The 60948-nt window shown below is 42.5% G+C and overlaps 1 protein-coding gene across 1 annotated transcript; it reads right to left on the bottom strand.

Annotated features, from left to right (window-relative positions):
* Positions 1750–58127, bottom strand: SEL1L (SEL1L ERAD E3 ligase adaptor subunit). The gene is made up of 21 exons (XM_018053891.1): positions 57932–58127; positions 52614–52651; positions 51328–51559; positions 32573–32740; positions 31082–31187; positions 30102–30264; positions 27559–27612; positions 27408–27467; positions 25152–25233; positions 24636–24790; positions 21898–21954; positions 19362–19430; positions 17892–17969; positions 16718–16780; positions 15328–15415; positions 14866–15014; positions 13873–14038; positions 12040–12114; positions 10903–11075; positions 6466–6594; positions 1750–3052 (listed from the first exon to the last, which is right to left on the bottom strand). The coding sequence occupies exons 1-21, from the start codon at positions 57999–58001 to the stop codon at positions 2843–2845; spliced, it is 2385 nt and encodes a 794-aa protein (XP_017909380.1). The 5' UTR covers positions 58002–58127; the 3' UTR covers positions 1750–2842.

Below are 60948 nucleotides of genomic sequence, written 5' to 3'. Positions count from 1 at the left end.
ACAGCCTCTCACAGGGACGGGGAGAGCTGGGCTACCGCGGAGAGGTGGAGCCACTCTACCTGCTAACTCTAAATCCTAACGTTAAAACTCCTGAATCCTGGAGTTGGTTTAATGTCACTGACATTAACTAGCTTGAGTTACTGTCATTGTATTCAAATGGATGCCATTTGATTAGGTTAAGTATTGAGCGTTATTTTAGGAGAAACCCAGTTCCTATTTGTTTAGGTATCAGGTCCCTTGTACAGACCGAGGAAGGGAGCCAAGGATTTCGAGACAAGTCTTTGAATGAAGTCACAGGAACTAAGCTATTTTAGGTTTACCGTTCAAACTGCCAGTAGCAAATGAGCCAGGGTGAAACAGGAGGTGGACGAAGGCCAGCAGAAAAAGACCAATTTGGAAGATGGATAAAAAGGACAAGGGCAAGAGGCACACCAACAGGAAGCCTGTCATCGCCTGGAGAACAAGACCGGCCTTTCCCGTCTGCCTCAGGGTAGAGAGCACTGTTGAAGAATTGTCTTTTTGGAAGTACTAAGAGGGAAGGAAAGATAAAAAGACAAGAATACTGCTAAAGGAGAAATTAGGTGGATGGCAGAAAAACACGGAAGTTTAGTTGTTAAACGTTTACATAAACTGAAATCGTTTCTTTGAAACGGAGAGGGGCCGTGACGGTGGATCATACTTACTTTGAAGGGTGGGGAGAAGAGGCAGAGGTGAAGACACGAACATCCTGTACCAAATGCACGCAAATCTCTCATGTACAACAGCGAACAGAAGTCTCAGTATTTACATGAGTTGCCCAAAGCGACACTACACTTCTAAGGGTAAAATGTCCTACCTTTCAGATCTGCATTTACACACGTGGTTCTCGCTGTGACCACCTCTTCAGGTTTAGAAGCAACTATCCAGGAGCAAAGTTTGCTCACCAGGTTTCTCGTAATACTCTACACACACACACACACACACACACACACACAGACACACACACACACACACACACACAGACACACACACACACACACACAGACACACACACACACACACACACAGACACACACACACACACACAGACACACACACACAGACACACACACACAGACACACACACACACACACACACACAGACACACACACACAGACACACACACACAGACACACACACACACACACACAGACACACACACACACACACACACAGACACACACACACACACACACACACACACACACACACACACACACACACACACACCCCTTCACATTTAGAGCCCTCAGCTTCCTTACGGACTGATTAGACCTAGTTCTAAATACAATTCCCACTTCAAAAACCAAAGGTTTACAAGTCTACAGGTAAGGAACTCTTCAAGTTTTCTGGCACATGAGGGGTTATGGAAAGAGTATAAAAATTAATACAAACAGACGGAGGTCAGCAAGTGCAGAAAGCCTGCTCAGACACTACGCGGGTCTCAGATTGGATACAGGCTAGCGACCACTGCCATCCAACCGTAAAAAGGAGTATGAGTTTGGCTGAAGTTTTCACTCATGTATGTGATGTTCTCAGTGTTCTTTGTTGGTGCCATGGTGGCTGTTCTCTGTACTCCTTAAGCAGACAGTTCTGAAGTGTAACAGCCTTGCTTTTCCTCCTGTTAACAGTGGGATGGTGGTGAAACATGGTAGCTACACAAGTGGTTGATTTTCTCCCGTTACATCAAGCTGCAGAAACAAAAATCTATCTGAACAAAGAGGCTCTAGTAGCTTTCTTCAACCACTGATTTTAATGCATCTCTGACTCTCTAGAGTTTTGGTATTGTAATGGTAGTTTCTGTCTGCCATAGCCTGGCAAGGATATTTCACATTTAAAGAGTTCAGGAGGATGGTCTGTTCTTTTGCAGTAAGAAATACAAAGTGTTAATAAAATGAATCCTGGGAACAAATGCGGGAAAAGTGTGTCTGTGATCCTGGTACCCCACCCAGAGTCCTTCAATATTGCTTTCTAATTCTCCCATTCAGTCCAGCCTCTGGCTGCAGATAAAGGCTCTGCACACTTGTGACAAACAAGCAAACTACACCGCGCAGGTGGGACAAGTTCATGTGTTAGCTCAAGGAGTCAGTTCACAAAGTCTTCTATATACTCCACTCCAAGGAAATGAAGTTCACATAAAACTCTTTAACAAGGCCTTTCAGTCTTTGAAGGAGAGAAGTATGGTATAAAGTATGACAATCAATCACCGATAATAAGAAACCGCCCAACCTTCCCTTTTAAAGGAACAAATATGCTGAATATGTATACTTGCATATGGACTGATCAAAGTTCCTTGGTTATCACAGTTCTGAAACACTGTGAGGACTTTTTTTTTCCCTTAACTTAAAAGGCAAGTTCTATTTTCAGACTTTCAAACATGTTAAGGTTAAATTTGCAACTAACTGGGTTTTCCTTTTTTCATTGATCAGTTTTAGTGTCAATGCATAAGACCTTCAAGACGGCTGACAGAACTTATGCACACTGAAAGAGTGACTGAAGGGACCCAAGAAAGATAGCTGGACACAGTGGACATGACCACTGTGAGTGTCTCGTAAATGTTTCCGGGGTCAAAAAAGGGGGGCGGGGGAAGCCACTGAGAGCTGTTATTCCATACGGCACTGAAACGGACATTCAACTTAGTTTAGGTAAGAGTTACTTATCCCTGAAAATAAAGGCATCAGATTCCAAGCAGCTTTAGGAATTCAACGCTTCCTTGTGCCTCTTCCAGGAGGTGGCGACCACTGATCCAAAGTCCTACATCGAATGCAAGCGTTCTCAGCAAACCCTTTCCTTGTCTGTCGTCCATTGGGGGGACGCAAGGGGTTACTGCGGCGGCGGCTGCTCTGGGGGCCCCTCCTGCTGCGGCGGGGCCGGCCGTGGCCCCGGGGGCCTGGGGACAGGCATGTCCTGGTGCTGCCGCTGCCTGTAGGCGATTACTGTTCCCAACAGCAACGCGATGATGGTCATGAGGTAAAGGTCCCACTCAGGTCCCAAGAGCTGGTCCATATCAAGTTGGGTGAATATGTCTCGAATCTTAGTGAGAATAACACAAAAATCGTTACGATCACTGAAATGTAAAGCTAGGAAAGTTACCTCACAAATTAAGAGATAAATACAGAATTTATTGAAACAATTGGTTTTAGTAATATTCTGCAATGTCTTTTTTTAGAAAAAAGATTTTACTATAAAAACTACCATATGACCCAGCAGTTCCACTGTTGGCTATTTATCTGAAAAAAACAAAAACACTTAATTCTGAAAGATACATGCACTCCGATGATCATAGTAGCATAATTCATAATTGCCAAGATACGGAAGCAACCTAAGGGTCCATCAATTGGTGAGTGAAGATGTGGGGCATATACACCATGGAATATTATTACTCAGCCATAAACAGAGTGAAATTTTGCCATCTGTAGTAACATGGATGGACTTGGAGGGCATTATGCTAAGTGGAATAAGTCGGACAGAAAGACAAATACTGTATGATATCACTGATATGTGGTATCTGAAAAATTTACAAACTAGTGAATATAACAAAAAAGAAGCAGACTCAGATAGAGAGAGCAAAGCAGTGGATACCCGCGAGGAGAAGGAGTAGGAGGGGCAATATAGAGGTCCGGGATGAAGAGACACAGACTGTTATGTACAACATAAGCTACAACATGGAGAATATAGCCACTAACGAATAATAACCGTACATGGAGTGCAATCTATAAAAATGACGAATCACTGTATTGTATACCTGTAACTCTAGAGTACTGCACATCAACTGTACTTCAGTAAGAAAATAACTAAAAATTAAAGCCCACCAGACTTTAACAAAGTAAACAATCTAATAAAATTAAGGACTAGACAAAAGGAAACAATTAGTTCAACTGAGAAAATGAAAGGCACTCGGGTTTGATCTCTGGGGCAGAAAGATCCCCTGGAGAAGGGAACGGGAACCCACTCCAGTATTCCTGCCTGGAGAATTCCATGGTCAGAGGAGCCTGGCGGCTACAGTCCACAGGATCGCAAGGAGTCGGACACGACTGAGTGACTGAACATCAACAAGTATCTTACAGGACTCCTTCCTGTCAGTAACTTAACACGCTAACTTCCAACCATTTTTCAGAGGAAATATCTGAAACAAACACTGGGGAGGACGGAGGACGGGGCTGGGGAAGCAGTGTCTGGGCACAACTATGACCCGTTTCCAGTGATGACTCACTTGCTACTGAAACGCTTCTTCTAATGACGGCAGGGCTATTTTACTACGGTCGTCCATGTACTGTAACTGAAGGTGTTAGTTTCAAAGGTTTCATATGAATCATAGTTAGATTCATAGGTTTAATAGCTGCACAAATAATGCTTTTTAATTAGGATTTAACTATAATTGTGGAGAAGGCAATGGCACCCCACTCCAGTACTCTTGCCTGGAAAATCCCATGGGTGGAGGAGCCTGGTGTGCTGCAGTCCATGGGGTCGCTAAGAGTCGGATACGAGTGAGCGACTTCACTTTCCCTTTTCACTTTCATGCATTGGAGAAGGAAATGGCAACCCACTCCAGTGTACCTGCCTGTAGAGTCCCAGGGACGGGGGAGCCTGGTAGGCTGCCGTCTATGGGGTCACACAGAGTCAGACACAACTGAAGTGACTTAGCAGCAGCAGTAACTATAATTGACTGCTAAAACTGAACTTTAAAATTATGTTCTTTGTATATCATATTTTAATGTTGCTTAAGATATTCCCAGTATTTTCTGACTGCTACTTACCCACCAAGAAGAAAGGAAATATGGGGCGTAATCCTTTATGTTTAAATAAAACTACACTTAAAAGGTCCCCATAATATACATTTGTAGGTATAGAACCTAATTTTTTCTGGAAAAAAATTATAAGAAACTAATAGTTTCCTGGGGTAGGACCTACAACAGGAGACTCTGTTCTTCTGTACTGTTTGACTTTCTTACCATCAGTACTTCTTACTCCTTCTGCAGGGAAGGTGGGAGAATATTCAGGTAGTAAGATTATGGGGCATCTTATTGTTTTCCTATACCTTGGGGTAAAACATAACTTATTATGGAGTATTACATGACCAAATCCTAGACTGTGCTCAATACTGATAATTAGGTAAATATGGATAATAATGTAATACACATGTAATCAATAGTTTAGCTGAAATAGTCCTGAGAGAGAAAGAGCCGGTGGCCACACTGTTAGCTTTTCAGTGAAAGGAACAAAGATGCTTTGAGTTACTGACAGCAGAGCGCACAGCGTACCTGGCTCATGCTACCAAACAATCATACATTGATTACGAGTGTATAAGCAGAGGACAGGACTGACGCCAGCACCTTCAGCCCTCAGGAGCCCTATACGTGGAGAACCTTGGTGTGTCAGCTAGGGCTGCAAAACGAATTTCGTCTTCTGGATGCTGAAGCAGCAAGGCCTCGATCTACATATGTTAACACCGAGTGAAGCCCCTTCTGGAATCCAACGGTGAAAGGGTGCATCAACTCATCCTGAAAGGTGCCAACTAAAGGTTGACATCATCCCTTTCTGGCCTGGAGTGAATTAAAGCTAAACAGCCCTTCTTTCTGCATACCTTTTAGGACTTTCAGAGTTAAATGCTGCACCAGTGAATCCGTCATGAGGGATGACAGGTACGGTAAGCAAAACAGACAGCTGGAGAACCCTAGAGCACTGTGCTGGAAACTAAGCTGGTAGCTGTGAAGAGAATGGGTAACCCACCCACCTCCTAGCAAGATCTACCATTGAGCACATTTAAATAATTCTAGGTATTTTTAGCAAACACTTCTGGTACTGTTTTTAACATGTTTCACTAGCAGAAGAATCTGAAGTACAACAGCCTGGGCAGGCTCTCAGGTTCTACTTCTTCCCATGTTTTAAGTTCTCTTTTTAAGTGGTTGGTCTGAGTTACTGCTAGGCAGTCATCTGAGTAAATGCTTTTGAATTTAGTTAACTACTATTTCAAGTTGTCATGGGTTGGTCTCAGATTTCCCTAACCAGAAAACATCTGCACAGATGAAAAACGCACTAGCAGTGGGCGTGCACGCATGCACAGTCACTCGGTCGTGTCTGACTCTTTGCGACCCCATGGACTGTAGCCCTCCAGGCTCCTCTGTCCATGGATGTCCCAGGCAAGAATACTGGTGCAGCTTGCCACTTCCTATTCCAGGGGATCTTCCCGACCCAAGGTTCGAACCCACGTCTCTTGCTTCTCCTGCATCAGCAGGCGGGTTCTTCACTGCTGCACGACTTGGGACGCCCTTTAGCACTGGGAACCACTGTCACACGCCACCTGGCAACTGTAAATGCTCTGTGGCACCCTCATCCCTCGCCTGATGTGGTCCCTTTATCCAGGAAGAAGGGACTGAGCAAAACCAAACCTGTGGGTTGAGGTTACAGCCTGTGTATTTTAATTAGAAGAGTCGTGGACCACTTACATTTGTTTCCCGTATGTACTGCAAGAAATAGACAACGCCCAACTTGCAGAGTGCGAGGAAGACTGGTACTTGTGCATCGGGGCTGGCTTCGGCTGCCATGTCATAAAAACGCTTTGCAAGGTGAATATCCTGTAACAGAGGTAATAAGCCAAGATTCATTTCTTGTTAAAGTAAAAATAATTACTATTTACATGTTCGGAAAGTTTATTTTACCTTTCAAGTTTCATTTTAAAATTTGCCTTACTGAAAGAAAGACTCAAGCTTTGAATTAGGTAAAATTTCTTTTAATTATCTAACTGCTTACTTTTGAAGAATTTAATGGAAAAAATTTAAAAGGTAACCTGTATGTCCCTGACCTGACATCCCCCTTGCTGGACATAGTTATATATAATGTCTGTGCATAACACTGTTAACCCAGAGACTTCCAGGGTGACCTGCATGTCTCAAGTTAATTTTTCCTACTTATAAACCAGTCAGCGTAAGGAATCTCTGGTTTCTGTCTGGAGTAGAGATTTTTATACTGGGGTGGACATACTCAAAAGTTTCCTAAGGGGTGTTAGGGGTTTCTCAATTCTCTCTTTCCCTGTCTTAGATGTATTTCTGTAAAGGGGGAAACAAATTATTACTAACTTTGGCTCAGATGAGGGTGCTCTGCCTTCAGATAAATGGTAGAATGGGATGGTGTGAGTTGCAAAAATCTCATTTAACAACCCCACTTCTCTCATGCCCTGAATATTGTCAAAGAATACTAAATTCGTAGGTAAGAATTCCATGAGACACGGTAAAGAAAGACTAAACGCTAAGACTGACTTTTTCTGCACATTTAAATAGAAGCAGTTACTTCCAGCTCTTCTCTGTACTTGTCCCTAGGCAAGTCGTTAGTTAAAAAGAAGAGCACCTTCAAACAAAAGTGACAGGATGGTGAGTGTCTTTGATTTTTAAAAAAACACATTTTACTTGCACGGTCATATTTTTCAAGATCACGCATCAAACTTTATGTGATCCATGGACTCTGTGTGGATGATTCGATAGAGAAATTAAATCTTATCAATCAAATCCTGAATTATTTATTCCAATTATCACCAATCCTCATCTTGTTTAATACTTAAATTTTTCTATCTATACTGGATGCTGGATTGGTTAGTTTTTAGAGTATGAAATATCTCATTTATTTAAAAAATAGAAAACAAACAGGAAAAGGTGATCATAATGCCTTATTAAAACTGATGGAATGCCTTAAAAAATTAGGAATAAAACCACCACATGACCCAGCAATCCCACTCTTACGCGTATACCCTGAGGAAACTAAAATTGAAAAAGACATATGCACTCCAATGTTCACTGCAGCACTACTCACAACAGCTAGAGCACGGAGCAACCCAGATGCCCACCGGCAGATGAATGGATAAAGAAGTTGTGGTACACATACACAGTGGAATATTACTCAGCCATAAAAAGGCACATGTTTGAGTCAGTTCTAATGGGATGGGTGAGGTGAGCCTAGAGCCTATTTTACAGAGTGAAGGAAGTCAGAAAGAGAAAGATAAATATCGTATATACTAATGCATAGATACGGGATCTAGAAAGATGGTACAGAAGAATTTATTTTTAGGGCAGCAATGGAGAAACAGACATAGAGAACAGACTTATGGATAAGGGGAGAGGGGAGGAGAGGGTGAGATGTATGGACAGAGTAACATGGAAACTTACATTACCATGTGTAAAATAGATAAACAATGGGAATTTGTTGTACGTCTCAGGGAACTCAAAACAGGGGCTCCATACCAACCATGGGGTGGGATGGGAAGGGAGATGGGAGGGAGGGTCAAGAGGGAGGGGACATATGTGTACCTATGGCTGACTCATGCTGAGGTTTAACAGAAAACAACAGAATTCTTGTAAAGCAATTATCCTTCAATTAAAAATAAATAAATTAAAAAAAATTATGGATCCCAGCAGTCTCTCCCTTAACTCTAATCAAAGGAATACTATGCATTTCATCAGTCTTTATTTGTAAGAATTTGCATAAGCTTTGTATAACATTACAAATTAAATTTGTATAACATTACAAATTAAATTATGATGCAAAAAGCACTAATTTTCTTGTTGTACAGCTTATTATACAAACAGATTTTTTTTAACTTAAGAGTTTTATTACTTTAATTCTGATTGTCTTTGCAAATTATTACTAAATGTGTAAAAACCACAACTTACGTGTGATCTTTTTAGGCATCAAACCCATTAATTTTATTTGAATTAACAAAGTCAGGCCTTCTGATAGAAACTGAGTCGGATTTGGCTGACTGGTTTGACAGGGCAAGGAGGCTTCAACAGGTGCGCTACTCAGCAGACTGTCCATGAACTGAAAGCACAGCCTGCAGCTCCGGATTCTTGATAAAACTATATTCAACATCTAATGTTCATATAAACATATCAAAACTTACACATTGGAAATAAAATACTCAAATAAAATACTCAAATTCAATAAAATGAGTAGGAGTATCATTAGCTCCTTGATCAGCCCTGAACAAGCCTTTCAGATGTGACTCCCAGAAACTGAGAAAGTGTTGAGCCCAGTGACCAGGGAACACCTCTTTCTGCAAGCCTCTAGTTTCTAATTTGTTGTTTTCAACAGAACTGAAGGGGGGACCTGCCCAAGTTATCCAGTGATGGATCCTTAGAAATAACTTCGATGACAGAATAATCTGATTTTTGGCATATGTTACAGACTAAATGTTTGTATTATCCCAATATTTGTATGTGAAACTATGCCCTAAGGTATGAAGATGTGAGGGCTTTGAGAGGTTATCGGGGTTGGGTGAGGTCCTAAGGGGACAAGCACTCATGAAAGGAATTAACGTCCTCATCAGAATCCTCAACAAGCTTGCTGCTTCTCTCTCCCTCTTTCCTCATGAGAGGCCACAGAGAGGAGAGGGCCTTCACCAGACACCAAACCTGTAGGCACCCTGGCCTTCAACTTCCCAGCCTCCAGAAATGGGAGAAATAAAGGCCTGTTGCTTAAGCCACTGCTCTGTGGCACTGTTTCAGAGCCCACACTGACCAACACAGCACAGCACGCTGCTGCTGCTGCTGCTGCTAAGTCGCTTCAGTCGTGTCTGACTCTGTGCGACCCCATAGACGGCAGCCCACCAGGCTCCCCCGTCCCTGGGATTCTCCAGGCAAGAACACTGGAGTGGGTTGCCATTTCCTTCTCCAGTGCATAAAAGTGAGAAGTGAAAGTGAAGTCGCTCAGTTTGTGTCCAACTCCTAGCGACCCCATGGACTGCAGCCCACCAGGCTCCTCCACCCACGGGATTTTCCAGGCAAGAGTACTGGAGTGGGGTGCCACTGCCTTCTCCGCACAGCACTCTAAAGCCATTTAAAGAACCATGAACCTTGCTACAGAATTCTTCCCATTCCCATGTACTTACTTATGTAAACGAGGTTCCATTCACATATTTATAAAATGGAGAACAGAATGCTTAATCTATTCCACAATACTTAGAATAATTTTTTAAAATGCTCTATTCATCTCAAAGATGCATTCTAAATATTAGAGAAAGTAAAATTTTATAAAATCATGAGTTTGATGAGATCAATAGTATATTCATAATTGACTATGATAATAATATCCCATTAATTTTTCTCAACACCGCCTGCAATCACAGGAAATAAAATTCAAATTTGAATTTACATACTTTTTGTTTTGGATAAGCATGACAGTGATCAGTATATTACACTGGTACATAACTTTTGGGAATAATGGACTAAAATATAAATTCAGGGAGAAAAGTAAAAGATACAATTTTTACTAACAAATTTGCCATGCTTTTTTCAAAAATAATGAGGGTATCAAATTATTTTGGGATTTAAAGTAATGTAGTCATTCCATTTATAAAAATTTTAGTATTTAAAATAGCTAGAACTTAAGACTCTTTGAAACTTGGGAGAAATTTTAAATGTCAAATTAAAAATGTATAAGAGGATATGTTTTTCAAAGTTATTTTAACACAGGCAGAAACTTGCATGACCACAGGTCTAAAGAACATTAGACTCCAGTAGGAAGGTGTAAGAGTGAGAATATGTTCATCAGTAGCAAACATTTTAATTCATTTCAAAATAATTTAGAAACGACAGAATTTGGCTGTTGATGGACAGTTTCTCAAACAGGAGTTAACAGCAGAGGCAGCGATGGTTTTCCACGTGTATGGATCTGTCTTTGGCCTAATACCCTAAATACAACAGTGCAGCTATCATCACATACGTACGCTTGAGGGTGAGGGAGGTGCAGGGAACTCTTTCGAAATACTACAAGACTGGCTTCTAACTTAGCACCTAAGACGTGAGCACACTCCAAAGGAAGCCTATTTCCTATAAAAATGAAGATGCTTTCCCCCAGATCAAAACGACAGCATGCACACATCTGGTCGCGCCCACCTGTTTAATGCCCAGCCCCTTCTCATGCATGTAGCCCAGGTTAAACATGGCCTGTGCGCTGTGCTGCTGCTCAGACGCTAGACGGTAGTGAATAAACGCCGTCTCGTAATCCACGTCCGTGCCGAAGCCATAGAAGTGGTAGTCTCCAAGCTTGATTCTAGCCACAGTGTAGCCTGAAAGAGTGGGTAAATGTAAAACTCCCCATCAGAACCTGTGTTTAAAGCAGATGAAACTCCTATTTCTCCTCCTGCTAACACGCTTCCATAAAATAGAATGTTAATTTATAACACACGGCGTGCATGTGCGTGCTCCGTCATGTCCAGCTCTTTGTGGCCCCATGGACTGTAACCTGCCAGCCTCCGCGGTCCTTGGGATTTTCCAGGCAAGAATACTGGAGTGGGTTGCTATTTCCTGCTCCAGGGGATCTTTCCGACCCAAGGACAGAACTCGAGTCTCCTGAGTTGGCAGGTGGGTTCTTTCTCACTAGCGCCACCTGGGAAGTCCATCTTATAACACACAAACTTTATAGCAATTTCTTCAGCCAAGCTACAAATTCAGTAAACAATTTAAATCAGAAGAGCTGGACTTCTGAAGAAGGCTTTTTAATAGTCAGGGAGAGGCAAACAAAGTGGGTGTAATCTCTACTTCACTAACAATACTCTTCAAATGGTCACTGTATTCTACTGTGTCATTTAACATTTTATATAGTTCAACTGGAGCACTGTATAGGAGAACAGAGGGGCAGATAACGTTGGGAGTAGTATGCATGAGAAAGAAATAGTCAAACAAAAAAGAGTGGGGAAAGGCTGAAATCTTACGTTTTACACCTATGTTCTATTACACATTTTATTCAATCGTCATTTTACACAACACACTAGACTCAAACTAAAAATCAGAGTAAAGCATAGAATGATGTAAATGTCCAGTATAAAGATCCTGTAGTTCAATTTAAAAACCCTGGGATTAGAACTCATTCTAAGAATGAATACCAATCAGGCAAACAAGTTAAGTAACAGTATCTCCGTTTAAAGTCATGAATAATATGATCTAACCCTTATTATGGAAGATAAAAACAAACATACAATAAAGAAAGGCCCCCAGGTTAAACTCTTATTCTAGAACTAACCAACCACTCACCCTGTGAAGCGGCCCGGTTCCAGTGAAGCAAAGCTCTGGGATAAGTTTCATTCTCACCTACGATGGTCGCTTCTCCTGCAAGGAAAATGAAACACAAACCAGGCGTTTAAGGAAAGGCACTAGAGTTTTAGGCTTCGTCTGCAAACCAGGGTGGATACGTGCAGCATAATTTAAATAAGAAATGGGCTATAAAATACTAAATGAAAAAGTTATTGCAATTAAACAAGTATTGGAATAAAATACTGAGTTCAAAGGAATCATTGCATTCATGACAACACTGCTTCCCGAGGCATGTTTTAACCACAGAATTAATAATGAGACTACTTACTGAACCACTCAGCTCAGTCGCTCAGTCATGTGTGACTCTGCGACCCCGTGGACTGCAACACGCCAGACCTCCCTGTCCATCACCAACTCCTGGAGTTTACTCAAACTCATGTCCATCGAGTCGGCGATGCCTTCAAACCATCTCATCCTCTGTCGTCCCCTTCTTCGCCTGCCTTCAACCTTTCCCAGCATCAGGGTCTTTTCAAATGAGTCAGTTCTTTGCATCAGGTGGCCAAAATATTGGAGTTTCAGCTTTAACATCAGTCCTTCCAATGAACATTCAGGACTGAATTCCTTTAGGATTGACTGGTTCGATCTCCATGCAGTCCAAGGGACTCTCGAGAGTCTCGTTCAACACCACAGTTCAAAAGCATCAATTCTTCGGCGCTCAGCATTTTTTACAGTCCAATTCTCACATCCATACGTGACTACTGGAAACAATATGGCTTTGACTAGCTGGACTTTTGTCGGCAAAGTAATGTCTCTGCTTTTTAATATGCTGTCTAGGTTGGTCATAGCTTTTCTTTCAAAGAGCAAGCTTCTTTTAATTTCATGGCTGCAGTCACCATCTGCAGTGATTTTAGAGCCCCCCAAAATAAAGTCTGTCCTGGTTTCCATTGTTTCCCCATCTATTTCCCATGAAGTGATAGGACCGGATGCCATGATCTTAGTTTTCTTAATATTGAGCCAGTTTTTTCACTTTCGTCAAGAGGCTCTTTAGTTCCTTTTCACTTTCTGCCATAAGGGTGGTGTCATCTGCATATCTGAGGTTACTGATATTTCTCCCTGCAATCTTGATTCCAGCTTGTGCTTCATCCAGTCTGACATTTCACACTGAACCACTAGGAATCTATATGCCACTGGAAAAACAATATTTTTGTATTTGCTGTAGTTTGAAAAATGTATTTAACTGAAAGCAGTTAATTTTATGATCAATGTTGGATCTATTTCTAGTGACAACTCCATAAAACTCACTTTGATGGCTTAGAGATCTGAGGTAAAATAACTTGAGCATGTGGGCTGTTCAGTTCAATAAAGAAATATCTTTGTGACTTTTCTGTTTAAACAAGTTAACTTGATGTCTTAAATTGATGCTTTTGAACTGTGGTGTTGGAGAAGACTCTTGAGTGTCCCTTGGACAACAAGGAGATCCAACCAGTCCATCCTAAAGGAGATCAGTCCTGGGTGTTCATTGGAAGGACTGATGTTGAAGCTGAAACTCCAATACTTTTGCCACCTGATGTGAAGAACTGATTCATTGGAAAAGACCTTGATGCTGGTAAAGATTGAAGGCGGGACAAGGGGACGACGGAGGATGAGATGGTTGGATGGCATCACCGACTCAATGGGCCTGAGTTTGAGTAAACTCCAGGAGTTGGTGATGGACGAGGCCTGGCGTGCTGCAGTCCATGGGGTCGCAAAGAGTCGGACATGATTGAGCGACTGAACTGATCCTGACATGCACCCTGTGTTCCAACCCCCAGGCAGGACGGGAGTGGGCCTTACTCTGGTCGAGGATGAAGGCTGCGTTGCTTTGCGCCACCTCGTAGCCCTGCTCGGCCAGCAGGAGGTACTGGATCACAGCGGCGTTGTAGTCCCCGTCCTTGTAGCTGTTGTAAGCAGTCATGAGCCGCTCAGACCACCGGCCCCGTTCACACACATTCTTAAACAACTGTAAGGACAGGAAAAAAGAGAGGTGCGTCAGAAATCATTTTTTGCACATTGGCTATAAGCAATTGTTAAGCTTGCTGTCTGAATCTCTGGCAATTTTATTAAAAAAATATATATATACATATATAAATCCGGGATACTAATTTGAACAGTAGCTCACTCACTCCTCCTGTGAGGGGCCACCCTCTCATGAGGTAAGTCCCAGTAACAGCTCCACTTTACGAGGAAGGAAACTGAAGCACAGAGAGGTTTAGAAACTTTGTGTGTGCATGCTGTCCTGTCCCCATCCTTGCGACCCCGGGGACTGTAGCCCGTCAGGCTCCTCTGTCCATGGGATTCTCCAGGCAAGAATGCTGGAGTGGGTTGCCCTTGCCTTCTCCAGGGGATCTTTCCAACCCAGGGATCGGACTCACGTCTCTTGCATTAGCAGGTGGATTCTTTACCACTGTGCCACCTGGGAAGCCCTTAGAAACTGTGCTAAGCGTTTAACAATGTTCCTCTGAGGTGCCAATCATGAGAAAGCTAAAGAGGAAAGGCTCCAGCTAGGAGATATTAGGATTCCCCCTGCAACATTCGTTTAACACACGCTTTTTGTGCTATGTCTCAGATACTGTCTGAGGTGCCAGAGAGACAATAATATCCACTCTTATAAAGGCTGATTCCAGGGGGACAGACAAACTGAATCAGTAAGCGCGACAGTCAGAGCCTTCCCTCAGTGTCTCAGTGCTAGTCAGCCGAGTCTGTCTCTACTCTAGAAGAAACCATACAAAGAGAACCAGAATCAGAACAGCAGACTCTCCTCCCGGGCAAGCACAGAAGCGCCCGTACCTCCACTGCAGTGTGACATGATCGCATCACACCGGTGCCGCTGGCATGCATCTGAGCCAGGTTGTAGAAAGCCAAGATATGGCCTCCCTGGGAAGCTAAGTTAAAATACTTCAAGGCTTGTTTGTAATCCCTCTTGACTCCAATGCCGTCTGTAAGGAAAATCACATGAGAGGTCAGGAACAGTGTTAAGTGTGATTTAGCTAAAGCATCAGAGAAACCTTACTTAGGACTAAAACTAAATGAAACTCAGAATTCTTACTCCAGAATGATGTGAATCTTATTAATATAGATTTACACATTAACACAGATTAATATATTCTACAGGGCAATACAAGATGTGCACAAATTATTGACTTGGGAGGACATTAATCAGATAGAAACTCAATAGCTCTCACTTCCGTATCACAGTGACATCGAGAGGAAAACAGGGAATTTAGATCTGGAGTATCCATCATTACTTACTATAGTACATGGAGCCAAGCTGCAGCTGCCCATCCACCCAGCCTTGTTCAGCAGCTTTCTGGAAATACTTCAGTGCCAAATCATAATTCTGGAGAAAAAGAGGTCACATGATCACATGATGAGAAGGCTCGAAAAGCTGACATATTCTGAAGTCAGGAGATTCATTCATAAAAAGAATTCACAAAGCACACAATATTCCTGAAGTCATTAAAAGACTTTCTTTCTAATAATACACAGATGGTAATATTTTTTAAGTCATGGTGGATTAACATTTAAGACAGTGAAGAAAAACAAATACATTATTTTGTGAAACAACTTGCATGTCTGCTCTCAGAAAGCATAAGCAACACTACTAAAACAGCAGACCAAAAATTAAGAAACAGTCACAGCTTTTCTATTAGTCAACAAACCCTTTTAAACCTCAATTTTTAAACATTAAATAAGAAAAATTATTCTCTCCTTATTAGTTCCTCCCCTGAACAGCTTATCAAACATCATTATCATATTTCAAATATCATGATAGCCCCAGAGAAAAAGAAACAAATGACACTCCTGGATTCTACTATCCTAAAATGACTAGAAGGAAATCAAAATGACCACAGCCCCATCTTTCATGCTAGGGAATGTCTACAGACTAGAATTCTCTACCGAGCTCTTAGTTTGGGCCCAGATTAAAATAATACATGGCTTGGGAGATCGTACAGAGGTGGGGATGGTGATGAGGATCCAGGGCCTCCAGCGTGAGCAAGAAGCTCAGAGGAACGAGGCGCAGTGGCCCCGGAAAACCCGGACGGCCCCGAGGAGGAGAGAGTCCAGGGAGGCAGAACCAGCGCCGTGCGGGCCGACACGGGGGAGGTCACCGCTGAGCCGTGCAGAGCAGTGACAGGAGGTGGGAGCCTGACTGCTGAGAGCTGAGGGGTGAATGGCAGCAGCTCACGGAGCTCCTTCTCTGGAGAGACCTGGACTGCAGGAAAGGGATGGAAAGGAGAGCAGTGGCAGCTAGAAGGGCAAGGGGCAGCGCAGACAGCCTTCCTCCTTCTACACGACAGGACTTGAGAATTTTCTTAGGCCTGAGTGAAGACACGGCCTGGAGATACTGAAGCCTGAGAGGGATGGGAGAGTCAGTGAGACGAAGAGCAGAGATGGAAGCATGAGAAACAGTTTCACACCCTGAGAAGGCGCCAGAGACAAAGCCATGTCAAGAAGGCTGCTGCTATGGTGGGACGGGGTGAGGGCTGGCAGGGAACCCAACCCAAGAAAGAATGGCCCAGGTTGAGCTCTAGTTACAAATGAACAGCCTCACCTGGGACTGGGAGCTAGTTAAGGAACACTTCCCTACGTCACCAGCTGACTGCTTGTTGAAGTCAGAACGTTAGGACTGAAAACTTACAACTTGAACTCCTCTCCCGTAGAGGTAAGCCATTCCAAGCCCACTCTGTCCAACTGGGTTGCCCTGCCAACCAGACCAAAATGAAAGGATTCATTAAAAAAAAAAGGTAAGAAAAAGTGACTGCAAGAGAAATAATTTATAAGCATATTCAAAACATGTCTTAGTATGTTTTTCAATTCAGAACAGAATTTCCTCCTTCCCGTCAGACTACACAGGAAACTGAGTTTTGGAGACCTAACATTCAATATTTGCTGAAAAACAGTTAAGAGTAAATTCACTTAGAATTAAATTTTGGTGACTTACCTTATGACTATCTGGCTCACAAATCTGTTATATGAAACATGACTGATATGTTTAATCTTTCCAACATTAAAAGTAGGTCACTTTTTTTTGGGGGGGGGTGGTTTTCCACTGGTAACCTCCCAGCCCAACAAAGAAGATGCTGCCACAGGGCAGAATCAACACACTGAGATCAGTGGCAAGGGTATGCTTAAGGTTGTTGGACTATTGTGGGACAAAGACAATCACTGCTTTGAGACCTTAAAGAAAAAATCTAGTATTCACCTGAAACTCAGAAGGACAGAAGCATCTTTAAAACAAGTGTCACAGTGCCCCTTCAGGAAAAACTTAACTGTCGTTTGGGACAACACGTACTAGTCATATTAGTACAACTAGTAGTAGTAATACCAGTTACCAACATGTTCTAGTTGACAGAGAGGTACGTGCGTACACTGGCGTCGGAGGGTCTTAAATACTCAAGAGGCAGCTTTCTCGGGGCCAAAGAAAGTCTAACTTGTGTGTTATAATGATCAAAACTAGTTAGTGAAGCTTTACCTCAAGTTGCAATATAAACAGGGTAAATTATATAACTCCCAATTCTTTTACTAAAATCATTATTTTCCTGGCCAGGAAGCTTCTCAGTAAAATTGAAACAGACTTAATATTCAATGATCTGGTCCCTAATACACACATACACACACGCACACACATATGTATATAGCTTTTTATTGAGAAGGTTTCTTCCTAATCCATTCATCCAAATGAATCATATTAACATAAGCACTTCCAACAATTTATGGAATAAGTTGATGATGATTAATTCCTTTAAAAACTTATCTCTTAAAATAACAGGAATATGGCACACATTTCAATACAATGAGTCAAGAAGGCTTACCATGTCAGCAGCCTTTTTAAAGTAGTGAAGAGCTGTCTCGTTACTCTGAGGTACAATATCGCTTCCTTCTGAATACATCTAGAAAACAGACAGACCCTAATTTCAGTATGAGCTGTAACCTTCTCAGCAATTACATTTTTCCCCTACCTCATCTCAAGATTTCATGAAATCTTTCAACAAACTGTTATAGTTTCCCACAGGATATTTTAGAATTCAAAGCAAAATCTTAAAGGTAGATATTTTTAATATATTCTTGGTCATGCCAAATTTACAACTTATCTATAAACATGACTACATAAAATCAGTGCACTGATCAATCTCAGGAGAAGTAATCTTAAACCCCAAGATAAGTCTTTCTTCTCACACTGACCAAGGGCAGTCACACGGTCAATCAGTTGTCTGGAGTAAGTGACTGCCTGAGGAGAAGGAGAGCCAAGAGCAGTGTCGCCCGCTGCTTTCCCCATAATAAGGTGCAAGGACGGTCTTAAGTTCAGGAAAAGAGGTAACTCAAAAAGTTATTGTAAAAGGTTTCAACACAGAATGATTACAGAGCACCAGGTATGGGACCTGATAAAAGGGGCAAGAGAAAGGAAGATGAGTGACCGGTAGTGCTGTTTTTATCCATGTGTACATTGGGGAAATAAGGAAAGGAAATCTTTTTTTGAGATAGGGAAATCAGAAATTCAGAACAAGAATCGAGAGAGCTGAAAAGAAAAGTTGTTAAATGCTAACAAAAATAGATGGGTGATACAAATTTCTACACTGTAATAGTTAGAACATCTAAATGTAAAGTTCTCAGGCCCCAAATGACCAGTTGTGATCGTGTGGCAAATACTGATGAGATCTTTCTCTTTGTAAAGGCTTCTGAGACATATTCTAGCTGAGCCTCCTAACCCTAGGACTTGGCCAAAGGTGAAAATGCCCACTGGTTTACATTGTGTTAGTGTTCAAAATAATGAAAAAGGAAGTGGTGAGAACATGCCGTGACATATGGAATCTGTTCATTAGTCTCTAGACTTAAATGTTTCCTTGTCTGAGAAAAGAACTGCACTGAGAAGTGGGTGACGCTATTATATTTAAGACATTAAATAAGGTCTGCAGATAAATTTCAACTAACTCTAATCGTCTTGATTCAACATGGAAGTAAACAGGCAATTATGATAGACTTAGCAAAAAACAGCATAACATAAAGAATAAATCCCTTATTACTGCATATCATACACCAAAAGTAGGGCTGCAGATAGTGACAATTAGCTTCAGTGGAGAATTAACATCCTGATAAACAAATGCTATGTTCCCTCTAAGTTACCTAAGAAAATGTCTCAGGGTAGCACTTAAGATATAATATGCCTGTATTGGAAATTTTATTTCCAGCTTATTTTTGTTAAATTGTAGATGATGAATACCATACGTGTTTACTAGGTGAATACCTCTTGCTATCAAAGAAAATGTTCACAGGATGTACAGTACCTTTCCTAAGAAGGCCATGGCATGGGAATTGCCAGCATTTGCTGCTAAATTGAAGTAGTCAAACGCTCTCTGTGAGAAGGAATTTGTGAAAAGAATCAGTTATTAACAGAATCTGCCCTTGGCTTTTAACGAAAATAATTACTTCAGAGACATTAAAAAGAAAAAAACATCTTGAAGCATACAAGTTGAAGTAAATGGCAAGGCAATGTCTCCTGGTTGCCACAGGCGCCCCCAGTCCCTCTGGCAGCCAATCCAGCCCCCAGTCCTGTTTCCTTCGCCGCCGAGCACACCTGGAGCGCATCCATGACCCTCCCTCCCCACGGCTCCAGTTGAAGTGGCCTTCTTTCCTGGCGGAACCTCTGCAAAGCGTCCCTCCCTGATCTTTCTGCTTTCATTGTTGGGGTCACCCAAAGCGACTGCTCTTAAGTCTCAACAGGGTGGACCTTGCAGCTCCTTGAAGCGCTGTAAGGAACAGATCAGACCCTTTATCTTAGCACGGTTGCACCTTCTGCTCACTGCACTCCGGGTACACCAGTGCCATGTTCCTTCCTGCCTGAGGACCTAGACACATCTGTTTTTTTTGGCCTGGGATAACCTTACCTCCAAGGTTCAACTTAAATGTCAACCACATTTCTTCAGAGACAAGTGCTACTTTCCAGTCAGGAACCCACCACTGGACACTTTAAGTCTCCTTTGTAACAATAATCACAATTTACTACACATTTGTTGGTGTGATTGTTTAAAAAAATAACTTATGCTTCTGTTAAACTTGAAGCTCTGCAAAGGTAAGAACCAAAGGTAAGGTCCAGCACTGTATCCTGAATGCCTCAGGGTGATTGGGACAGGCGGTACTACTCAATGCTGGTTGAGTTCACGCCATTATGTACTGGGAATCCCTGGTGGCTCAGAGGTTAAAGCGTCTGCCTCCAATGCGGGAGACCCGGGTTAGATCCCTGGGTCGGGAAGACTCCCTGGAGAAGGAAATGGCAACCCACTCCAGTATTCTTGCCTGGAGAATCCCATGGACGGACAAGCCTAGTAGGTTACAGTCCACGGGGTTGCAAAGAGTCGGACACGACTGAGCAACTTCACCTTTCACCTTTCTCTTCTAGGAAATTCATCCCTGTGTAACTGCTTCCCAGGTAGGTAGCATACAGCACCAAGAATATCCCAAAACTTGCTGTATAAAGGAAAGCAGAAAACTCTCAACCAGATTTCTGTTTTCTCACCTGACATTTTTACTCACCAGTTCATTTGGTATGTTCACTGGCCTAACAACATGAAATTTTAATGTCTGAGAGACACTGAAAGTTGTTAAAATGCTGGCTGAATAGTAATTTTTTAAAAGCATCAATATTTGGTATAGTTTCAGTGATAAATGCATTTTGTTATGATCTAATTCTTAAAGTTGATGCAATATGGTGTATAAAATAACCTTATTTCGAACATTTAACTGGCATGGCAGAAAAACAGGGTTTCATTAGTAAGCATCGCCAGATGCAGGCAATGAGGTGGCAAACAAGGCAGACACAGCCCGTGCTGTTTTGAGCCTCATATTCCAGCAGGAGAAACAATTATACTACATACTTGACTAATTTACAATGACAAAGGCCACAGGGAATACAGACTTTCAGAACTCCTAACTGTGGTACACAACCTGTTCCCACAGTGGGGTAGGGGTCAGGGGAGACGTGTTAGGGGAAGAGACACTGGACCTGCCTTCTGGAGGATGAGTACAAACTGTCAGGGGAAGAAACGAGGCAGGATAATAATATTCACTCTAGACAGAGGAACTGGCCTTCCAGAAGTCCCGAGACAGGGAGCTTCTTAGTATTTTCAAACACCTGAGTAAAGGTCCCTGTGCCTGTGTCTCAGAGAGCAAGGGGCTGGTGAGGGAAACAGTCCAAAGCCTTGGAGGTCACGCTGAAGGTTTTGGCTTTCAAGCTATGGGAAATCACAGACCACTCGAAAGAAATTAAAGCAAGGGAACTGCACCATCAGATGCACAGTTTATATCTGCAGTAACCTGTACAAGTTACTGCTTAGGAAATGCAGGCAGGAGATTATTCATGTAAGTGACAGATGTACTGCGGGCAGAAGGGAAGAGATGAGCAATACACGGGACAAAAAGCAGATAAAAACTGGGGACTGGAAATGGACGCAGCTGCTACAGCTGCACATGCCTAATTTCTCAAAAACTCAACACTGAGGTCTCCTCAGTTCTAGGAAATACCTTCCAGTAGGAGTTTTCAGACATACGTCTATCACATTCCTATAGAAAACCAAGACGTTGTTCTATGCATTTTTGGCAGCACTGACAACTAGTTTTGGAATTAACAAAACCTTTCCCGTCACCGCAAAGTATGACCATGTTTTTTGTTCTTCAGGTTCCTCAGGGGTTGGATCTTGAAAGCTCATTTGTGATGGTGACTCAATTTCAAAGCTTGATATTGTCACTGACTTTGCAAGAAATACATCTGGAGCGTCATAGCTTGCCACAATATGAAAAGCTAAGCCCAAAGATCAGGAAGGGTACCTGATGGTTTTGTTCTACTCCACGGCCTCCATGCAGGTGCAGCTGTCCCAGACCAACCTGGAAATGAACAAAAAGGAGGCAAGGTTTTGTAGATGGTAGCACCTGCATCTGGCCTGTAATTAAATTAGCTCAACAAGAAACATTTGGTCACAAAAAGGGTTCTGTCCATAACACAGAAAATTAAACATTTTTCTTAATTCTTTAAGATGCTACTCTACTACATTTAAAAAAAAATTAATATCTGCTTTTAGTTGCAAAACATCATTCTGAAAGAGGTGAGAAAAGGCATTTCCACACAAACTAAAGAAAAGTTCAAATCTTTTGAATTACAGGGTGTTCTTCAGGAAGTGAGAAAATTATCCTAGGAAGCTTGGAGATGAGACAAGAAATAAAGAACAACAGAAAGGTAAATCCATGAGGAATGCTATACTGGATGGACTGTATAAAAGAATAATTATCTTGTGGGGTTCAAAAATACATAGGATTAAAGTACAGACAACCTCCAACCAAAGGAGGGTATGAAAGGAGAGAAAAGGAAACACAGAAAAGCAAAATAAAAACAAGATAGATAGAAAATTAAAACCCAAATGTGTCATTAATTACTTAGAAGACTATCAGAATAGATTTCTAAAAATGAACAAAACTAGTCATATGATACTTACAAAAAATATACCTTAAACATCAGAAGGTTGAAAGTACAAGACAGAAAACATATTCCATGTAAATACTAACCGAAAGAAAGGGCAGCTATGTCAGTATTAAGCAAGTCAGTGAGTTAGAGTCACTCAGTCCTGTCTGACTCTTTGCAACACCATGGACTATACAGTCCGTGGAATTCTCTAGCCCAGAATACTGGAGTGGGTAGCTTTTCCCTTCTCCAGGGGATTGAAAGCAAAAAATATTTCTGGAGATAAAAAGAGGACATTTCATGATACAAAAGTTAGTTCAGCAGAGAGATAACAGTGTTCAGTCTGTATGCACTCATCATGGATTAAAATATAAAGTCAAAATGACAGAACCAGAAGAACGAGAAATCCACAGAGTGAGAAACTGCAATCACGTCATCTCTGCACCGGACAGGAAAAGCAGACAAACTCAGCAGGGCTTCAAAAGAGCTGAATAAAGAATGAACAAACCTGATTCAACGGACACATACAGAACACTACATCCGACCGCAGAAATTCACATTCTCTTTAGCATGCGGACTATTTGCCCAAACTGACCCAAGTGATGGGGGCATAAAGCAAGTCTCGAGAAATCCCAAACAACAAACAGCAAAGAGCATATTCTGACTACAATGGATTAAGAGAGACTCCATCAACAAAAAAGGCAAATAGAAAGTTCATGTCCAGTCATCCCTTGGTATCTACAGGGAACTGGTTCCAGGACCCCCTCCCCTGCACAGATACCAAAATTCTCAGATACCCAAGTCCCTTGTATAAAATGCGTACAGCCGACACACAACCTCCTGTACATGTTAAATCATTTCCAGATTACTTATAAAATTTAATGTACATGCTATGAAAATAGTTGTGAATACTATGTAAATAGCTGCCGATGCGTAACAATTTCAAGTTTGCTTTTTGGAACTTTCTGGGGAAAAAAAGTTTTTTTGACTATTTTTGATCCATGGTTAGTTGAATCTGTGGATGCAAAACCTGCAGTATACAGAGAGCTGACTGTATATGGAAATGAAGCAATTCATTTCTAAATTATATAGGAGTGAAAAAAATGAATATCAGAGCTAAATATGATGAAAACATGATGGAGGTAGAATGTATTTATGTCAGATATCAAGTTCTATAAAGCTATGAAAATTTGAGACGAGATTTGCGTAAGACATGTATTATGCATCTGTGTAATAATGCTGTGTAATAATGCTGTGTGTATTATTATTTGTAATAGCCCAAATCTGGGAAGAATAAAATGGATAAATTGTGGTAGATCCATACAATGAAATACTACATAGCAATGCAAATCAATGAATTATAGCTATGCGAAAACACATGGATTGATTTCACAAACAATACTGAACAAAAGAAGCTGATACCAAAAAAATGCCATAAGACTTTTTCTTTTTTTACATAAGATTCAAAACCTGGCCAAACTAATCTACAGTGTTAGCTTCTATTAGTCTTAAAATTAATTGGAAAAGTATCTACTGCTCATCCCTATATGTTTCTAAATCAGAAAGAACTGTCAACTTAAATAAAGATGGATGGTGAAGTTCTCTTTTTTAATATCATCAAAACAACCCATGACACAACAAATCACACGTGATACTTTGATGTATGCCACACAGTTTACATTAAACAGGCCTACTTCGGTCCCTGACCTTGAGAAAATTATAGTCTAAGATAAGCAAAGGAAGCGAACGGTAAATAGCTCTGAAGAGCATCTGAAAATTACAAGTGTGCCAGAGACTTTCTGTTCAGAGGAAGTGACAGTTCTTATCTTGGTGACTCTAGTAAGAGCCTTCGTCATCACTGTAGCGTTGCTCCATTGGAGCAACAGTTTCCAGCCGCGGAGCACACTGGAGTCACCCGGCCAGCTTTTAAGGCACCATCGATGCCTGGGTCACAACCCAGACGAATCCAAATGGAAGGTCTGGAGAGTAAATGGGACTCGTTTCTAGCCAATAATAGCTCCGTGAGACCGTCATGGCTCTGAGTGCTTGCCCCCAGAGGCTGTCACACACACCAGGGCCGTGACCTTGCACGAGACCCTGAAACACATACCTGGGCTTGCACGTCCCCCTTTTCAGCTAAGAACTGGTAATACTGAATCAAGTCTTCCTCGAGCATTCCGCTGTTCATTCCTGGGTTTTCAACCTCGTCAGGCAGCCGTATTCTCTGCACCACTGAGCCTCCCGTCAGCGAGATATCACTAGCAACTGAAACAGGGACAAAGCAACATGGGACGAAAGTCAGAGGGGTGGCCCCACAGTGAGAAGTACCCTTCCAGCCCCAAGTGCCAACAGACACTGTGTTAAAGGAACTTTTTCTGTTGTGGCCTATGGAGTACGAAACAGTCATCTCAATGAAATTCAGTTTCTTTCCCACACAATACTAAGAAGTGGAATCCAAAGCAAATTTTAAAAAAGCACTTCCTAATCAACTAGTGTAAAGACGATTCCACTTGAGCGAGCCAGTCACAGTATTTCAAGTAGTACAACAGATTTAAAATTAAGTCTGGTTTTTTTTTTTTTTTTTTTTTTTTTTTTTGGTAACGTAAAAGGCAAAAAAAGCAACTACCATGATTGGCCACAAGACGATAGTGAGTCAGTGCGGATTCACAGCTCTGGAGGACCCCGATGCCAGCCCAGTATCGGTAACCCTGTAATAAACACAACCTCAGTGAGAAGAGGGCAGTTTCACGTGCTTCAGTGGCATTCTAGCGGGAACAGACAAAGCTAACCACGCGCAGAGGGAAACGGTACTGTCCTCTGATACAAACACACGGCCGCCTCATTTATCCTGAGTGTCACATTCTGAGGTAACTTTTTCAGCAACTTTTAACAATCAGACTACAGCTAAGACCTGGGAAATAGATACGAAAGTTCTGAGAGCAATCAAAATAGATGCCATCCACTTTCTATACGCAGTGTGTGCCTGTTCACCTGCATGAGAAAACTACCTAGGCTCTCGCTTTTAGATGAGATTTCAATCTTACTTTAGACACAGTTTTAACAAAAATCGATTCATCTTCCAAAGCATTAATAACTCTTAAAGAAGCAACCAACTAGCAATCTAGGGAAGACAAGAAACTACTAGAGACAGGCACAGCAGTACCAGGAATGAATGACTTCAGAATAAGGGGAAGACAGCTAGTTATGAAGAAGAGAAGAGAACAGAGCTCTCTGGAGTCACACAGACTCACTAACTCCACCAACTTTAACAGTCCTCAGGGCAGAAGTGTACAATAACACGTGTAATAATACTTAAGATTCTTAGTCTGTAGCCCTTATTTAAGAAGACTGGCAAACAGCTTTAAAATGAGATTTCTGTCAAAAATACTTCATGTTTTCTGCAAATTCATCTAAAAACAACGTTTCAATGACTGCGGGAGCAATAAACATTTTTGGAGATTAGACGAACAAATGAAAAAACTTCAAAGTTAGTGAGGAATGTTTCAGAAAGTTAGAGTGACACTCTCATAGTTCAGGTACTGGAAAACGGTTTATCTCTGTAAGAGGACCAAGCCCAAGGTCCCTGGCATGACGTCCAGCCCTTTACACGACCCCTGTCTGCCTGTCCTGGTGATGGTCTACCTGGCATTCCCTTCTCCGCTGACAGCTGCTTCTTTCTTCAGAAGGGTCTCCCTAACTCCCTCTGCTTCCCATGCCGGCGTGGGCTGGGGCCTGTCCGTGATTCTTGATGCTCCTATGCTACACTGTAATGGTCTCCCTAATCACGTCCCCCTCTCGAGAGTAAACGCTTGCTGTAGGCTGGCGTTAGATCTTATTGTCCTAGAAGCCCAGTGACAAGTATTCAGTGTTTTAGAATACACAAAGGGAAAATTATCCAGGATCCGCCCAGCAGGCCGGAAAACCAGATTTTTCTTCTTTGTTAAGTCTCATAGTCCTATCAGTGACTAGGCAGGCCTGTTGACCCCTTCTAGATTTTGGACTGGTTTCTCCGCTTTTGGTCTTATTTTTGCTCAGTCTATTCTTTTTATTTCTGCAAGAACTTAACATCTTCATTTGGAACATAGTAATGTGGGCCAGGGGCTTCCCTCATAGCTCAGTTGGTAAAAAAAAATCTGTCCGCAATGCAGGAGACCTGGGTTCAATTCCTTGGTTGGGAAAATGCCCTGGAGAAGGAAAAGACAACCCACTCCAATATTCTTGCCCGGAGAATACCATGGGCAGAGGAGCCTAGTGGGCTACTATCCATGGGGTTGCAAGAGTCAGACATGAGTTAGTGACTAAACCACCACCGCCACCACCACCAATATGGGCCAAGGTCACATGACTCTCTTAAAGTCAATTTATAAAGTAGAAGGCAGATTAAACACCTCAGCAGAAAAGAACGTGGAGGTCAGATGCTATATTTTACCACTAAGCCATTTAAATATTCAGCGCTGTCAGGTAACACATAAGAGATACTCTGTAGTAAACTTTATAGGACACTGGCTCTTTGTATAGTTAGTCCATCATCAATTTAAACATAAAATCTGCCATAATCCAATCTAAAAAATGATTCTGACAAACAATTCCAACTTAGAGAAAATTGAGAAAAGAGTCATTTATCAGATTCTTATTTTAAGTGCAATCAGCCAAACTAATCATTTTAATGAAAAATCGTGGACTCTACCAATTTTCATCCACACGCAGATTCACCTGCTGTATGCAGTAACAGGAATTTGAAGGACATTCAAGTGAATATTGGGTCTTAATAAATATAAGTAAACTGCAATCATGAAAGCTAGAGAAGTGGTGGCCACTTGTAATGATTAATATTACTACAATTGTTAGCAATTTTATTACCTTCCATTTAAATCTTACTTACCAAAACCATGTGGGCTATTAGGTTGCCCCCAAGAGCTCCGAAAGTGTAATAAACAAGGGCCTGTGAAAGAATGAAAGATGCTTAACTGAACATGGGCACACAGTCACCCAATTCACACTATAGTATACAACAAAGTTTTAACAAGTGTTACCTTTGCCTGACTTGAATTAACACCAAGTCCAGAAGCATAGAGAAAGCCAAGAGCCTGAAACAAAATGATAAAAGTCATGAGTGTAAGTTTACCGAAGGCAGACACAGTTTTATGAACCATGAGAAGATGCAAGGGTCTTTAAATGCTAAAAAATGTGAAAGCTGCAAATATGCACAATTGTGGAATCAAAAAGCCTCAGAAATGCATTCAAGGTTTTACAAATTATACAATGAAATGTAAGTTTAAACAAGTAAAAAAATTTAGCTTGAAGATTAAAAACAATTTAAGAAAACCAAAGCTGAACACACTTAAATATGACTTTTACTTGATTCTTGGGGAAGAGCTACTATGAAAACAAAATGCCTCCTATATCATTACATTAAAATATTATCTATTGGACTTCCCTGGTGATAGGGAAGTCCTGCCAATGCAGGAGACATGGGTTCCATCCCTGGTCTGGGAAGATTCCACACGCCATGGAACAACTGAGCCCGAGAGCCTAGAGCCTGTGCTCGAAACAAGAGGGGCCACCGCAACGAGAAGCCCAAGCTCGGTGGAACCAGAGAAAGCCTGTGTGTGGCAATGAAGACCCAGCGCAGTCATAAATTTAAAAAACAAAATTTTCTTTCAATATATTATCTATGTAGAGGGTGGTACACAATGATAATGGGTGAGTGAAAGTTGTTCAGTTGCGTCTGACTCTTTGCGACCCCATGGACTATACAGTCCATGGGATTCAGGCCAGAATACTGGAGTGGGAAGCCTTTCCCTCCTCCAGGGGACCTTCCTAACCCAGGGATCGAACCCAGGTCTCCCACACTGCAAGTGGATTCCTTACCAGCTGAGCCACCAGGGAAGCCCGATAATGGGTAAGGGATTACTAAAATCACTATCCTAGGAACAAAAAGAGGCAGTAAGGGGCTAAACTGAAGGGGCAAAGGGAAAAAGGTCACCTCCCCTTGCTAGAGCATATACAACTTCTTAAAAACAAAACAAAACAACCAGTCAAGCAAACAATGCACTGGTAAGGTTCTGCCCTCTGCTCTCTGAGGATCATCCTCGACGATGTGAAAGCGTAAGCTGAAGTTGTAAAGGCAGGTGCTATTCTCATCCAAATCCACAAGCTCTTCTGTACTGCCCAGTCTCCCTTGAAGTTAGGGAGGGCCACTGCGTCGGATGTGACCAGAAGGGATGCAAGCCAGTTTCAGGCCTGGCCCTTGAAAGTGTCCCAGGCTCCTCCAGTTCCCCCTTCTCCCCACATGATGGCGTGGAAGCCCTGTGTTCTGGCTGGAGGACAGCTACATGATGGAAGCAGCCTGGGTCCCGAGCCACCATCTGAATAGTGGCTCAGGCAGGAGCACTGCACGGGACCCGGCGCGAGCAAGAGATAGCGCCTCGTTGTGTGAAGCCACTGTGATTCTGCTGCTTTGTTTCATCAGCAAGCATTAATTACAGTGGACAGAGTACTTTGCAAGTGTGAAAAAGCACCGCGGTACTGTAAGGTTCTATTATTAAAAAGAAAACAGGTCTTAAAAATAAGGCCATTTCTCAGAATAGAATGTGTCTGAAGATGAAGAATGTATGTGTGTGTATATTGTCATATGTGAAACAGGTCACCAGTCCAGGTTCAATGCATGATACAGGGTGCTCAGGGCCGGTGCACTGGGATGACCCTGAGGGATGGGGTGGGGAGGGAGGTGGGAAGGGGGTTCAGCGTGGGGGACACATGTACACCCGTGACAGATTCATGTCAATGTATGGCAAAAACCACCACAATATTGTAAAGTAATTAGCCTCCAATGAAAATAAATGAAAAAAAAAAAAAAAAAGAATGTATGTGTGAATTTAACCTAAACTCATTTAGAAGGGGGAAAAAGCCTTGAAAACAAAGGGGAGCAATTAACACATAACCTGTTTATAAACCAAAACCAAGACTATCTAAGAGTTGCAGACTGGCTACCAGTCCTATAGAAAACAATGGCGACGATGCCTATTATTATTTACATAGCCTGAAAACAGACTTCCTCTGTGACCAGAAATTTTATCTTTAAGCAAATCCCACACCATTGCTAAATCTTTATTACTGAAGGCATTTGTTTTTAAAGTGGGCAAAATACCTTTATAAGTAGGACAAAAGACCCAGAAACCATAAAAAAGATGAATAAACTCAACTACATAAAACTGCTTATTTTACATGAAAACACTTAAACAAAATGAAAAGACAGTATAAAGCATACAGATAAACAGGTGGGTGCAGAGGTACTCAGGGCAAGGCCCGTAAGGTTCCTAACCACAGGAGCGTCCGTCCCCACAGAGCTGGGTGCAAATATAATTATGGTAAGATGCAATTGCAAAAATGCCTTAATGACTATAAATGTTCTCAAATGAGGAAAAAAGACTGTCCAAGAAGACTGGTAAAACAATTTGCCACAAAATTAACATTTACAGTCTTACTTGTTAAAGGAAGTCAGGGCAACGAGAGTATCAAGCTATTAAAATAAAGCAGCACCGCGTGCAGAGAGATCTCCATAGAGTACACTCACAGTTTGTCCCTTTGGAGAACCTTCCTCGGTCAGCTTCTCAAACATCTCTTTTGCTGCTTGGATATTCTGTGTCAAGTAATCACCGAACAAAAGAGCATAGGATACTCTCTCCAGCGCCTTGGTGTGGTTCATGCTTGCTGCCTTCTGAAGATACCGATAAGCTCTTTAAACACAAGTAACGAAAAAACAAATAAGCAACATTTTGGAATTACCATTAAAATTTGTTTTCAAGATCTACTAAAATGTAGCTTAATTTCCTTACTGTACAGAACTCTTTTGATATTTTTACTAAAGCAGTGTCACTTACAAAACATTCTGGCTACTTTCGTTTTTACCTAGGATACCAGTTCTGTTGTTAGAGTATCTTGGAATTCTAATTATACTAACAGTAATCCTAAAAAGTTCTATTAAGAAAGTTAACTTGCTTTGCAATGTCAGAACAGTAATAACATGGTCTCCAGTAAAAAAATCTAATGATGACCACTACAACTGTCTTTAAAATCTTTGCACAGACTATAGCAAAAGTCAGCTGAAATTCAGGGGACATAAAATGTTAGAGGACAATCACTTGTTTTATGTTCCTTCATTTCTAAATTCTAGACTTTGTCTGTAAGGAAATTACAAAGCAAAAACAAAAAACCCCAGAAAACATCTGACAACAATTCCTTTTGTTTTATGTCACTTTGAATTCTAAATAGTATGTGTTCCTGGCACTGAGAAATGACTGCAACTTAATCATCTACTGTCAGTTGCTCGTGGTTCATTCTTAGGACTGGTATTTATGACCTGTTTATCCCAACAAGCTAAAATCTGATAAAAGTAACGTCCCTAATGTCCATATATATCATATTAAGTTTTCTCATAATGCAACTTAGGAAATCTTTTTATCTCTGGCAGTACGTTCCATTTAAAAAGCACTCAGCCATTATCTCAGCAAGGGCCTAGCTCAAAGGAAGGATGGAGTAGGCCGTGCAACCTACTCTCTTTTTTGGCTTTTCTTGTTGCTTCCATTGAGGATTTTCATCCCGGTCTGGTACATCATTTCCGCTTCCTGCATTTGCCGTCTTTTTGCAGCCTCTTCTTCGGCTGAAAACAAAATGTCAGTTGCATTTACATGGATAATTCTGCACCAATTACTTGTCAGACATCAGAACATATTCCTTCTCTTGGGTGGGCATGCAAACACAATTCATGATTGTTCACCATTTCAAAATCTGACTCTAAAGATACATGGTTTTAAGTATGGCCTTTATCTGATAAAAGACAGGACTCAGGGAAACAAAACTCGTTGAAACCACTTTCTTTCAGAGAAAGCACTCTCGGTCTGCTTCTGGAGGTACTTTTCTGCTAGTAATTCTAACTTTGTATTCACTTTAACTAAAATTTCACAAGGAGCTTATGATTATATATGCCAAGGTCAGCTAAAACTAGGACAGGAAAAAACAGTCAGAAAAATATTATTACTGTTGAAGAACACTTCCGCCTCACCTGAACTGCTGTATATTTTTACAAGGAAAAAGTATTTGACTAATTATGCTAAAAAGTTAATAAAAAATTTGATTTTTATTAACTATAGATCTCAATTTAATGTTCAAGTTGTCTATTTTTTCCTATACATTAACATTAATACAACCTTGAAAATAACAGAATTATCATAAATTTCGCAAAAGTTATTTTGCTATTGTAATATAGCACTTTAACAGAAATCTGTAACTCATCAAATGACAAATATATGAATATTTCATTAGGACTAATATTTACAGAAACAGAAGTGAGCCGTTTTTACAATATAAAAAAAAATCTGATGTATTAAACTGGAGCATTTAGTCATATTGGCCTACCTCCAAAGATGAACCATATAAGATGTCATATTCTAGGAGAGCCTAAATATTCTACCAGAGCCATTATTCTAAAAATGTCATCTGGTATCAACTGAGATGTGTTCAAGGTTTTCTGTTGCTCTTTATCTTCAGCAAGTTTTTCCTGAGAATACAGCTTGCCTTTAGAAGTCAGCCCCTTTGTACTGACATGAACACTTAGGACAGTTAATAGACTGTACTTGTCAAATGTTAACTTAGCACAGTGCATTTCACTCAAGGATTTAGAAAAGGAATTCTGTTTTCCTTTTAACCACTATTAATTAACCTTTACTATAATGTTCTGTTTCCTTTGCTGCCAAAAAAAGTTTCACGTTAATTAATTCAGTAGCCTGCCTGACAGTCTTCAGAACCACCTATGTACACCCTGGAAAACCACCTTGACATAAGGCACATGCGTGACAAGCTGCCGGGTGATGGCCTGGAAGTGGGGACACGGCCCGCTTCCTGCGCTGACGTCCACGCTTTAAGGGACAGCCACAGCATCAGTGCTGACCGCTTCTCGGCGAGGGAGAACACAGCTACCAAAAGGCCTCGAACTGCTGGCCAAGACGCCGCACGATGTGGACCTGCCTTCTGCTGAATGACACTCACTCTCACAGAAGCCCCACTTCTCGTCCGCCTTGTAGTCGTAGGTGGTGGCACACCACAGCCTGCCGTCTTCCCTCCCGTCCGAGGTGCACTCGTCGTATTCCTTATCCAGGAACAGGAAAGGGAAGTGGCAGGGCTCCCCGTGCGCTGTGCCTTCAATGGCGGTCAGAGCTGGAAAGGCAAAGAAAACATGGAAGCACGGGCAGCACGTCTGCTATTCGTGGCTTAACACTGAAGATGTCCGCTATGAGAACCCAGAGACACAGACGCGTGATCTGTAACGGGGAACATAAAAGAGCCAGCGCTGATTCTGTTCGGGGACGATGAGAAGGTCAGTCAACTCAGTGAGTGTGGCTAGCTACCTAGCTCTACATCTAGGTTAGAGTTCTGACGGTCTTGAGATAACAACCTTAGAAGGTCAAAAGTCTACTGAGAACAGCCGCTCAACTAGTGAGCAAAGAATAAAGCAAACACAACTGAATCAATTCCACTGCTCAGCACAACTCTTTTTTTCCCCCATCTGAATGCTGTAAGTCAGCTTCTTCTATAATATAAAGTTACACAGTGAAACTGCTCCCCCAGGCCAAGTTAATCACTCACATACTCCTCTGTGATCCCATAGCGTTTTATTAGAGGACTTATCATCAGCTCTGAGCTTCTTTCTTCACCATACTCTGGCTCTCATTAGACTCCGAGCTTGTTAAGGGAGAAACCGTCCGTATCTCTAATTTGTTCTCTAAGTTCTTTTCACGTATCTCCCAGGCGCTGGGAATTATGCCAGGGGCTGGAAACGAGGGGGAGCAGAGGTCTCCGCTTCGGAGAACCTGCTGCCTTACTAGTAAGGGAGACATTAAACGAACGTACGACTGATGTTTCGGAGAGGAAAGCCTCCCCGTCAGTAACTGAAGTTTATGCTGAACCTCGAGGGTGTCCAGGAGGAGGTGGCGGACGGAATGCTCCAGGATGGGGTGGGGAGAAGCACTGCAGGCCAGGGGAAAAGTGTGTGTTAAGAATCAAATGAAAGAGAGCACGGTGTGTGAGAGAAAATCAAATTCATCATCTTAGAACACATAGAGTGAGTGTCACGAGGGGAAGAGAAAAAGCCAGAGGAGCACCAAGAAGCCAGACTAGAGAGGTCCTGACCAACCTTACTAAGGAATTCAGATTTCATCCTGAGGACAATGGAGACTCACGAGTTTAATGAAGGAGTGACATGCTCGTCCTTACACTTTCGAGAGTGGACAATGGAATGCCAGGCTGGAGGCCAAGTGACCAGTTAAAGGCTGTGACAATGGTCTAATCAAGGGGTGAGGACAGCCTCAAGAGGACAATGGAATGACAACAGCGGATGCACTCATGTGATGCTAAGGAAACAGAGATGGTCCTACCTACTGACTAGGTGTGTAGATGAGAGCAGAGCGAGGCCAAGGGAGGTGCCCAGGCTCCGAGGCTGCAGGATGAGTGCGGGGTTGTCCCTACCAGGACGGAGCACAGTAAGGGAGGAGCAGGTGACCGGGCAGGGATGGATAAATCAGGAGAGAGGCTGATTAAGCTCTGCTCCTGCTACATTCAAGGCAGCTAAGCAAAACAAGCAAAGATCTCTCAGACACCTTCTCAGCTGTAGCCCCGCAAAAAAAAAAGGCTTCTAGTTCACAGATAAATTTCAATGTGAAAGTGTGCATAAGAATGCCAAGTGAGAAGTGTAAGAGCATACCAAAGAGCTAGGCCTGAACCTGGTCTCCAACCACACTCGATGAGTGAGTACATACATGTCAGCGTCCACTGGTTTGCTTTTACATGGAGAATTTATTTAAGCAGCCAAGCTTAGTAAGTAACAGTACAGGTTATGGAGTCAGAACACTCAATTCAAACTCTACTGATTATTACCTGTGCACTTTGAGTAAGTCATTTAATCTCTCTATTCATAAAAGTATTTGCAGACAACTTCCTAATCTACAAACAGGGACAGCAGTCCTTGCCACATAGAGTTACTCGCAAAGACGAACCGACACAGTACACATAAGGGACTCCTCATGGTGCCTGCCACTTAAGGTGATGAGTCTAACAGATGGCATGTCTATTATTATTACTGGCATGTCTGCTCTGAAAGGCTAGAAAATGTACGCTCCTTCTTTCCAGTGTAAAGAAGACTACATCCTAAGGCTACTTTGAAAATTAGTTTCAGTTAAGTTATGAAAGGCAAATGAATTTCTAACAGTTTATACCAGCTAAAAGTCACTCACCATCCTGGTAATTACCGACCAGGGGCAGTAACTTCTTCTTTGATTTGTCCACTTTTTAACAAATGATCTTTAATTCAACCTATAAGCAAAGCAGAGGGGTCACTATCACTATAGAACCTGAAAAAGGTACTCCTATGCACTGCCAATGGGGTCAAATCTGCTTTAGAAAAACACTATTTGTATAATTGCAGTTTGTAAACTTGAATTTCAAACATCCAATAGTTTAACGAATATTTAATTTTTTCCTATGAAAACTGAAATTTCTGTTTTAAAGGCAAATAGCTTGTCATAAGAATTCTAGTTTGCCAAAACTTGTGCTTTTTAAGAGGTTCAAATATATGACAGGATTCTTTCATGTGATGGAATGATACGCCAGAAAAGAAACTAAAGAGAAGCCAAAGGTAATACAAGATTTTAAACCGCTACTGAGTCAGCATTAACTTAAGCTGGAAGAGCACCAGGGTGCACCTGCTTCCTCAGTTGTGTTAACTGAAAAGTCCTCGTCAAATTATACACTGGTCAAGTAATGTGATTATAAGCAAGTTAACAGAAAGAAAATCGGTATTTCTCAGTTATCTTCTCCAAGCAAAGTCACCACAGGGAAGCTGCTATTGCCTTTAAAACCTGTTTTACAGTCTTCCAAAAGTTACTGACTAAGGCTGGCTAGTTTCAGGTCAATTATCTCAGGTATGTATTCCTCACACTAGGGTTAATTTCAGTTAAGTTTCTTTCCATGGAGAAATTCTGTAAGAATTTCAAAGCTATTATTTTAAAAACAGCCATGAAAACGGTACTAGTTTTAAAACCAACGGTAATCACTGCTCTGGCATATGGAGGCTGACTGATTACGCAATTGGAGTTAATGACAGGCAGCAATCAAATCCGACACTCCAAAGGGAAAAATGTGCCATTAAGTCAATTCTGGACCTTCATGCAAAAATGACATAGCATCACAATTTATTTAGACTGCGGGAGTAAGATATTAAGCTTATGGTATTTGAGAACTTAGAATGATGAACAGAACACTTTATGTTTAAACTGGTAGAAATATGCTCTCTCAAAGTCAATTAAAATTATTTAGGAAAGCTAGAAAGGTTTTTTCCCCCTAAAAAAAACCTACCCTACCTGAACATGTAATCCTTCAGCGCTGGCCAGAATATAGGTAAATGGCAGGAATGTAACCTTCATACTATCGGCAGGGGTGTAGAGGGACATTTAGTAACATCTATTAGAAGTGAAAAGTTCCATACACCTTTAGATCGGATTTTTTCAATTGTGGGATATTTACTTATAGAAACATTCTCAAATGTTCTCTCATATGGAGAGGTATGTCCAAGGAATGTTTGCACATCATCATTATTTTAAAAACATAAACCCCAAAATAACTCAGAGGTAAGGAAGAGAGGGTTGGTTAAATCAGCTACAGTGCAGCTGTTAGAGAGACACCAGGCATCCACACCGATGGATTCAAAGGTTGCTATAGACTAGCGGAGACACAGCAGAAGATGAAAGCTGAGTCCTTGGGGCAACCTTCTATTTCAACATTAGACAGATTCTGAGGAACCGCAGCCAAGTGAAGAAAGCATCCTCAGAGAAAGGAAAAAAGCAGAAACACTTGAGGAGCCAGGAAGATAAGGACCAAGGACTGCCTAGGTCTTCAGCCATCAGGATGTGCCTGGAGGGGCGTGGATTTAATGGTCTGGCGGGGGATCGGGGCCTCACTCCACTCAGTCTCAAGAGCGGAAACAGAGGACTGAACTCAGTGGACAGAGACCTCTTTTCCAAGCAAGACTGCTATGACGGCGAGGGGAGAAGTGAGGCGGCAGCTGGAGCGGCACTGGGGGTCAGGTTTTGGTTTCTCTGATGTTCAGATATTACAGCATGTTTGAATGTTGGTGCAGACAGAGAATGTGACTGCCATTCAGTGAACAAAGAACTCTGTCTGCCCAGAGATCCCCAGCCACTGCAGCTGTCCCACCCCCAACAGCACACCCTGAGGGGATTCAGGGTGGGGAAACACAGGACACTGGGTCTGTCAGGTACCGTGCGCATCTCAGGGATAATCTCAACGAGCCCAAACTCCTGCATCTTCTCAAACACAGAAAAGCACTAAAATCATTACCTTGACAAGTCCAACTTTTGTGATTACCTGCATTCCCCGACCCGCCCCCAACAAAAACTCCTATATATCTTGGCTCTGCCCTTGCCTCTTTGGAGCAGTTCCTAAGAGCGACCTGAGAGGCTGTCTCCCATGCTGTAGCCCTCAGCAAAGTCCCTGAATAAAGTATTATTTGCAATCTGTAGGTTGCACATTTTTCTTCGGTTGACAATTGACAAGAGAAAACGACAAATGTGGCTAGAATTTTGCTATTGGTCCTGAATGAAAAACCCTGGAATACTTATATCTTTTTCTCATTTTTATTTTTAAATTCAAAACAAAAACATCAACTTCTTGATTCACACAAATAAAGGTAACTGTTCTGGCTCTGCAAATTTCCTCATTTTTAGAGCATTTACGCCATTAAAGTGGGCTTCCCTGATAGCCAAGTTGGTAAAGAATCCGCCTGCAATGTAGGAGACCCAGTTTAATTCCTGGGTCGGGAAGATCTGCTGGAGAAGGGATAGGCTACCCACTCCAGTATTCTTGGGCTTCCCTTATGGCTCAGCTGGTAGAATCTGCCTGCAATGAGGGAGACCTGGGTTTGATCCCTGGGTTGGGAAGATCCCCTGGAGAAGGGAAAGGCTATCCACTCCAGTATTCTGGCCTGGAGAATCCCATGGACTGTATAGGCCAGGGGTAGCAAAGAGTCAGACACAACTGAGCAACTTTCACTTTCACGCTATTAAAAGTAGTACAAACAAAACACGGATACAGATGATTTAAAGCAAGCATACTTGAGATAAAGCAAATGGTACAGGCCGCATATTTACTGTTGACTGAGAAGTATGGTATATTAATCTTCTAAGGAAAAGAACAATTTTATGTTAGTTGCTACAAGAAGACTGCTTTTATCCAAGGTTGAGAATTGCTAACTACAGTTGAGAAATTACATGTTAATGAAGGGAGGACAGACACATACACACACTATACTAAGGAAGGCACTGCTTTAAGGACTAAGATGATTTTTCAGAAGAAAAATGAAACGCAGTCAGATAGGAGAATGAACAAAACATTAAGTCCAGAGGTCATACAAGCTCAGTTCTCTCTGTGAAAACACTTAAAAGAAGATAAAGAAGCAAGTACTGGCCCATGCGCCCAGAGGAAAGGGACAAACTTCAAGACACTTAGGTGACAGGAACTGTCAGAAGCCATGCAGAGTGAAACCTGCTAAGGAAAACTGCTACTGAAGGACAGCGAGGGACTCCCCTGGGGGTCCAAGGGTTAAGAAGCCACCATCCAGTGCAGGATACCCGGGTTCAACCCGTGGTTGGGGAACTAAGCTGTGGGGCAACCAAGACGTGATGTAGCCAAAAAAAAAAAAAAAAAAAAGAACAGTGAGTTTCACTAAATAATGACTGTAAAGGTACTTGAGTTTCAGAAGCGCTGGCGGGGTGCTATTTCACAGGATGGTCTCCCAGGGGAGCTTCCTTCCACAAATAATTTGCTGGACAATAGAACAAAGAAACAACGATGACAAAAGAAATCTTTAAAGTAGGACCTGTTGAGGGTCACGACCCGTTTCCTTAACCATCTATACATATTCTGTGTAGTCTGAGTACTAAGTTAAGGTTTGTTTATTCCTTGCCACCCTCTTGCACGTGACGATGCGATCCTATTACTCAGTCAACTTTCACTTTTTTCAACCCACTTTTAAGCACGTTTAGTAAGTTTCAACACTATGCCGTTCAAAACAGAGAAAGACGCTGGTTATTTCTTTTTTCTTTTTGTTTTTTAGACTATTAGGATAGTGCGTTTATTGCAAAAAAGATGATTCAAGCGATGGGAAAGTATACAAACTTAAAAGAAAAATCACACTTTAGTTACCACTGAAAACTACCTTTTTCTCCAAAGGTAATGACTGTTACTAGAAAAGAGATTCATTTATCAAGTGCAAACATATTGGGGGGAAATGGCTTTCTTTCAAACAAGGGACGTGTGATGGTTAATGGTGCTTCCCTGGTGGCTCAGATGATTAAAGAAACTGCCTGCTGCTGCTAAGTCACTTCAGTCGTGTCTGACTCTGTGCAACCCCACAGACGGCAGCCCACTAGGCTCCCCTGTCCCTGGGATTCTTCAGGCAAGAACACTGGAGTGGGTTGCCATTTCCAATGCATGAAAGTGAACAGTGAAAGTGAAGTCGCTCAATCGTGTCCGACTCTTCGTGACCCCATGGACTGCAGGCTCCCAGGCTCCTCTGTCCATGGGATTTGCCAGGCAAGAGTACTAGAGTGGGGTGCTATCGCCTTCTCCGAAGAATCTGCCTACAATGCGTTAATTCTGTGAATAAACTTGGCTAGGCCACAGCGTTTCAGGTGTCTGGTCAAACTCTACGCTAGGTTTCCATGATGGTGTTTTTGGATGAGACTAACACTTAAATCGGTGGATTTATGTGAGTAAAGCAGATTACCCTCCACAATGTGGGTGGGCCTCGTTCAATCAGTTAAAGACCTAACAGAAGACGGGCAAGAAGGAATTCTGCCAACAGAGCGCCTTCAGTTCTACTTCTCTGAAGAACCCTGACCAACACAGGACCATACTAGGTGAATCATTTACAAGGCGGCGTTTTCATTCACCACTGACGTTCCCTCCAGCGGCAGCCAGCGCAAACTGGCTAGCAATTCTCAACCCCTTCCTCCCTGCTACAGCTTTTCCAGTAGTCAAGTGCGGATGTGAGAGTTAGGCCATAAAGGTGGCTTGGTGCTGGAGAAGACTCTTGAGAGTCCCTTGGACAGCGAGGAGATCCAACCAGTCCATCCTAAAGGAGATCAACCCTGAATATTCATTGGAAGGACTGATGCTGAAGCTGAAGTTCTAATACTCTGGCCGCCTCTGTGAAGAGGGGACTTGTTGGAAAAGATCTTGATGCTGAGAAAGACTGAGGGCAAGAGGAGAAGCAGGCGACAGAGGATGAGATGGCTGGACGGCATCACTGACTCAATGGACATGAGTTTGAATAAGCTCCGGGAGCTGATGGACAGGGAGGCCTGGTGTGCTAGTCCTTGGGGTTGCAAAGAGAAACACAACTTAGTGACTAAACAACTCACTTCTGTAGAGCGAGAGATAGGACAGGTCAAGTGAGAAGTTCTGACATTTCCTCTAGTGACTTCTGAAGGGGGGTCCTGCTCCTCTGACGCAGGCACCACACCTTCCTAAGGACCTGGGACCCAGAGGTCCAACCATCACCAGCATGATCACTTGGGACAGACATGACCATGAAGTCAGCTCACAGAACAGGAAAGAAAGGAGCTGGAGTCCTTGATGGCATGAGTCCTGAACCACCTTCTCTATAGAGTTCTGATTACGTGAGTCAAACAAACTTCTGCTCCTGCCAGGGACTGGTGGATTTTCTGTTATTTGCCAACAAAACACGACCCTTTTAAAATGACCGTGAGTGTTTGGTAACGGGAATACCACAGCGTAAATCATTTTCCCTCTTAGTGGCCTTTTATTCACTCATTTTCAACAAATGTTTATTACCGAGATGATATGCAGAAAACAGGTAACACAGCAGACATGACTGTCATCCTTTGAGAGCCTGTCCTTGGCTGGCATCTGGGGACTCAAGACGTGGGGAGGGTTCCTGCCACCCCAGTGACTCACTGGGCCTAAACTGCTTGTACAAACAACGTGGCTGATGCTCAACATCTGTGTTCCTTCTGGGAATCTGTAATTTCGGTGGATGCCAGGCAGACAGTGATCACATGATTAGTCTCCACTAAAAACTCCAGGCGCTGGGTCGCTAATGAGTTTCCCTGGCGGATGACATTGCACACAAGTGTCACCCGTGCTAGGGGAATTAGTGAGACCTTCCCTGGTGGCTCAGCTGGTAAAGAATCTGCCTGTAGTGCGGGAGACCTGGGTTTGATCCCTGGGTTGGGAAGATCCCCTGGAGGAGGGAAAGGCTACCCACTCCAGTATCCTGGCCTAGAGAATTCCATGGACTGTATAGGCCACAGGGTCATAAAGAGTCGGACACGACTGAGCGACTTTCACGTCACTTCACGTGACTCTGCTGGGAGAGGACCTTTGCACCTTGTTTGCTCTGGACCTCGCCCCATGCTGATTTTGCCTTGTACCTTTTTGCTACAATAAATCACAGCTGTGAGGATAACTACATGCTGAGTCCTCCCGGCAAATCACGGAGGCCAGGGGTGGTCCTGGGGACCCCCAGTACAGCTGGCATCAGATGGGCTTCTTTAGTTCCGGGCAGAATGCATGCACTTATCTGTACGGCCAAGTTGCTTTGCTGTGCACCTGAAACTATGGCAACACTGTTAATTGGCTATGCTCCAATTAAAAAAAAAAGTTAAAAAAAAAAAAAGAAGTGTGGCTCCCTAAATCAAACCTGACTCACTGAACGAGGGTGAAATTTTGGGAAAAGATGGGTAAGGGGCCGGGTATGACGCTATCTCCGGTGCCCAGGTGACGATGGAATTCTCCGTGGTATGCAGCAACAGCCGATCTGTTATCTGTTCTGAGAAATAAAAGCTACCTGTGGAATTTGGAAATGAGAGCTCCAACTCCGGGAGAGCGGGCTCGCTGGGTGCCACCACCTGCTTCCAGCCAGGCCAGCTAGCTAAAGTCCTGCCTTTGGGATCTGCTCTCTCCTCCAAGGGAGGAGAAAAGAACCCCCTAAATGCCCAGAGGTGAATATGTTAAAATGGAGGCCAAAATGTTAAAAGTTTGCATTGCTCTCTTCTCCAAGAAGAGAGTGGGTGGGGCTGAAATCGGATCCCAGGGCTAGAACTACACCTCAGATAAACCAGGAAAAAAGTGGGGGAGGGGGCGGCAGAGGGAGGTGACCCCAGCGACCTCAGGTACAGCAGGGATGCCAGTTTTTCAGCCAGGCTGCTGAGGCAGTCCCTACCCGACCCCTGCCCTCTCTGCATTCCAGCCTGGATCTGCCCTGGCGACAGCGATGTCACACTGCAAAACGCTGAATTTACTGCTAGGAGTTTACATAAATTTGCAATGGGGGAGGGGGAAGAGAAATTTTTGTGTGACTTTAGATTTGTGGCCATGACATCTGGATGTATGGTAAAAATGGACATAAAATGTTACATGCTTGTAACTGCATACATGCCAGAGGAGTCACCCTGATCAAGGCAAGCTGCAAAAAAGAAATGTGTTAGTGGGACACAACTTCCTTGCTTTCTGCCACCAGGGGGTGGGTCGGAATTGAAACTCTGCGTACTGGAAACTGAACCAGCTTCTGTAACTGATGAATTCTGCTATGGAAGATAGGGGTTTTGCTTATTGGAGCCTCTGGTAAAAGGGAGACTCGCCCCCCCAAAAAAAAAAGAAAGAAAAGAAAGGTGCTCTACAGATGGAGATGTCCTTTTGGAGTTCTGAAAAGCAGGTTTCAGTTGGCTAATGGGAGCTGGTGAGAGTAGAGATCTGTCCCTTGAAGGCTGTGTGAGTGGGGTCGATCTGGACTTCAGAAGAACAAAACCAAAACCTCTGTGGTCTGCAGCATCTAGGCTTTGCTACTGAAGAAAAGCCTCTACCTTTTTTTTTAAACTCCTGAATTCACAGATCCTAACTGCCTGGACTTGATTCTAAGCTAAGGCCCCACACGTCTGGTGTAAGCGTCCAGCCTCAGTGGGAGCCGGGGCTAAACTGAAAGCCGGCATGGCCGGCTCGTAAACAGAGCTCAGGTCCTCTGGCCTCCGAGCATCAGGCCACCTGCCTCTCTGCAGTGCATCATGGCTGCTTGGCTGAACTGTCTGGGTCCCTTACAAATGCCCACAGGAAAGGACTTTGATCTTTGATGGGGCCATCCAAAATCAAGCTGCAGATAGAGCCTGTATGGTTCCGATACAGAGCCTGACTTATCTTAACTGTGGCTAGAGCTGCAAGCTGCAACTGGGGAGAAGGGACACTACACCAACGGTGACCTCTGATCACTCTGGACTGGCTGAGTCAACTCCGACCCCCTCCGGAGAACGCCGTTCGAGATGACGAACTGATGCCTGACTTTGCCTCCCTCACTCTCTCCGGCTGCGGTATACGGCTTAGTGCAATCTGATTAGCCAAGGCAGCCGTCCTCAGAAAGGGACCAGTCTTTCCTAGGCTGGTCGCTGGGGAAGTGATGTTCACAGGGTGAAAGGGGTGGAGGGTTACATAAAACCATTTTGAATTTTTTGTTTGGAAATTCAAGAGTTTTGTCCTGACCAATCTGTGCATGTGGTATTTTTCTGGTTCAGCTGTATTAACAGAATTTTTTTGTGTGTGGTAATGCCATGTGGCAAGTAGGATCTTCCCCAACCAGGGACTGAACCCAGGTCCCCTGCAATGGAAGGGTGGTGTCTTAACCACTGGACCCCAGGGAAGTCCTTAAGGGGATATTCCTATGAAGATGTTTTGCCACCTCTTTCCCCACAACCTGTCCAGACGGGAGGTCAGGATAAGAGCAGGGGATGACCGGAAAACGTAAAATGACGGCTGCTGAACGGAAGCACAGATGTTGCAACCACCAAGGAAAACGAGCCAAAGCCCCTGCACCTGGAAAGGCACAGGGAGGGGAGGGGGCGGGGCGCATGATCCTTGTTTTTGGAAGCTATTTCTGGAAGTGTCTTCCCCTTCGTGAAGGAACACCCTCTGGTCCCCTCTGCAAGCTGTTGAGAGTGCTGTGAAGTCAGACTCTGAGCCTACGATCACACCTGGCAGGGCTGCTGAGCGGCAGAGAGGCTGACCCAGGCGCTGCACTTTCCACGCAGACCTCCAGATGTCAACCACACTCGTGAGGTGGACCAACTGTCGTCACAGACGACAAAATTCTAGGGAACTGACTGGCACTGAACGTAAACGATCCGGGCTGGACCGGGAACCCTAGGACAAGAAGCCCACGGTGGGCAGCTGTGTCATTAGTTAGCTCAGTCGCTCAGTCGTGTCCGACTCTTTGCGACCCCGTGGACTGCAGCACACCAGGCCTCCCTGTCCATCATACTGTCAATTAGTGTCTTGTTCTGGGTACCCAGAGATCATAAACTGCTTTTTTTGGATTCCCTGGGAATCCCCGGCAATTCCTTCTGGGACGGGACTTCTGTATGTGCGCCCTGACTACCACAACACTGCCTCAGCCCTACAAGGCTTTCAAGCCAGCTTCAATCTACTGGCCAGACTGGTTCCGGGCCTGAACTCATGCTGGTGGTGGTGTTTAGTTCCTCAGTCGCATCTAACTCTTTTGTGATCCCATGGACTGTGGCCCGCTAGGCTTCTCTGTCCATGGGATTTTCCAGGCAAGAATACTGGCAATTCCTGGTTGCCATTTCCTTCTCTATGGGATCTTTCCCAGGGATCAAACCCATGTCTCCTGCATTGGCAGGTGGATTCTTTACCACTGGGCCACCAGGAAACTGATGCCTAGAGTCAGGTAAAAAAGGCTGATACAGACACTTAAGGAGGATGCTAACCTGCCTTTCCAAGGCAGATCTTTATGATTAATGGGATTTCTCAGCTGGCTAAAACATGTTAAGGAACACAGCTGAAATCAATACTGCACGGGGTCTCCTCATTCTTGCCGTCTGGGTCACACTGATAACTTTGCTGTAAAGACGACCTGGCCAGTGACCAAGGGGGTCTGCGGGGACACAGAGAAGAGTGAGCATGGTGGGCCTGAAGTACTGTCCTTGAAAAGGCTTGTTTACCAGGCCAGCCCTTGGCTCGTGTCTGGGAACTTAAGATCATGGAGGGTTCCCACCACCCTCACAGCTACCAGCGACTCACCCCAGCTGTATAAACAACATGCCTTATACTGAACACCTGCTTCCCTTTGGGTGAGCGCGAGGAACGCAGCCCTTAAGTGACCTGGCTCTTGTAGAAACTCCGGGTCCTGGGCCTCTAACGGTTTCCCTGACACTTCACACGTGTGCTCACAGCTCCCTGTAGGGAAATTAAACACGTCCCGTGTGACTCCCCTCGGGGAGGACCCCTGCAACTTGTATCTGGCTTCCCCAGACTCACTCTGTGCACCCTTCCCTTTGCCGATTTTGCTTTGTATTCTTTTTCTGTAATAAATCATAGCTGTAGGTATGACTATATGCTGAGTCCTGTTGAGTCTCTCCAGAGAATCATCAAGCCCAGGGGTGTAGTCTTAGGGATCCCTGACAGCTGGGAATTAAGTGTGAAAGGTTCAACACGCAGCAGAAGGCAAGTGTGACTGGAGTCACGTGAGTGACAGAAGGCGAGGTCAGACAGGAGGGGCTTGGTCATTTAGAGCCTTGTCTGGATTTTATTCTCGGCGTGGCAGGAGGCCACTGGTGGCTTGTGAACAGGAAGGAGGACCAGTCTGGCTGCTGTTAGATAGCTGACCTCAGGGGGAAAGGGTGCAAATGGGGCACTGGATAGGAAGTCCTTACACACAAGAGACTCTTAGCTACCCTCAGGAACCACTTCGGAAACAAGAAGCCTAAGTCTGGCTTTCAAGATGCTCAGAAATGTGACACGTGGATCTGGGCGAGGAGGTGAGCAAGGAATCCCAAGCGGTGGGGCAAGGTTGTACAAAGGCCCAGAGGCACAGACCTCTGAAGAAGGGTGACGGGCTTAGTCTCCTTGGAAAAAGGCACATGGAGGGGGAGGTTCAGGAGATGAAGCCACAGAAGGTGATGGCCACGCGCATAGAGAGGCTTTGTCGGTCACCCTGGGGAGCAAGGACTTCATTTCACAGGTGAATGGGAGCTAATGGGAGTTGTAAACAGGGAAGTGACAGGACCACATTTGGGTTTTAGGAAGATCTGTATGGCAGAGACAGGGACGAGAGGCTGACAGAGGAAGCAAGTCTAGAAGTTAACTGTCATATGACCCAGTTCTCATGCAACTGCGACCGCACACACACACCAAGCCATGCAGACACAACGCAAGTTTCATGCATGTACGTAAGTCCTCTCACGTACCGAGAACACGTTAAAACAAGCGTGAATGAAAAGAAAAAAACAATTACTGAAAAACTGAACAATCTACATGTTTAAAAAGTCCTTGGTATGCCGACACACAGCATTACAGAAATGATTTTAAAGCACATCATGCTACAAATCACTAGTAAAATACACGCTAAGAACAAAAGGAACCACAGTGAAGTCTTAAAACTACATTCAGTGACCTTACTGTTAGCGGTATGGTTTCCATTGCTATTTTGAAATGATATATACTTTGTTTGCTTGTCTGATTCAAGTAAGATAACATCCATGTTGTTAGATACCACCATCAGGGCCAAGGAGACCCTAACATAAAAACAAAGAAGCAAAGATCCTGACTAGCGGCAGCTATGAAATCCATTCTCTCCTTTCACTGTCTGAGAAACAGAGAGACAGCAGTGGGATCAAATCATCTGAGAAACACGCCAGAGGCCTTCCCGATGCCACCGGGAGAGTCCCTACCTGTGCACTGCTTTAGCCGGCTGGAGCTGGTTTGTCCAGACTGCTCACTGTGCAGAGACCCAGGATGTCAGTATTTACCAGGCATGACTTCCTAGAGAACACCACACAAGTCATGCAGTTATCAGGGAATACCCTGAAGATGTCTGATCACCGGAACAGCTCCCTACTGTGGGGCTGACATTCTGCATGCATCGGTCAAAGCCGTTGTAAGTTAAAATCGCGTGTTAAAATCAGCCAGGGCGCATCTTAAATCAGGCAAGACAGGACCTGGGAGCGGCTCTGGTGGCCTCCGACCTGTGACTTGTGCCTTGTGATAGTTACATCTTTGAAAATATTAGTCAAGTTGGACAGTAGGTAGGATCTTGGATTCTTGTGAACTCAATTTGTCAGTCTGACCGTTTGTTATCTCACCTGTAATATTTAATCTGAACTGGAAAAAAATCAATATGAATGTTGTATTTCCTAAGTCTTTCACCCAAAAAAAGTCTATTAGTAATGATAACGCAGCTGCAATGCCTATCCTTGATGTCTACATTACACTCTTCAAAATAAATACTATTTCCCACTAAAAGGAGGGCTGAGACTCATTTTTAGGTCAGGAAACATATAAGATGAATTTGGGACATCTTGTCCAGCCTAAAAAGAAAAAAAGTTTAAAAGTTACCTACAAAAGCACAAAGGAATAAACTTAAAGGGACTCTCAATAGCCAAAAATGGAAAAATGTAAACAATAAAAATGATGATTACAAAAGAGTAATGCATAGATATATAAAGCCCATGGATTTCGAATGATGCTCAAAAGCAAAGCAAAACAAACAGAAATGAAAACATATTCACAGGTCTCTTTTGCAGGTTGCTAGGGTACCAAATCCATAGAAGGCAATGGCACCCCAATCCAGTACTCTTGCCTCGAAAACCCCAGGGATGGAGGAGCCTGGTAGGCTGCAGTCCATGAGGTCGCTAAGAGTCGCACACGACTGAGCGACTTCACTTTCACTTTTCACTTTCATGCATTGGGGAAGGAAATGGCAACCCACTCCAGTGTTCTTCCCTGGAGAATCCCAGGGACAGAGGAGCCTGGTAGGAGGCCATCTATGGGGTCGTACAGAGTCGGAAACGACTGAAGTGACTTAGCAGCAGCAGCAGCAGCAGCAGGGTACCAAATCATTATTTGAAAATACTTCAGGGGAAAGAATCAAGCATTTATCCTACTGTATGGACTATATTTCCGGGTAACCAAATAGTTGATGAGGAAGAGTTCTTTATGACAGAATCCCAGATAACAAATGCAGAAGGAATAAGTTAGAAAGCCATATTTTGCAACTCCCACTGAAAAAAAATGGATCCATACAGAGAATGAAACGGTTCTCAAAACCTCTGGGTGAAAGGTCAGTGAGGAACTTTCCAATGGCTGGATCAGCTGACAATACCCAACCCTACTGACAAATCCCTGAAGTAGGACAAACACTACATACCTCCCAGGTAATGCAATGGGAAGTGTACGACACTGCCTATGAATATTATCAAGGAAAAACCAGTTTCACAGAGCTAAGAGAACTGACTCTGTATGACTGCGATACCTTTAGACCATGACATGTTTGCACTGTTTTATGTCCCTGGATATGTTCCAGTGTCTCCTAGTTTACAGTCTACGGGAACTTGGACAGAATTTGTATCCTACTGTTGTGTGAAATTATAAAAATCTTAATTATGTCGAATTGGTTCATGGTGCCTTTCAGGTCTACAATAGCCTTCTACTTTTCTGTATATTTATTGTTATTTTTTGAGTTTTATATTGAAATTTGAACTTAAAAAATCTCAATTTATCTACTGAAAAAAACAGTGGAACTGTATGTAACTTTGTTCTGTATTTTCTACTGCTGCTGCTGCTGCTGAGTCGCTTCAGTCGTGTCCGACTCTGTGTGACCCCAGAGACGGCAGCCCACCAGGCTCCCCCGCCCCTGGGATTCTCCAGGCAAGAATACTGGAGTGGGTTGCCATTTCCTTCCCCAATGCATAAAAGTGAAAAGTGAAAGTGAAGTCGCTCAGTCGTGTCCGACTCTTCGAGACTCCATGGACTGCAGCCGACCAGGCTCCTCCGTCCGTGGGATTTTCCAGGCAAGAGTACTGGAGTGGGATGCCATTGCCTTCTCTGTCTGTATCTTCTAAGTCTCCTGTAAATATGTAATCATACTTTGATAATTTAAAAAATAAAAAAGATTCTAGATAAAAATAAAAAACTAACTTCAAGGATATAATATACAACACATTGAGTATAGTTAAAAATATTGTGTATCTGTAAGTTGCTGAGAGAGTAGATCTTGAAAGTTTTCTTCACAAGAAAAAGAATTTTAACTGTGGTAATTGATGTTAACTAAATTTGTGGTAGTCATTTCATAATGTAAACATATATTAAATCACACACACACGAAAAGACTAAATCTACCCCGACTTTGGACTGAACTTCTAGTTCACAGACCAGACAGCAGATAGTAGAATAAGTTCAATTACATTACAAGAATAGGACCCACTAGATCTAGAATGCGGGAAATCCTATAGCACAAAGGACATTCTTTCTCTAACAAATGAGACAGCGCTTTGAAAACCGGGAGGGAGACTTGCTACAGAATGAGAGAGATTATAAGCTCTTAGTGCGGATACTGATTGAAAGACACCAACTCCAAGAAGACACTGGAAACGACTGGGAAAACAGCAGAATCTGGGTGTCAGGTGATAGGAATAGGAACAATAGCTAATCTCGTGTTTTAATACCTGTAATTTTTGTTTTGTTGAAAAAAAAATTCTTACTTTTAGAGATATGTACACAGGTAAAACAATGTGGAATTTGCTTAATCCTCCAGGAGGACAAAAGAGTAAGTGGATACGGAGCAGCAAAGATGAAACAAGTACAAGAGCGCTGACGGCTGCTGAAGCTGGGTGCCTGGGTACACCAGGGTCACTACACTCTACTTTTGCACTTGTTTGGAAGTCTCCCTGATAAAAAAGAAAGTAATGAAAATAAATATTTGGCAAAAACTTAGAAATGCTAATACACATCTGGCTGAGGGACAGGAAAAGGAGTGGTTTCAAAGCAACTAAAAGACTTATTTTTCTGCAGAACAACTTAGCAACATGATTCAAAAATGTCTTAAAATTTTATATTTTACTTTCAAAATTTACTTTTAACAACTAAAAGGAAACTTTCAAAGATACATTAAAAAAATACTGTTATGGTACATTTATATGAAAAAATATTTATAAGCATTAACCATCAAATTGTAAAAGAATATTAAATAATACGGGGAAATGTTCAAGATTAACTGTTATGTGCAAATGCAGGCTATAAAATATTATACACATTCTGAACCAATTTAGTCTTAAAACCAAACATCTAGAAAAAAGCCCGAAAGAGTCTCCATTATGTTAATAGCTGTTACTTCTAATTGATGGGATTAAGGTACTTTTAATTTTTAAACAGTGGTTTCTCTTTTTGTATATTTGCAATAAATTATATTTTTAAAAGGTCAAATCTGGATCAGTTCTCGGGACTGCCTGCTAACAGAATAAGCAAGAATGGTGGTGATCTTTGAAATGATAAACTAAATGACAGAAGGGTGGTGGGACAGGGCAGCAAGGACACATTAACAGTTAATTTTTAGAAGAATAGGTTATTTAGCACACTGTATTGTGAGAAAGAGCAAGTCGTAAATTTAAAAATACAGTGTCAAGAAAGTGAAAATTAGAATTGGATTAAAGTTTTTATGTAGGCTTCAACTAGAGAAGGATAAACACCTAAATCAAATTATTCAGGATGACTGAAAAGATTACTGTAGTGAAAATCTTAACACAGTTCTCAAAGTAACCAAAGCAGCACATTAAGATAACCCTCTCTGTCTGAGTTTCTATGTTGTGTACCACCCTGCTTATTTAACTTATATGCAGAGCACATCATGAGAAACGCTGGGCTGGAAGAAGCACAAGCTGGAATCAGGATTGCCGGGAGAAATATCAATAACCTCAGATATGCCGATGACACCACCCTTATGGCAGAAAGTGAAGAGGAACTGAAAAGCTTCTTGATGAAAGTAAAAGAGGAGAGTGAAACAGTTGGCTTAAAGCTGAACATTCAGAAAACGAAGATCATGGCATTTGGTCCCATCACTTCATGGCAAACAGATGGGGAAACAGTGTCAGACTGTTTTTTGGGGGGCTCCAAAATCACTGCAGATGGTGATTGCAGCCATGAAATTAAAAGACGCTTACTCCTTGGAAGGAAAGTTATGACCAACCTAGATAGCATATTCAAAAGCAGAGACATTACTTTGCCAACCAAGGTCCGTCTAGTCAAGGCTATGGTTTTTCCAGTGGTCATGTATGGATGTGAAGAAAGCTGAACACTGAAGAACTGATGCTTTTGAACTGTGGTGTTGGAGAAGACTCTTGAGAGTCCCTTGGACTGCAAGGAGATCCAAACAGTCCTGGGTGTTCATTGGAAGGACTGATGCTGAGGCTGAAACTCCAATACTTTGGCCACCTCATGTGAAGAGCTGACTCATTTGAAAAGACCCTGATGCTGGGAGGGATTGGGGGCAGGAGGAGAAGGGGATGACAGAGGATGAGATGGCTGGATGGCATCACTGACTTGATGCACATGACTGCGTTTGGGTGAACTCTGGGAGCTGGTGATGGACAGGGAGGCCTGGTGTGCTGCGATTCATGGGGTCTCAAAGAGTCAGATGTCACTGAGCAACTGAACTGAACTGATGGATTATTATATAGCGAAGTTCTGAATATTAATAACACAAGTGCAATACTATCAAATTCAGCTTATGTAACACATTCTGTGAAATTATACTCTACACAGTATATGTGATGAATAATCAGTAAAACAGGACTTCTGTACCCTCTACGCTAGCTTTAAAATTTCAGTTGCCTCCTTGCTAAATCAGACAAAAGCAAACAAAACGTCCAGACTACCTGGTTTCCGTACTTTCGTCAGCTCTTCATAGTCCTTGTTTTCTGGGTTTGGAGATTCTAGAAAGCTGATTTCTTCTGCGATGCTTTCCCCTTCTTGGCTTCTGAGGTTGTCTTCGTCTTCTTGAGGAGGTGATTCTAATTCGGACTCTTCTGAATCAAGGAATATCTGACCAGCGATTACTCTGCCTGCTGGGCTATGGTTCTCTACCGACTCATCCGACGGCACAGAAGTCTGAGAATATAAAGTATTTTTGGTTACCAGTAGTAATCAGACTCCCTCCAATCTAATCTGACCATAACTTTCACTAATCCAGACACAGCTCCTTCAGCTCCTTGAACGTGTCTTACTTGCTTGCCTCTACAGACTGGTTATCTATCTGCCTATCACGTGCCCTCATCACCTGCCTAAACCTGATTGTGCGGATTTCAACTTGGACGTTACTTCCCCCCAAGAAGCCTTCCTTAAATCCCCTAAGTCTTGGTTATGGTCTGCCCCTCCTTGTTCCCGGTATATCTCATACTGCCCCGTATGACAGCCCTATACTACAACTTCCTGCTTCTTACCTGCACTCCTCCTAGAGATCAGGGATCATCCGCGACTGGTCTCTTTGAATAGGCAATAATCAACCTCATTCATTCAACCAATCAATTTAAGGGCATTAATAGATTTTGGTTTTAAAGAACTTATATAAATGAAACAATGACAGAGGGTAATTCTTTGAATTAAAAAACTTAAAAAAATGAATAAAATCAATCTCTCATTAGGCAGTAAAATGTAACTGCCTTAAAGGCTCTTCAACACACAGACACACACACCATATTTAAGTTGAAATTAAACCCAGTAACCAACACTCTTAACAGAAATATTTATTATTCTCTGGGGGCTTCCCAGGTGGCTCAGTGGTAATGAATCCACTTGCCAACACAGAAGCCACAGGAGATGCGGGTTCGATCCCAGGGTCGGGAAGATCCTCTGGAGGGGAGATGGCAACCCCCTGCAGTATTCTGGCCAGGAAAATTCCATGGACAGATGAGCCTGGTGGACTATAGTCCATGGGGTCACAAAGAGTCGGATGTGACTGAGTGAGTGAGCACTCCAACAGGTCAGTGATTTCCACCCTCCCCCGCCCCTGCCCCCCGAAGAATTAGTACTGATGCTATCTTTTTCCTTTTGAAATCCAATTCTGTTCTTCAAATGATGCAGACTTCATATCCTTTCTAAGATACATAATTCATGCTTTTAAACTGGGCATCAAACACTGGTCAATGCAAATCTGAGTACACACCTTGGAATCTATGGATTCATCCTGGTTGCCTTCTTCATCTGTAAAGAAATTTTAAGACAATTTAGTCATCTTTCTTGTTTGGCAATCACAGGTATTATTAAGTGAAAGCAGTTGATACGTATCATAAATAACAATCAGACACTGGATAATCTAGAATTATCTAAAAATTTGTTGTATTCAACAACTGTTTAGAAAAAACTAAGTCAAAGGAAAAAGGGGTGTTGGGGGTGGTATTTCTTCTTCTTTATCCAGGAAGGACAGTAGCTTCGTCGGTTACACAGACAGGAAGACCAAGAACATCACCACCCAAACCAGGTATTTCTTCAGATACCATCTAGTTCTTTTGTATACAGTTAGTCCACTACTGAGCATGAGTTACTAAATTTATAAAAATAGAGCCCTAATTGTGTGGTTTGGGATTCCACTCCTTCTTTTCCTCTGCTTAGAATCTGGAGTTACTGTAGCTTATTTTAGTGATAACTAGCATTTTATTACTCACTAAGACTACTAAAGATGGACATTAAGGATGATTAGCAGAGTTGCCAAAGAGAGTTAGGATCTCTGTCTGACCTCACTGAAGATATAACCAGATAACATCACACTGCCATGTATTCACTCACACGAGATCTAATTATTAGGAAATCAATAGCCTATATTAAATTAACAATAAATCTAATCACTACTTGTATCTTTCTTCCACATTCTTATTAGCTGTTTTGGCTCTGTCAGATTACATTAAGATTACTTCTGTTATTCTCTGTATTTCTCTGTTAATTCTATTCTAGCTGCTTGTTATTCTTTTTACTGCCTTATATAAACACATTCAGCTACCCAACTGGCCATTCACAAATATTTGATCTTTGTATTCCAGTTAAAAAAACAAGTGTCAGATGATCTTTAAATTTCCTCTTACTCGCTTCAGTATTGCCAGCTCCGTAAGTTATGTGGGAAATTAACCATAGGCAAAAATGCTATAAACTATCTCATTTTTACTAGAAAATGTGGTGCTATGGTTGCCATTTACCTTTACTTCATATGATTATAATCTAAATATTATTGGCAACTTGTTAACTCTTCGAAGTACAGCAAACACATGTTTTGGAGTTTGTGTTAGCAAAGCACTGAACTAAGCTTTAAGAAGTATGACCAACTCATTATGTACCAAATACTCAACTCTATTTCAGGTTTTGTTTCCTTTGAATATTTCAAAAACCAGTCTACTGGTGAGCTTTTGCCATATATAAAAGTGCTATCAATTCAAAGAAAACTTAAATGATAGTTATTTTCACATTCACTACTTTTAGATTAACTCCCAAATATTTTATTCCTGGTGGGTGGGGAAGAGAGAACAGCATGTTATCAGTCCCATAGGGCCTATAACATTTAGCTTTATAGGTAGTGATGTCAATTAGTAAACAGTCATTCTTCAGGCTCACTTCTTCACAAGTATTACCCAAAGCCCAAGTTCTAACATATGGTTCAAAGTCCATTTTCAGCAAATCTTTGGAAAAAGGAAAAAAAAAATTCACCTCTGTTACACAACTACATTGTATGTGTGAATGTATTTAATTAGTCATAAACATTAACTAGTTAATATATCAAGGGCAGATATTAAATGTGAAATGTATAGGGTATACCCCAAATTCTGAAACTATTAGTCAGAACTCTGAGATCATTAACCACCCAGCTGAATACCTTGCCACAACAGGTCACGTGTGTAGCTAATAGGTAAATAATATAGATGCCTATAAATAAATTATAGAAAATGTATATTTGAGACACTACAAGCTGTTAGGCATTACAGTAGCAGGATATGTTTTTGAACTCCCAGAGACATGGAAACTTGTGACATCAGGGTTATTTCATACGAATTGCATCATGCTTCTCTTTCTCTTCTAACAAACCAGGGATATATACTCGGGTTACTGCCAAATGAAGAAAATTTTCACTTACTAAACTGGGAAAGCCTACTCCAGATGGTAATCTGAAAGCATCAGCTATTTTCTTTTTCAAACTAATAGGTCCATTCACATAATACTTTATAAATAAGTTTCTCATGACCTAGGAACTTCTGATAGGCAGTCAGGTAAGGATGAAAAATACTAAAGTTATGTATAAATAAAAAGAATACAGTAGTGCTGTTGTCAGATTACATATATCAAGCAAGGAGAAAAATGCAAAAAGGATACAGTGAAGAGTTAAGGATTTCTCATTCAACAGTACTGTATCCAAATATCATGGTTTACATTACTTTGGTAATCATACTCCCTGTTTTGAAAAAGACCAATTTTCAGTTTTATTATATTAGTTAACAAAACTGCAAAGTATCAAGGATCGTCTTTCAAGGGGAAGTGGTCACTACAAATTCATCTTCTAACTTGTCATGTAGATTAAACAGACAGACGGATACACTTTTAAACATAGATCGTCTTGGAAAGTTTAGTGAAAAGAGACCAGACATCCTGTTTCCGGATTTGCCACTGAATCTGTGCAGATCCCAGGATACTGCTGATTCTTTCCCAGGATAATGCTGATTCTTAACTACTCCAAAGCCAAGGCCTGGACAACTAGGCTCAAAACCTGGCTTCATGGCATGTCAATGTTACACACATGGTTCAATATGGTAAGCTTGTTCAGCCTTCTTATCCTCAAGTGTCAAAGGGAAGAATATCACCTGCCCTGTTGACTCTCAATAAAGTTTTAAGGAACAAAAGAAGAGTGAAAGGAAACATATTTTGCAATCTGAAATATATGGCGTAACTATTACCTGAAATACCTAGCAGTGGACCTAATTCACAAGACTCCGTATTATTATCTGGCATTAAAAAAACAAACAAACAGAAACAAATAGTAAACCATTTTAACCAGTAAGCTACTTCCTGTCAAAATCAAGAAAACGTGTGAGAAGTTAAGCATGTTTCATTATAATCTGGAGAAAATGGAGAAATATCTTCTAAATCTCCTCCTTTAAATTTATTTATCTAGAAGGAAAAGAAAATGTTTCTAATAAAAGTACAAAGTTTTTACACAGTTTCAAAGTAAGTTATTAGATAATAGCTACTAACAAGGACAGGACCAAGATTCCCTTTGCTGGCTGATCAAATTCTACCTGGCAAAAAATGCGACTCACCCCGGGTAACTACTAACAGTCAAACATTTTAAGTCAACACTAAACTGTGAACCAAAACCTGATTTTTAAATAGGAGAAAAACTTTTTAAGCTAAGAATGAGGCCAACACCTTGTATAAATAAGCTATTTAATGAATAAAAAAGCCAACTGAAAGTCCATGTATTCAATCTATAAAACTATCTCACTTTTATTAACAGCACCGATTTCATACTTCCTTTGATCAAACAGCTACTAGCAGTGCTTCAGGAGTTACACCGAGTTTTAAAGATCTGGTCATGAACATAAATTAACAAGAAAAGGGGAGTCGGGGGCAGACTTTAAAGCATGATGTTGGCAGTAAAGTAACTGGCATATGCTTGTTGCTTTTTTTTTATGTCTTATCATATTTGCTCTTCATGTCAGCATGCACATCTACATTGTTCTAGTTCGGGTTAAGTAAGGCTTTAGCCTCTACCAGAGAAATGTTTCCACAGTTTAATCTAATGGAAATCAGAGCAGACGTTTTGTGAACCTAGTCCTTTGCTTATATCAACACAACCCAAAGATTTAACAATTTTATTATTAACCATCTTCTATTATAATCTACTGGGAATCCCAACTGTTGATTAAAAGACTTCTTCAATCATCATCTCCACTGACATGACACTTAGATATGTGAAATCTGGTCAAAAGAAAATGCAGGAAAATGTTTATATGCTTTTTCTTTAAATTCTGCAAACTGAATTCAGAGGGATATACACTGTGTTCTTTACTATTTCTTACACTTTAGTGTGAAGAATCACTTGTGCAGCTTGTTAAACAAGCAGATTCCCTAACCCGTTCCAGACCTAAAACTGCATTTTTAACAAACCATAAGACAAATTCTGATGCAGGTGGTTCCTGGACCACAGGCACTTTACAGCACCAATTTCATACTTCCTTTGATCAAATAGCTACTAGCAGTGCTTCAGGAGTTACACCGAGTTTTAAAGATCTGGTCATGAACATAAATTAACAAGAAAAGGGGAGTCGGGGGCAGACTTTAAAGCATGATGTTGGCAGTAAAGTAACTGGCATATGCTTGCTGCTTTTGAAATGGTGTCTTACACCACATTATGGATAGAATTTTAGGTTTAGATCTCTTATTTTAGAAGCAGAATGACGTTACAGCACTGACTTACAACTAGGACAGATAATTTGAGGATTCAAATAACCATCTGGGAAATTTTCTGTTGGGGAAAAAAAAAAAAAGCGTTGACATTTATACCGTGCCTTGTTCCAAAAAAATTTAAAGCCACGGAACAGCTGTTTCGTTAACTGAAACCAATTAAAATTCAAAAGCTTTACTGTACTAATTCTTTCTTTACCAACACTTAGAAACACTAAGTGCTTCTTTACTAACACTCCCAAAACAGACGTTTTCAGATGTTGGCAGAATAAACTATTAAAGAAGGGAAATGATAATTTCCACAGCTAGGGTATAAATTAGCTAACTGAAAAACAATACAAGGCACATGAATCTATTTATGCAAAAAAAAGTTAAATCTAGAGGCTATCCATTTTACACTGATAAAAAAACCACAAGTTTTTTCTTTTCTTGAAAAATGACCGTCAGCAAACATGGGTCAGCTCAGAAACCCTGTGACACAGTAAAAAAAAAAAAAGAGAGAGACACTTTCTCAGGAATTATTTCTTTAAAAGGGGTACCAGACTAGGGACGATCACATCAAAAGCCTTAGTTCTTTTTTTTTTTTAAAATAAACAAAGAGACAGGATCATCTGAAGTGCCATGCAAACCCAACCAAACACTATCAACATCCTGCTTTTTTGATGGACCTGGCTCTGCCCAGGGGACAAGCTTAGGTTGTGCGAAGTTTCTAAAGCGACGGAGCACAGCATCTCCATGGCAGTCGTCGGTCCCTGAGCTGTCGGGGTTCATGCCCAGAGAATCAGTCCTCCTTCCTAAAGAGTCGTGCAAGTTTGTCAAGTCAGGAGAGGCGTGGGCAGTGTGTCGGGGGCGACCCTTCTCTTCCTCCCCTCGTAAGCTTCCCTCAACAAACACTCTGGCCCCGGGCATCCCAAACCCAACAGAGGACCGTGAGTGACAGGCGAGGGCGAGGCTGGAGCCCCCACAGCCCTGCCACGGGAAGGAGGCCGGAGCGGGGGGCGGTGGCTCCCGGCCTCCAGTCTGAGGGGGGCGGATACTGACCCGAGGACGCCAAGGCCGAGCCCAGCAGCACTGCCCAGAGCAGCAACGTCAGCCCGACCCGGACCCGCATCCTGCTCCCAACAGCCGCTGCCACCCCCCGGAGCTGTCTCTTCCGCCTCGGCCACCAACAGCTCAGCCTCCGCCTCCGCCGCCACCTCCACCTCCGCCTCGCCGCTGCGCTTCCTGCTCTGATCTCCTTCCTCCACCCCTTCCCAGACCTCCCTGCCCCAGCGGGCAGCCAATCCACGCCCGCCGCCGCGTACGCCTCGCCCAATCGTCGCGGCCCTCCCCGCCCACCTCATTGCCCCGCCCCCGAGGTCAAGGATTCTACCAATCGCGACGCGCGATTCTCACACTGGCTTTCCGGTTGGACCACGGCCTCAGAGACATGGCCCCAGCTAATTGGTAAGCTCCTTGGTTTAACCATCCCGGAATCGGAGCGAGAGCCCGGAATTGGACGAGGGTAGTCACCCAGGAGACTACAATTCCCACAATGCACTTCATGGGCCTCTCTCCGGTGTGGCCTCTTGGGAAACGTAGTCCGTCGTGGAGCAATATTTAAAAGCGCCGATTCTGTAGAAGTTAAGAGAACTTAGCTAACACCTGAACCAGACGCCCTCTCAAGGCCATGAACCTAGAGGGTTTTTTTTTGTTTTGGCGCCAAGTAAATATCAAGAAGGGGCCTCTCAGGTGGTGCTAGTGGTAAAGAATCCTGCCAATGCAGGAGACCTGGGTTCGATCCCGGGGTCACAGAAGAACCCCTAGTGGAGAAAATGGCACCCCACTTCAGTATTCTTGCCTGGACAATTCCATGGACAGAGGAGCCTGGCAGGCAACAGTTTGTGGGGCCCTCGAAGAGTCCCCCGGGACTGAGCGACCGAGTGCACAAATATGAAGAAACACACATTATAAGGTTAAGAGTTTGTAGTGCGTTAAGCTCTTCTTCCTCTTAGTTTTATTTAGAGAGTTTGGATTGGGCATAGTGATAACAGCACTGATGAAAAACTACAATGGCTAGACTGAATGCGAGGTGTTTCTTTTTAACTTTAATGAAACAGTACCTGGTATAGGGATACCAGGTTGGCACTCACTCACCGGCCTCTTTTCCCCTTCAAAACAAAAGGAAATAAATCCTACCCAGTATCAGAAAAACATCTACTTCTGCTTTATTGATTACGCCAAAACCTTTGACTGTGTAGATCACAACAAACTGTGGAAAATTTTTCAACAGATGGGAATACCAGATTACCTTACCTGCCTCCTGAGAAATCTGTATGCAGGTCCAGAAGCAACAGTTAAAACTGGACATGAAACAACAGACTGGTTCCAAATTAGGAAAGGAGTACATCAAGGCTGTATGTTGTCACCCTGCTTATTTAACTTACATGCAGAGTACATCATGTGAAATGCTGGGCTGGATGGGCACAAGCTGGAATCAAGATTGCTGGGAGAAATATCAATAACCTCAGATATGCAGATGACACCACTCTTATGGCAGAAAGCAAAGAAGAACTAAAGAGCCTCTTGATGAAAGTGAAAGAGGAGAGTGAAAAAGCTGGCTTAAAACTCAGTGTTCAAAAAACAAAGATCATGGCATCCGGTCCCATCACTCCATGGCAAATAGATGGAGAAACAATGGAAAGAAACAGTGACAGAATTTATTTTCTTGGGCTTCGAAATCACTGCAGATGGTGACTGCAGCCATGAAACTAAAAGATGCTTGATCCTTGGAAGAAAAGGATCAACCTAGAAAGCATATTAAAAAAGCAGAGACATTGCTTTGCTGACAATTGATCTAGTCAAAGCTATGGTTTTTCCAGTAGTCATGTATGGATGTGAGAGTTGTACTGTAAAGGAAGCTGAGCATGGAAGAATTGATGCTTTTGAGCTGTGGTGTTGGAGAAGACTCTTGAGAGTCCCTTGGACTGCAAGATCAAACCAGTCAATCCTAAAGAAAATCAACCCTGAATATTCATTGGAAGGACTGATGCTGAAGCTGAAACTCCGGTCCTTTGGCCACCTAATGCAAAGAACAGACTTATTGGGAGAGACCCTGATGCTGGGAAAGATTGAGGGCAGGAGGAGAAAGGGATGACAGAGGATGAGATGGTTGGATGATATCACCGAGTTGATGGACATGAGTTTGAGCAAGCTCCAGGAGTTATTGATGGACAGGGAAGCCTGGAGTGCTGCAGTCCATGCTGTCGCAAAGAGCCAGACACAACTGAGCAACTGAACTGACTAACAGATCATGTCAATGCTAGTTATTTTTACAAGGGTCACCAGATAATAATAATCTGGAAAAGGGGGCCAACAGTCTTTGAAAAACCCTTTCACACATTTGTGCTCATCACTCTCCTTTTGTCAGTTAGATTGTTCTCTTCATTGACTACCTAGGTCTTAGGTTGACTAGGTTTAGGTATCTAGGTTGACATATTTGGAGATAAAGGTGACAGTGATTACATTGCCGAAGTGGAAATAGTCTTGTGTGTTAAGTACCAACTCCAGCATGGTCTCACGAGGTAGCAGGGCAGTGGCTTAATGCTCCTGCTCCTTCAAAAAATTGTGGCATTCTGTTTTCCTTAGCATTCACCCACAGTCAGCTCTTAGGTCTGGAACCTAGACATTCTGAGTTCGGGATTTTGGAGAAGTTCGCACCGGACACGAGTCTTGATACCATTTGTGTTCCATCTTCTCTGATGAAGAGTCCTCTTTTCTAGGAAAAGGATAAAAAAAAACTGTTGTTCAACATTCACATTGGAGAGGACAAAGGACAAATACTGTCCCATGAAAAAGAGTTCTCTTTTCTAATACTGTCTTGCCACCATTCATCTCTATTTTTGTCACTAACAGTGCTTCCTTAGAGTTCCTCTGATTTTTAAATTATAGAGTAAAATCTAGTATATTAGATTATATGTGGCCAATTTCCCCTTTCTCACTGAAAACTTCCCTGCTGGCCCTCATTTTCCCTTACCTGCTTGATGCACCTGAGTTCTAGCCATATTCCCCAACACCAT

Source organism: Capra hircus, chromosome 10, assembly GCF_001704415.2.
Source record: "Capra hircus breed San Clemente chromosome 10, ASM170441v1, whole genome shotgun sequence".
NCBI classification, from domain to species: domain Eukaryota; kingdom Metazoa; phylum Chordata; class Mammalia; order Artiodactyla; family Bovidae; genus Capra; species Capra hircus.
The sequence above is the reverse complement of the archived record's forward strand: the minus strand, read 5'-3'. Positions and strand labels throughout refer to the sequence as shown.

Excerpts from the sequence above, each read along its gene's own strand:
- SEL1L (XM_018053891.1), bottom strand. The coding sequence starts at position 58,001 with ATGCGGGTCCGGGTCGGGCTGACGTTGCTGCTCTGGGCAGTGCTGCTG. Across the intron at positions 24,791-25,151 it reads TCGTCTTGTGGCCAATCATG|TTGCTAGTGATATCTCGCTG; the intron begins GTAGTTGCTTTT and ends TCCCTGTTTCAG. Across the intron at positions 21,955-24,635 it reads AGGGGGACGTGCAAGCCCAG|GTTGGTCTGGGACAGCTGCA; the intron begins GTATGTGTTTCA and ends GTTCATTTCCAG.